The 72,089-nt window shown below is 33.5% G+C and overlaps 2 protein-coding genes and 1 long non-coding RNA gene across 8 annotated transcripts in view; all 3 read left to right on the top strand.

The window, feature by feature from the left end:
- Positions 1 to 2,650, top strand: part of LOC115955762 (glycine dehydrogenase (decarboxylating) 2, mitochondrial-like) — a 4,762-nt gene extending 2,112 nt beyond the window's left edge. Inside the window, exons 5-7 of one of the 3 annotated variants that reach the window (XR_004084191.1) lie at positions 3 to 83; positions 1,342 to 1,408; positions 2,275 to 2,650. Coding sequence is in view for 2 of the 3 variants with exons in the window: in XM_031074083.1 (XP_030929943.1) it covers positions 3 to 83; positions 905 to 960 (137 nt within the window). In the remaining variant the exon portion in view is untranslated. The other 2 variants (XM_031074084.1, XM_031074083.1) reach the window with 2 other exon arrangements.
- A 9,461-nt stretch (positions 2,651 to 12,111) lies between these two features.
- LOC115955763 lies at positions 12,112 to 15,053 on the top strand. 2 transcript variants are annotated; one of them, XR_004084193.1, is made up of 3 exons: positions 12,112 to 12,409; positions 13,539 to 13,601; positions 14,838 to 15,053. It is a non-coding gene; the product is annotated as an uncharacterized LOC115955763 (long non-coding RNA). The 2 variants fall into 2 exon arrangements; XR_004084192.1 differs by lacking the exon at positions 14,838 to 15,053 and having other exon boundaries at positions 12,116 to 12,409; positions 13,539 to 13,736.
- A 7,756-nt stretch (positions 15,054 to 22,809) lies between these two features.
- On the top strand, positions 22,810 to 54,559 carry LOC115955760 (probable leucine-rich repeat receptor-like serine/threonine-protein kinase At3g14840). Of its 3 annotated transcripts, XM_031074075.1 has the most exons (24): positions 22,810 to 22,987; positions 23,227 to 23,386; positions 37,470 to 37,541; positions 37,632 to 37,703; positions 37,787 to 37,858; positions 38,395 to 38,466; positions 38,686 to 38,757; positions 38,864 to 38,935; positions 39,032 to 39,103; positions 39,205 to 39,276; positions 39,362 to 39,433; positions 40,630 to 40,704; positions 41,473 to 41,535; positions 42,660 to 42,716; positions 42,796 to 42,831; positions 43,026 to 43,066; positions 43,929 to 44,305; positions 44,402 to 44,597; positions 45,231 to 45,365; positions 45,721 to 45,839; positions 46,006 to 46,216; positions 46,325 to 46,562; positions 51,306 to 51,456; positions 53,927 to 54,559. In XM_031074075.1, exons 1-24 carry the CDS (start codon positions 22,891 to 22,893, stop codon positions 54,317 to 54,319), a joined length of 2,997 nt encoding a protein of 998 aa, XP_030929935.1. In that variant the 5' UTR covers positions 22,810 to 22,890; the 3' UTR covers positions 54,320 to 54,559. The 3 variants fall into 3 exon arrangements, with proteins under 3 accessions (XP_030929935.1, XP_030929936.1, XP_030929937.1); XM_031074076.1 differs by lacking the exons at positions 38,686 to 38,757; positions 38,864 to 38,935; positions 39,032 to 39,103; positions 39,205 to 39,276 and having other exon boundaries at positions 22,811 to 22,987; XM_031074077.1 differs by lacking the exons at positions 22,810 to 22,987; positions 23,227 to 23,386; positions 37,470 to 37,541; positions 37,632 to 37,703; positions 37,787 to 37,858 and adding an exon at positions 37,859 to 37,913.
- The last annotated feature ends 17,530 nt before the right edge of the window (positions 54,560 to 72,089 follow it).

The following is a 72,089-nucleotide window of genomic DNA, read 5'->3' as shown; positions in this document are numbered from 1 at the left end:
AGGGTATACTGTTGGCTATGTGAATATTAAAGCAAAAATGTTGTTTATACTTTGCAAGTTGAACTTAGACATTGATGCTCAAGGTATGTGTATGCATGAGTAGATTTACAATATCAGCCAAGTCATAAATAGTTGTTTCTACAATCAAGGCTATTCTGCTATGTAGGGAAAACAACTATTTTAAAAACAGACATGCGTTAAGCAAAAACCCCTTAAACGCCACACCCCTATACAATCAGCACATCCCGAAGATGAAATGATGTATTCATTTGGTAAAAAACATAGTGACAAAAGAAAATATCTTCCTTCTCTCAATTTTCACTCTCACATCTTTAGTACTTGCACTTTTTGTTATTTTTTGTTTCTTCTCTGCATATACCTAAGGTGGCATAGCGTTATTATTTTCCTTCTTCAAATACTGTTTTTGCAATCCAAAGTTTCTGCTGTTGCTTTTCCTATTTGAATTAGCATCTCCATTTTTAGTTATTTCTATACTCTAGAATTTTGTTTTTATTTCATTGGCTAGGGTTCGTTGGTCACATTTTGTTAATTGCTTTTATTTGGATTTTTCCTCCAGATTTACAATAATCCGGCTTTTGGTTTGGTGATTTTAGGGTTTTAGTGATTTTTCCCTGGAACTTCTTATTGGTGCTTGGAAAAACACATAATTATTCATGTAGTTAATTGCAACGTTTTAAAATTTTCTGTAGGGAGGTTCTTTTTATAATTCAAAATTGAATTTAAAGTCGTCTATATATATTTTAAAAGAAATTTCCCCTTCTGAATTGTCTAGGGTTCTTCTTTCACCCTTATTAAAATAGATGGCTTTATTGTTTTTGTTTTTTTCCCTTGGAATTTTTTTAAATTCTTTTTTAATTTATTTTTTCCATTCTATCCCTGCCAGAAACAGTGCTAATTGGTGGGTATACTATTGTGGAATTGCATCGTGTTTTGGTTTAGGACTCTATCACCACAAGTCAAACTCAAAACCCACACACACAATGCAAAGGGCAAAGAGCAAAGGGCAGTGGACAATTGGGCCTGGATTTTTTAATTTGGAAATATTTCCTATTCAATTTTTTCTTTCTAATTGAAGCTCCTTTGGAATCGCAGTTCTCTCTAAATGGTGACAAGTTGAATTTATTGCTTTGGAACTGGGTTTAGTAATTTAATTTGGATGCTTTGGTCACAATAGATGGGTTTATTGTTTTGACTCATTGACAGTTTTTTTCAAAGTAAAAACAGTTTTCTATAACTAATCTTAATGAAATCGTGGGGATCAAATAAGTGTAGGATTGAATGTTGTGCTAATATTTGCTTTTCTTTTTTAATCTTATTTAGGTCTATTGTTCAGTTAAGATTTGTCGGAACCGCAGGCAAAGAGAGATAGGCCATATCCCCGTAACCGGTAAAGTATTTGCTTTTTTTGTTTTGGTTTTATTGTGGTAGAACTCGAACACTTTAGTGGGTTTTCAAACTTGGGCTTCTTCCTCTAGAGGTGGAAGATTCTTTCTTTAAAATTTGGTTATCTGTTTTCCCACATAACTTAGTTCCTAGATCCATACTAGAGCTTTCTACCTCCAGTTCCCTAAACTTTTAAATTCTAAGTTTGGAAAGATTATCCCCCTTGCTAATTTTTTCAGGTTATTTTTTCAAGTCTTCTGGTATTGAAATTTATAATATAATTAAGCCTTTTAATCTCATCTCTTGAGACTATGTACCAAGATATACTTTTTAGGCAATTATAAATCATCATGAATTTATTTATCTTTTGAGACCGTATAAGCCATCATGAATATTATTTCTTTTCAACCATGCTTTGGTAATCCAAAGAAGTAAATAAGTTCATTATGCAAGACCTGTATAACATTTTTCCTTCAGGCAATGGTGTGGCTTTAAATTTTAAGATATTTCATACTTAATTCCATCTGCCTTGATACTATAAATAAATTACCACTAATCTAAAAATTGTAAATTGTTAGAAACTAATAAATTTAATCATTCAATCAAAATTCTTAATTGCTCTTTCGGAAATCCTATTGCAAGGAGGGGGGAGAATATTGTCCAAAGAATGATGGAAAACTAGCAGTTTATTCACGTGATTTCAAATCAATATCTAATCTAATACTATATATGTTAAAATAGAAGCTAAGAGAAAGTAAGGACCTACAATCAAGGATGTTGGGAAAGGTAGAGATAGAGTTATTTTCTATATTTTGCTCCCATGTCTTGCTGCTTGCTTTGTTGTATATGTTCTTGCCGTTGGTTGTGCAGGGTGAATGGGAAAAGGAGCTACCTTTGCTGGGTTTCTTAGTTCAATAAGAAAAAGGAGGAAGCTTTATATGTTTTTGGTCGTGCTTTCCTTGGATTTCTTTGAGAGGTTGGTCCGACTATTGTGGAGAGTTGTTGGTGGTCTTTTTGGGTTAGGAAAGGATTCTGTTTATGGAGTTATGGAGGGCTGGAACAGTGGTACTTTTTGTATTTGTTATGTTACTTTTTTTCTTTTCTATCTCATTTGTCTATATTGAATTGTGCTTAAGAACAACCAATGCTATTGCCCATTGTACCTAGATATATAAATTACTTTGTTATATACTACAGAATATGAGTAGCAAGATAGAGTTACAAAAAATTGCCCCCTTTTGTAAAATATGTTACTATTTAATTTTATAAAGAACATTTTTCTACCATTGAGTTGGCTTATCAGACTTGGAATATATGTAGTTTGTTTTAAATCTAACCTACATATGTAAAGGGTTTGTGATGTTTCCTTCCTTAGAGGTATAGAGTATGGGTATGTACACTTTACATGAAACTGTAATTTGTCTTTACACAAATTTTACTATTAATAGAAAATTTCCTACTACGATTGTTTAAATATGAGCTATGAAAACAAGTTTGAGTAAAAAGTGAAGAAGAGGATTAATTTTTTTTAATAATTTGATAATTCAAGAAGAGGGTGTTTGAACCTAACAAATATAACAATAATGTTATATAGATTTTGTAGATATTCTTTGTGCTTTCCCGTGCATCGCACGGGTTAGCGACTAGTTTTTCATATTAATAAAACTTGTTTCTATTTCACTTTGCATGTTCTGTCTCTTTGTTTTTTATAAATTTGTAAGCGCCGCTCGGCACAATCATATAGCATCTAAATCAATGACGACTAAGACCAAAATACTTAATAATAAAAAGATGTTGCCATAACTTTAATGGAAGTGCTTGGCATGATAAGGCAGACCAATAAAAAGTAATACTTACCCCCTGGCTTGGGTCCGAGGATCATGCAAGGCCTTGGTTCTGTCCAAAACTTGTAATAATAATAACTTTTTGTATTTGGTTTCCCCATAGGCTTGAGTCCGAGGACATACAAGGCCTTGGTTCTGTCCAAAACTTCAATAATAATAATTTTTTTTGTACTTGGTTTCCCCATAGGCTTGAGTCCGAGGACCATACAAGGCCTTGGTTCTGTCCAAAACTTTAATAATAATAATTTTTTTTGTACTTGGTTTCCCCATAGGCGTGAGTCCGAGGACCATACAAGGCCTTGGTTCTGTCCAAAACTTTAATAATAATAATTTTTTGTACTTGGTTTCCCCATAGGCTTGAGTCCGAGGACCTACAAGGCCTTGATTCTGTCCAAAACTTCAATAATAATAATTTTTTTGTACTTGGTTTCCCCATAGGCTTGAGTCCGAGGACCATACAAGGCCTTGGTTCTGTCCAAAACTTTAATAATAATAATTTTTTTTGTACTTGGTTTCCCCATAGGCTTGAGTCTGAGGACCATACAAGGCCTTGGTTCTGTCCAAAACTTTAATAATAATAACTTTTTGTACTTGGTTTCCCCATAGGCTTGAGTCCGAGGACCTACAAGGCCTTGGTTCTGTCCAAAACTTTATTCCCTCCCCTTTTCTTTTTGCACCTGTCTTTCCTCAGGTGTCTCATAAGTTGCCGAGCAGGAAGTTGTCCTCGGTAATGGTTATTCCTTGGTGTGGGCCATAGTCCGTGGGCTTCCATGCAGAACGGGCCTGGGCCGCGAATTTATTAGGCCCAGAGGTTTAGAGGCATTTCCGTAGCCTTTGGTCACGCGGTACTTTTTGGCGTCCTAGTATTCGAGGTGCGCCTTTACGAGGCTCCTTTAATCTCAGGGTTGCAGACGACATTGGAAATCGAGCCGGAGACATTTTGTCTGTAGCGTTCCTTGGGACGCTACGTGAATTAAATGCCATCACCTCTTCTTTTAAATAAATAGGAGAGGAGGTTGCTTTACTTTCACACGAATTCTTCAGTCTCCTCTCTTAGTACATCATGTTTGAGGCGAGGATTGGGGCAAAGGAGCTCTCTCCGCCACAAAAGCGTTGTGTCTTCCTGAGACTCCAGATAGTGAGGTACAGGCCAAGGAGGCGTAGACTCAAGAGAATATCTCAATTCAAGAGAGGGGAAAGGATGTTTCTCCTTCTTTTAGTCAAAATCCGAAGCAGGTTCTGGTCATGCCAGATTTTTGGCATGCCCGAAGAAGGAATTTCCGCCATCAGCGCCGTCTGCCTTGTAGCAGGCAAACTTCTGCGGGGGCTTCCCAACTGCCGGCTCCCTGCATCTTTGCTGTAGATGGTGTTAGCCTGAGGTCAGGTTCTTTGGCTGCCTGAGTTATGGGCATGTAGAAGCGTCGAGGAATAGTTTCCTTAGACGACATCTTGGAACAGTAGCCAACCTCTCCTCTGAGATATCTCCTCGGCATCATCTTTACTCTTTTGTGCTTTTCTTTTGCTTACGCAGTTAACTCTAATGTAAGCTGGTTTCAGCTTTTATTGTACACTGTACTGTTCTTTTGTCTTAATAAAAGATGTGTTTATTTCTTTATGCATATGTTATTTTTTTTTGCAACAACCACTTTGGGTCTGAATATTAAGTCTAAACATGCCTTTAACAATATTCCGGACGGAAGAACACTTTAATACAAACCCTTATTAGTTTAAACTCGCAAATATTATCAAGTGTAACAATGGTAATCCTCAACAGATTGAATTTATGGAACTAACCGAGATAGCTGCTGAGCGCTGCGTGATGCACACTAGACGAATATCCGAGAGAGCAGCCGAGCAGCGATGGACTTGGATCGTGCCCTTGGATCGTGCCCTTGGGACAACATACTGTGCCGTATCGTATTAGCCCCTTTGGCACTGGGGATCTGCGGGTAGACCGAGGAACCCGTGCAATTAAAGACTGACCCAACTGTTAACGAGAAGTCCTATTCGGATGGATTTTAATGCTCTAGTAACAGTTTTTATTTTGTGTACTTGGTTTCCCCATAGGCTTGAGTCCGAGGACCATGCAAGGCCTTGGTTCTGTCCAAAACTTGTAAGATTTCTTTTATGTACTTGGTTTCCCCATAGGCTTGAGTCCGAGGACCATGCAAGGCCTTGGTTCTGTCCAAAACTTGTAAGATTTCTTTTATGTACTTGGTTTCCCCATAGGCTTGAGTCCGAGGACCATGCAAGGCCTTGGTTCTGTCCAAAACTTATAAGATTTCTTTTTGTACTTGGTTTCCCCATAGGCTTGAGTCCGAGGACCATGCAAGGCCTTGGTTCTGTCCAAAACTTGTAAGATTTCTTTTTTGTACTTGGTTTCCCCATAGGCTTGAGTCCGAGGACCATGCAAGGCCTTGGTTCTGTCCAAAACTTGTAAGATTTTCTTTTATGTACTTGGTTTCCCCATAGGCTTGAGTCCGAGGACCATGCAAGGCCTTGGTTCTGTCCAAAACTTGTAAGATTTCTTTTATGTACTTGGTTTCCCCATAGGCTTGAGTCCGAGGACCATGCAAGGCCTTGGTTCTGTCCAAAACTTATGATCTTTTATGTACTTGGTTTCCCCATAGGCTTGAGTCCGTGGACCATGCAAGGCTTGGTTCTGTCCAAAACTTTTCTTTTATGTACTTGGTTTCCCCATAGGCTTGAGTCCGTGGACCATGCAAGGCCTTGGTTCTGTCCAAAACTTGTAAGATTTCTTTTATGTACTTGGTTTCCCCATAGGCTTGAGTCCGAGGACCATGCAAGGCCTTGGTTCTGTGCAAAACTTGTAAGATTTCTTTTATGTACTTGGTTTCCCCATAGGCTTGAGTCCGAGGACCATGCAAGGCCTTGGTTCTGTCCAAAACTTGTAAGATTTCTTTTATGTACTTTATTTTTCAACCACCAGCCCCTTCACCAAGGCGGGAATAGTTGGCCTGAGACCGGAAGCCCCTAGAGACGCCCGTGCCCTTAGCACTGCGAGGCGTAGCCCCTAGCAGAGGCTTACGTCGGAGCAACAACTATATGCCGCCGGAGACAGGGGAAATCCTGGAAATTTCTGCTTGCTAGAGAGCTGACTCCACCGCCACCTGCGCCAACGCGCAAGCTTTCCCACAGACGGCGCCAATTGTAAGGACACAATTCTCAGGCGGCCCAATAAGGATGTTGGGCTCGCGTACGAAAGATTCCTCACAATATGATTTGTAGAGAGTGGGCTTGAAAAGCTAGCCGTTGGTCGAGTGGCGTTGTCCGGTCATGGCTTTAGAGGAATCTACGTAGAAAAAGGGAATTGGGTATGAACATTTAAGCCCTAAGGCGTCGTACCCCGTGGGATGGAGCTCCTCGGAGTTGATCCGAAGACCTGTTGAGGTCTTCTCTCGGTTGCCCAACGACGGACTTTCTTCCATGAAGTCCGGTGTTCCTGAGATGTTTTCCCATGTAGTCTCTCTTTTTTCGGAGGTGGAAAAAAGGGCCTCCTTCAGATCTACTTACTTCCTTATTTTATACTAGCTTGCATTCATTGCCCTTCGTCCACGTGTAGGGTCAATCTTTACGAACATTGACATTTGTCCCATCAGTCCAATCCCGGAATTGTTGGGGATGGTTTGATAAAACTGCAGAGTACGGCTCTGTCAGGCGTCGGGCCTTATCTAGAAGGGTAGTATGGATAACTTCCCCAAGATATTCTGGATTTCCTTACTAATTCGTCCCTATTCCAGTTTTGCCCCTTTATTCTGGTGGGATTATGGATCTGTCGAGGACTAAACTGTCCTCGGCTGCTTCCCAAAAATTGTTTTGTGCTCTGCGTTGTAGAGCTTGGGCCACAGCTCTCCTCGGATTGGGCCTTCGAACGCTCTAAGGATAAATGGGCCTGGTCCACGAATTGTTGGGCCCCACAATAATAATAATATAGTTTAATAAATGTCTGAAACGTATAGCTGTTAACAAATGTTTTAGCTATATGATTTTATTTTACAAATTCAATTTTGGTGTTGTAGTAAAATAAACAAAGATTAAATTATATATTGTACTCAATACATTTCCCGTGCATCGCACGGGTTAGTGACTAGTTATTATTATTATACAACTTAAACTTAACCCAGAAGATTTTCGCAATTCGCACATAATTCGCATGGCAACTTCGAACTCCTTGCAATTACATATTCTACGTTAATAGTAGTGAATTGGTTGAACAGTCTCTAATGAAAAGTTCATATAACACTGGTGTACAAGTTAACAGGCATGGTCGTACTATGATGTTATTGCATATTTAAAATGGAAAATGCTAACTAATACCCTTAAGGGAATGGTTAATAATTTATTTAATGAAAATTTTGATAGTTTTCTTCATTTCCCATAAAAATAGTGTAAAATTTTTCCTAAAATGTATTGTTAATCATTGTCCTAAAGGCAGGGCGGGCTCAAGGTATTGTGTGGCCTAAGGCGATTACTTTAAGTAAGGTCTATTATTATACTTTGAATATTAATAGAATATTTATTTAACTTTTGATTTTTTTTTCATTTAAAATCAATTTTTTTAGAAAAATATTACAAATTAAAACGAACCCATCGCATTACTCAATGACTATACAAGTAAAATAAACACTATTTATTAAATGAAGTAACCAAATACTAAAAAACTTATGATTGAAAATTTTAATAAAGTCATATATTTGATATCTCTAAATAAAATATGAGTATAAATTTATTTACTAGTGTAAGATTAATTAGTTCTTTTAACATTTATGTGTGAGAGATTAAATGATTGACCTATCCAATAAAAACATTTCTCTTTAGCGGGTTTTTCTTTGATAAAAAAACAAATATTTAGGACTTAATTAATACTTTCATTGATATAAGAATATCTCTATTGGTAACAATTTAGGCACATTTTTTCATTAGAGACCTTAGGCGGTTGCCTATTTAGCTCACCCATTGAGCTGGCATTGCCTAAGGGCATCTATTAGCATAACCCATTTAAAAATTATATATATATATATATATATATATATATATATAATTTAGGGTACAAAATTTAGTGTGTCAACTTTGGTTTTTGAACAGGTGTGGAGGTTGAATGGTCTGATCCAATGAAATCCATGACTTGTCTGACACGTTGGTACCCTTTTCCTCGTATAAATATTTGAAAGTTCGTATAGCATTGGGTGTACAAGTTAAAGAGCAGAAAATAAATTATGGAGCCAGGAAATCTTTGGAAGAAAAAATGTATGTGGCAAGGCCTCTTTCTATGCCTTCAGCACTCCATTGCCACCCCCTGAAGGTCCAAATTCTGGTATTTTGGTAATCGAAGATGAAGAAGCCAAGCAGCAGTATACTTGTTTTGGTTTGTGTAAGAGTGATGAGCTCAATGACTTGCCTTTCCCACAAAATAAGAACCTAAACCTTTGCTATTCATTAGGCAATGGCAAGAACCGATATATCACTACAACAAAATGTATTTTCAGTGACGAAAATTTTCATCACTAAATATCCAATTTTTTGTCACCAAGGACCCTTAGCAACAAAATCTACTTTTTAGTGAAAAATTCATTTCGTCGCTAATACCACGTCACTAAAGGTTCTAGCAATGAAAAATTTCGTCACTAAAGGTTCGATTAGTTTTTTTTTTTTTTTTAAAACTTTTAGTGACAAAAACATTTCATCACTAAAAGTTTTCCTCGCTAAAAACACTATTTAGTGACGAAAATATTTCGTCGCCCAAAACACTTGATTTTATTAAATCATATTTAGTGACAAAAAATTTCGTTGCTAAAACTATTTTTTAAGGAAATTCGGGTATATATAGTGACAAAAAATTTCGTCACTAAAACTATTTTTAAGAAAATCCAAACACTTATAGCAACGAAAATTTTCATCACTAAAACTATTTCTTAAAAAATTCTAGGAATGACAATTTCTGCACGACTCGCGGGTACCTGGCCCGGCCCAACCCTGATGGGTCGGGTTTTACCCGATCCGATAAAGAATAGGGTCGGGTTTGGGTTTTATTAAAAAAACCCAAAACGGGTCCGGGTTAAGTCTGGATTTTATTAAAAACCCGACCCGAACCTAGACCCGACGCAATTATATCCTAAATTACTAAAATACCCCCAATATATATATATATAGTTATAAACCCTAAAACTTCAGTTCACACCTCACTCACACTCATAGCCACCTCTCATCTCAGACTTAGTTTTCACCAAACTCTCCTCTCCCACTCTCACTTACTCTCAATCCCCCACTCACTCTCAATCTCACCACCGACCCAACTGCCCAAGCTCTCATTGCCGGTCCAACTATCACTCACTCTCAATCATTCTTGGCCGGCCAGTCTAAGTCTGTCACCAGCCACAATCAAGCGATCAAGCACTTCGTCCGTTATAGATCCACCGTGAACACAACCCTCATTCGCCGCCAAGGTGGTTTGGGTTTTTTTCTTTTCATGTTTTTGTGAGCAATTTTTTTTTTTTTTAAAGCCAAATTTGTTGGGATTTTTTGGTGTTTTGTTGCTGGGATTTTCAAATTTGCTAATTTTGTTTTTGGGATTTGTTGGATTTTTTTGTATAGATTGGTTTGTTAGATCTTGGCTTCCATTTGGATGGAAAGAAAATTTCCAAGAAAATGCTATGATTGCCAAGAAAATTACATGTATATTATGTGATTTGTGATTTGGGGTTTGTGGGTTTGTGACTGATTTCTGGGTTTGTATATCAGTTTGATGACTGATTTCTAGGTTTCTTCTGGGTTTGTGATTTTGGGCCGGGGCCCATGGGCCCTACATTGCCCAACAGGCCAGGTTTGGGTGCAACAAAAAAACCCGTTTATTAAACGGGCTGGGTTCAGGTAACGGGCACAAGCCTATGGGTCTAGTACGGGTATAAAGAAACCTGACCCGTTGACATTCCTAAAAAATTCTGCTACATTTAACAACGAATATTTCATCACTAAAACAAATTTTTTTTTTTTTTTGGGGTTATATTTTGTAACGAAAAATTTCGTGCTAAAACTAATTTTCTGTTTTTATTTTTTTTCCTGTCTTTGATATTAACCTATAACCTGTCATTACAATATTAAAATGTCACATTTGAATAATACATTTATTTCAACAACACATTTAAAAGAAAAGGATCCATACATTCCACAAGTAAAAATAAAACAAGTATCCAATTCAATCCATCCATACAAATTGTTTGTAACACATACAATAACACAAGATGTTTTATAACAATACAGAAAGTTTAGCATAATACAAATCCATTTAACCACTTGTTTGCCTTTAACATGCTAGATTAGGGTTTTTCTTGTATTTCTTGCTTTGATACCACGAACATGCATTCACATGTCCATTCATTGATGCATAGGTGCTAAGATGTAGTAAGGTAAGCTATGCATTCACATGAAAATGCATTTGTTTGTTATAAGAGCTTTATCTTCCTTTGATGAACATGTATATGCAAGTCTATATACAATGCTTTGAATGATAATATGATTTGTTTGTTGCCTATGTTTTTGCCTTGATATATACATGTTCTTGCCTTGGATGTAATGTGATGATATGTGTGGTAGATGTATGCTGGGTTTGATATGATGCAATAATAGATGTATGCTAGGGTCATATGATATGATGAGATGCCATGATAGATGTATGCTAGGGTTATATGATATAATGAGATGTCGTGATAAATGTATGTTAGGATTTGTGATGATATGAGATGCATGATAGATGTATGTTAGGTTTATGGGACGTTTGATGCCATGTTGATTGTTATATGCATGTTAGTGTGTGTGTGTGTGTGTGTAGGATACAATGTTGAACGTTCTTTTAATGAGATTAAGATGTAAAACACAATGACTGGAAGCTAACCCAGGGGTCAGGTGGGGTTGGATGCCTAACACCTCGCCATCCCCATACCTAAACTCTGAACCCATACTCTGATAGAAAGATCGGTCTTTCCACGTAAGGGCGCTATATTCAAGGTTCCTAGACCATAAAACTAGGTGGCAAATCCTTTGTTTCTCCACCCTAATTCATTCGGCCGAGGCGTACTGTAACACCCCGACCCAACTTTATAATTAAATTATGTGTTTAAGTGGTTAATTATTATTTAAGCCACTTACTCTCTAAAATTAATATAAGAGTATTTAATAAGCCTATTATTTTATGATGCCATTGAATGAGAATTGTAAAGATTATAAATAATTGAAATGGCTATTTGTATTATAAATATATACTTAGTATGTACAAAACTATATTAAGTGGTCTAAGTTATTAGATACATAGTTGATATTTTAATTAAGCATGATGCATGAGATAGTATAGTAGAAATTTCACCCACATGCAACCAATGGGAATTCAACACATAATGCCAAAGTTTCATGCATGTTAGCAAACCCAAAGACAAAGACTTTGTTGGCCATGCAATCACCAACTTCCACCTCACATCTTCCTTGACTTTTCTCAAGCTCTAGGACATCCCATAAGCTCTCTTGCTCTCATTTCCCACGGGTCCATGCAAAATCTGAATTCTCACTTCACTTTTGTCTCTTTTCTCTTAAGGAAAGTGCTAGGAACTTTCTTAAGCCCCTTTTGGCAAACCCATGGGTCCACACTTTGAAAGAAAGACAAGACTCCATCCTAATTCTTCTTTTATGCTCTCTCAAAGTAATTAGAACATATATCATCTTTTAATGTGATGGATATAACTTTATAAAGGTAAGGATATATATATATGCAAGAAATTATTTTTGTAGAAAGGTGTGAGTGTGAATGCAAGAAATTATTTTTGTAGAAAAGTGAGTGTAAATGCAAGAAAGTTGAAAAATGGGTGTAATTTTTCTTTCCCTAGCCTTCCACGTATCCCACCCCAATTGCCCACTTCTCTTATCTCTTTTTGCTGCCCCAAAAGTCTTCTCCTTACCTTATTTTCTTGGCTGCATCAGATCAGAAGTCCAGCCCCTCTTTCTCTACTCCTTTTTCCTCTTTCTTTGTTCTTCTTTCTCTTTTCTTCCTTTGCTTCTTACATGGCAGCCCTCCCTCTCTCACCAAAATAAATATCCCTCTCTAAGGAAGAAATTAAAGGGTTAACACTAAAATTTCAGCTTCAAATTGTTGGGGGGTTAAGTAACCAAAACTTCATTTGTTTATTTCTACTTCTTTAACCTCTATCTTGATTTTATAGGCTGAATTATGATTCTGTTTTAGTGATTTGAAGGTTTGATGATATTATGGTTTATTGAATGTTTAATAACATATTTTAGTATGTTTATTATAGGTACAAAAATACCCAAATGAAATTAAGGCCTATTGCTATTTGTTGATGATTTTGTAAGAATATGTATTGAAACTGTCTCTGTGATAGATTTGATGTTTACAATAAGAAAAAAATGTATTAAATCATATTCTGTGAATTAGGATGCTAGGAGTAGTTTTTATGAATTCTAAGACACACATGGTTGTTATGAAAGTGGTCTCACATCATTTGGATTAATATAAAAATAATGGTTTAATTTATAAATTGCGTGAAATTCTGTCAGGACAGATTTGAGTATGCTGTCTTGCGTGATTTTTAGTAAATTATGGGTTTATGCTTTGACTCCGAAATTTATATGGTTTATACTGGACATACAGGGGAGTAGTTATGTAAAATTTCATGACAATTTGATGTGTTTTGACAGCCCATTTGTATTTTACAAATGGAGCATATGCTGCTGAAATGAGCAGTGAACAACATACGCTACACCTAACTTTGTGGATTTAATTCTCAAGTTAGGGTGAATGTCTTGAGTTATAATTTAATATGCTTATCTTTTGGTATGTCTCAATCATAGATTAATTTTTGTGTAACTTTTTTTGAGGTTTAGTACTCAAAGGAAGGGGTTCTAAACCATGCGACGGTTGTATTTAAGAAGCTGTTTTGTCCGACATGTTGTATTTTACCATATGAATGTATATAATTACATGACCATGCATAAAAGATTTTATATTTATGCATGCATTATTGCCCTAATCTCAAAGCACCTTTTGAAATAAAGTTGGCTCTTCTAGAGATATGGGATTAATATAAGAATGTTGGTGTCTCTAGGATTTTGTACCTGTTGTTTGATGAATGTATTTTTGTTTGTGGAAACCTCGTTGAGGTGGGATTAGGATTTCTTTAATTTTAAGAGATAAGCTTTGAGATGAATGTGTAAGTTTATGATAAGGGATAATTGATAGTAAGTAATAAGCTTTGATATTTGGTTTAGGTGCTATCAGTTTCCTAGGTTTAAGCTCCGTCGACTGTAGGCTCTCAGTTCCTCTGGCTTTAGGTAAGGGATAAGTTATATGGGCATTTGGTAAGTCATGATGTTATTTTAAAGTATATTATGCATTAAAATGTTTTTGATTAGAGATATGGCATATAATCATTATTCTGACAAAGATGTGTTCGTGAGTTTTCGAAACTCTATGTATATGATTTGAGCATATTGATGCCATTACTAATTTCCACAAACATGAAGTTTAAAGAAAAGAATGGAAATGCTATTATTATGAAAAGACATGCAAAATAAGAAAATTCAGTATGATGTAAAGTATGAAATGTTTTCGGGTTATGTCCTCTGGTGATCTGAACTCTGCCAGTAAGGGTTAATTACTAGCTTTCCATGGAAAATGTTATATGATTGGCCATTAAGTGGGACTGGCTCTACTGTACCCGCTCCTTGTTGGTTACGGCCAACTTGTGGGGGAAGCCAACCTACCCCCATGGTTGGAAAATATGTATTATAATGTAATCCCGGAAATACCTGGCATTGTGGGAAATGTTGGATGCCTAGCACCATGGTGCTAGAAGCCTCCCAAATAAGTACAGACTTATCAGATATAGACTAACCAATAAATTATTTATGAACAGCTATATTATGTTATTAATCATGAGAGATGATTTTGTTAAATGCATTGTGAAAAGTTAAAAGCTCTCATGAAAATAAGAAGTTTCTGATGAAAAGAAAGCTATTCATTAAACATAAAAGTTTCTGAAGTTCTGTTGTGCTATAAAGATAAAGTTTCTGATGAAACTACAAGTTTATGTTTAAAAGTTATTAGATATCTATTTTTATGAAACGTTAAGTTTTATGACCATGAAAGTTATAGTATTTTATGAGAAGAAGGTTATAAAGAAAAGCTATCTTATTAGTCAGGATGTTTCTAGTTTAATACAAAGTTGCCGATTATTTGATTTAAGTTAAAATAATTATTTTGTAATGAGAATATATATATATATATATATATATATATATATATATGGCGACTTTGTAGGAAATGAAAGAAGTTTAGGTAGAAAGGTTTTGATAATATTAACCTGATAAGAAAAAGGAGAACAATTATTTTCCTATGAAAAGCGTATAAGTTATTATTATGAATAGTATAAAATACTATGCATGAAAAGTTGTTCTCCTATTCGAATATTCATAGAATGAAACGATCTGATTTACATGCATCCTTATTAAATTCTCATATATCTTTCCTTTACTGAGCTGTGTAGCTCACCCCTTCCACTCTTTCAGTTAGCAGGTTTTATTTTGGTGCAGAGGGAGCCTTAGTCGAGTTTGGAAGGAGCTGGTTTTAGTTTTATATGTATAGATCCTAAATTAGCAATTTGATGATTAGCTTTGTAGTATTGTGTATTTTAGGATCTAATGAAAGTTGTGTATCTTAAAGTATTAAGAGATGTATTATGTGAAAGTGTGGAAATTAAATGATTGGTGGATTATGTTATATTTCAAGTACAGTGTAGATGCTCTGACTATCAAGTGAAAAATTATATCAAAAAAAAAAAAAAAGAGAGAGAAGCTTTTGTAAAAGTTTTGTAAAAGTTAAGTTGGTTCTTGTTAATATCAAGTTTAAACTTGATATTAGCATGCCGGTCATGGTCACAAATCCGGGTATCGGGTTTGGGGCGTGACACATACTCCCTAAATACCACGCATTGCACCCATAAGGGGTTAGCAAACAAAAGGGAGTGTCCTAGGAGGATAAATGTAGGTTTGAATTGGGTGTCCATAGTTCCATTGGTTTGGAGTATAGACGACACACATGCCATCAAACAAAATTCCTATAAGGGACTCAGGGTTTTGTGTATCAAAGACAAGTGTGAACCCGCACAAGATGGTAGGAATTAGGGTTGAAGACACAAGAAAACAAGGACTCATGCATGAACATGTAGGTAAGTGTGCAAAGATACAAAGAAGCAAAGAAAACCAAACGGGTGGCACAAAGCGAGCAAGGCAAGTATAACATCATCGTATGTGGCGTCAAAAAGTATGTATCAAGCACACCAACATCACGGAGATGTGTCTCACAAGCGGTCACATCCAAACAAGCAACAAGAGGGACGAATGCAACCACACAAGCAAGTGGCCCTAACAACTGACAAGCACAAGCCCACGGAGGGCAAAAAGCATGGCATAGCTTAGATCTAGACAGGCAAACATGGATATAAAGCATAGAAGCAAGCAAGCAAGCATACACATACATAAAGGAACCGATCCAAACCCTTTGATATAGGCCTAGGTGTATGAATGTAGGCCTAGACCACCAGATCTAGATCTACACCCTACTTAAAGGGCCAAAATGCAAGAAAGAGATATATCAAGAGACAAAAAGGCTATAAAAGTACATGGCATAGCAACCAACATATAGATCTAGACACATAAACATGGCAATGAGCACATAAACATGTAGATCTAACCATAAGCATGGCAAAAAGCACCTAGGCACATGGATTTAAGTACAAACATAGTATTTAGACATATCCTAGCCTAAAAATGCTAGGCCAACATCATCAAAGTCATAAAACATGATAGAAAGCAAGGAGACATGCTAGAAAAGCTATAAAATATTCTAGGAAGCTAGATAAAGCAAGAGATATACCAAGGAACACAATAAAGCATGTTATGAAGCAAGATAAAACAATGGGTGTAGATTGTAACTAAAAAGTTACATCTACACCCTTAAAACCTCAAATCCAAGGTCCTAATACCAAGGAGAGGAAAAATAGTGCAAGAACACTATATTTTGATTGTTGAGAAAAGAGAGAAATCGAAGGTTTTTGATGTGTTTAGGAGAAAATTTAGAGGGGAAAAAAGAGAGGATCTACCCAGAAAAGTGCTTCAAAATGCCTGTAATCGTTTTTTGTTTTTCAACTGAGGGGGGTCTGGGGGTATCTATAGCAAAAAAGTGACCCTTCGGCTTTCGGCACACCTTTAGTGGCCGCCGGGTCCAATGCTGACATCAGCAATCTTGGCTTCTTCCCTAGTTCAAATTTGGATGCATATTTGAAGGCCTTTCCAAACTCCAATTAAGTCCCTAGAAAGATCTAGATGTCTAGTTTCTAGAACAGTAAAGGAAATGAAATTCTGATAGTCAGATCAAAAGTTATGACCTCAAAAAGTGATCTGATGTGCTTTGCACAGTTTTAAGGATATCTCAATTGTTTTAACTCCAATTTCGACCCATGAATAGTTGTTGGAAAAGTAATTTAGTAATCTTTATAGTGACACTATTCTTAACCCATTCTAATGGTTGGATCAAAATTAGGGTTTTTGGGGCCCCAAGAGTCAACCTTGAATCAAACTTGGTCAAAATTGATAAAAATCACTAAGTAGCTCGGGTTTAATGTAGAAACATGAAAAATGTGGTTTTGGGATGATTTTGATCAGTTTTGACTTTGGCCTAAACCCATGGTTGACCAAGGGCATTTGGTCAATTTGACCTAAAATGGCACTTTGAGTGCTATGACGCCCAAATGAGTTGTGCCACGTCAATCTAGGTGTTTCTGCGGCCCCATGAAAGAAAGTTAATATTTTTGAAATTTTTGGGGTCTAGCACGCAAATTGAGGGCAGATAAAATACGGTATCTTAAATGGGCCCTAGAAGCCCAAGAAAAGAGGTAAAAAGGCCCAATGGGCCAACATGGCAAGAATGACAACCAACAGACCCATAAGCACAACAAGAGGTTGAAGTAAAGTAAATGGGCTGTGGAATGCCAAGAAAATAGGTAAAAATCCCAATGGGCTAACATGGCAAGAATGACAATCAGTAGGTCCATAAGTATAGCAAGAAGAGAAGTAACAAAAGCAAAAGCCTAATGGACTAGATGGGCAGGGAATTCTGCCAAGCCAATGTCCAAGCCCATTGGGAAATAAGAGGAAACAGTACAAGCTGGAGAGCCCACACTCTCCATGCTTTGGAGGATAAGCACGAACACAAGAGACACAGCAGAATGAGACATGGCAAGAACAGCAGAAATGGCGTGGGAGTAATAGAAGACAAATGCAGAGGGTAGTGGAATGCATAAACAAGGTACGGAGGAACACCCCCTTGTACCCAACCAATACAGGAGAGGTGATTCCTTGGTCAAGGGACTTAGAGAGGGTATGGTTTGGTGGTGGGGTGAAAAGTGGTCTATTTTGGGGTTCCTGCCAAGACTTCTTTTGGGAAAAATGCCTTACTGGGATGGCATTTCACCAAAAGGAGGTAATCAAAGGGTTAGGACCACCTGATGCATGTCATAAAGGTAGGTAGAAAAAGGAGCTTAAGCCCTTATCCATTCGGGTAAGGCAGGAAAGGTGAGGGGAGAAACAAAACAAAGTAGAGTTTTGTCCTAGAATAGGGAGTGGTGGAGCAAGCACACTTTGAGCAAAGCTAGTAGTCAGACAACCAACAAGTTAGTGGGTAATCTTGAAGGAATGCCCACAAGAAACCAGAAACGGTTCGTGAAGCCTTAGGAACAAAAGGGAGAAATCCCATTGAATCAATTCACTATAAAAGGAAAAGGTAGCCATAGATGAAGGGGGGAGGAACCTACGGTAAGAGAATAGTAAGAAACTAAGAGTAAAAGAACTAAAAGAAAGAAAGAAAGAAAGAAAGTAATAAAAAAGGAAGAGATAAAACACAACAAAAATAGGGGCATGCATCAATAGATCATCTTTTCCCTCCTTTTGATAAGCCCATTCAATGGAACTCTATAAGGCATAACCCATAATCATTTAGGCCATTTTTCCAGAATGAACAACTTTGATGGCAGAAGCCTATAACAAGGTTGTTCGGGTTGGGGTTTAGATCCATTCTTGGACTTTTCCTTATTGGTAGACTTGACCCAGGACTGGGACAGTGAACTCATGTCATCTCATTTGCCTTAAGTCATTGCCATTTTCCTGCCATGGTTTCTTTTAACTTGTTTAGCATTTTTGTCGATATTTGTTCTGCTGTAGTGTCTTACGCTGTTGGCTATTTTGTCGTGGCAACTTTTATTATATTTGTTGTATCAGTCATTCTGCTGCAGCACCTTTTATTATATTTGATGTATCAATTGTTTTGTTGTAGCAACTTTTATTACTTTTACTGTGTTAGTTGCTCCGCTGTAGTATCTTCTATTATTGCTGTAACATTTGTTCAGCTGTGGTATTTTCCTTATTATATATGTTGTATCAATTATTTTTCCATGGTGTTATCTGCTGTGTTCGTTGATACACCTAGTCTATTGTAGCACTTTTCGTCTCGTTTGAGCATTGGGAATGCCTGGCTTACACACAAGTTGGCCTGCAGTATAATCCCATTAGGATAATAGGCCAGTCCTAATTTCCTGGCCCATCAATCCACAAAAGGCCCCACAGTGGTAAAACCAAAAAGGCAAAATTTTCCCCTTTCTCCTTTCCTATCAATCTCTAGTGAGAATCAATGGAAAACTTAGGCCACCAAAACAAATACATTACCGGCTACCATCTCTAATCAAACACTACCCCAAATACCATCAACATTCTTATTAGTTACTCTATTTCTTAAGGTGATAAACTAACTTAAGCATCGGAGGCTCCCCCAGGACCCCATGTGCCCTCTTACATTGTTTCTTTGAAACAGGTATTGACGATCGTCCATACCAGTGATGAGGAGCATACTGACGAGCTGCAGTTTTCTACTTCGTCAGAATGAAATTCATAAAATTGGATAAAAGTAATGTTATTAGTGAGATCATATAAAAATGATATTACATGAGTTATAACTTATTGTTTTAATAAGTTGCGAAGTTCTTCGTATGAAAAGGAAAAAAAAAAGTTGCAAAGCTAAAATAATATACAACAGTGTTAAGAACATAATTTTTTTTTCAAAAATAAAAACTTGTTGAACTGACAATGTGATGGGTTCCAACATTATTTTTTTATAGTTACGCATTGCTACACTACTTTTTTTGTTTTTTTGTTTTGTTTTGTTTTTGTTTTTGTTTTTTTGTTTTGTTTTTTTTGTTTTTGTTTTTTTTCCTGTGTATAAATTATATATATACCATGTTAACCAATGTAAAATAAATTGTGAATGATTTTGTTGCACTAAGATTTATTCAACAAAATAGCCTAATACTCATGAGTAACATACTTTTCACCACTCCAATCAGGGCTTGGACTTTGGACTTTTTTTAAACAGCTTTGAGTGAGGAGAGGTCTTGCTTTGTCATATTAATGAAACTTCCGAAAAAGTTACATTTCCTCCTACAATAACCCTAATTAGGGGAAGTGTTGCACAACACAACCATTTCCAATGCACACATGGTTATTGAGGTGTAAGTTTGTAACCTACATTCTCTCCCAAAAAAAAAAAAAAAAACAAAAAATTGTAACCTACATGTCCCACACATTTGATATATATCGACACCAAAAATCCGATCGGTGTCTTAATCTGATGATAAAGAGCTATCATCAGAAGTAGATGCTATAGGTTATAACTTTCTCAAAAAAAAAAAAAAAAAAAAAAAAGATATATATCGACACCTTCCAATTATCATAATAAACTTCTTCTTCTTCTTCTTTTTTTCTAATTAAGTAATAAACAAATATTAATGAGTTCTGCTTACAGTTATACTCATATATAATTCTAAGGATAATCTTCTCAAGTACTGGAGTTAGTTCAATCATAATAAATGGAAACATTTTTATTAGTTACAACGCTTACCCTTTTATTTGTCCTTTTTATAATTCAATAATTACAAATAATAGGATGAAGATTTCACAGAAGACAAAGTTTGGCTATAAATTTCACTATATATTTTAACATTACTACATACTTTGAAAATTTAATAGTTGAATTACAAGTTTTATATGTTTTAAATGCATATACCAAATTTTGTGTCAATCAGATGTTATTTATTATTTCTTATATAAACTTATTGTTTATACTTAACTTTAGACTACAAAAATTTAAAATTTTAATATTTGATTGATGAAATAGTTACTGAGTTTTGATCTTTTGAAAATTTTTCAACAATAAATTTGACAAATTTACCTTCAATAAAAAATAAAAAAAATAAAAAAAGATTTTGAACTGAGTTGTGGTGAATAGTTTCAATCGAGTCTTATTGAATTGTTGATCTGGTCTTCCTTTTTGCAATTGTTATTCCCAAAAAATTGAAAAGTATGATGATGAGGCCGTCAGTATTGATAATTGAGTCTACTAAAAAAAAAAAGTATTGATAATTGAGTCAAAAGTTCAAAGTTGTACAGTATAAAGCTTGTCCTGTCTTTGCCTATGACTGAGGAATAATATTAACAACTCGATTTCGGAGTATTTAGATACCGCCCACATGTTATTCAAATTAAACGAGGACCACTTGGTGAGTCACTTTGTACGTGTTAGTGCTACTCTGCGCAATAGCAAAGGTGCAGTAGGTAGAGATTTGAGTTGAATCTCTAATTCGCTTCTTATTGGTAATAGTGAAGGAAACATTGAGAAAAAACAACTTGATCATCAAGCGTTACTTACAAGACGATATTGAAAAAAAAAGAATTGAATAAACTAGTTTCAGTGGGCATTTCATTTAATAACTTATTAAAATGGTCGTTCACATGTTATTCAAATTAAACGAGGACCACTTGGTGAGTCACTTTGCACGTGTTAGTGCTACTCTGCGCAATAGCAAAGGTGCAGTAGGTAGAGATTTGAGTTGAATCTCTAATTCGCTTCTTATTGGTAATAGTGAAGGAAACATTGAGAAAAAACAAACTTGATCATCAAACGTTACTTACAAGACGATATTGAAAAAAAAAGAATTGAATAAACTAGTTTCAGTGGGCATTTCATTTAAAAGCTTATTAAAATGGTCCTTCACTTGTTATTCAAATTAAACGAGGACCACTTGGTGAGTCACTTTGCACGTGTTAGTGCTACTCTGCGCAATAGCAAAGGTGTAGTAGGTAGAGATTTGAGTTGAATCTCTAATTCGCTTCTTATTGGTAATAGTGAAGGAAACATTGAAAAAAAAAATATATGCAGAGAGTTACAAATTAGTGCAAATCTGCTTTCATTTTCTTTTAGAAAGAAAATGGTAAAGAGGTGGAGACGCATTTGACTTGACGACTGGTGTTTGGAGTTGGCCATTGATAATGGATCCTATCACTGAAGGTCGAAAGTGGAAAGGAAAGAAAGGGGATGGGTTTTACCGTGAATGATTTGAACTTTTTATGAGAAATATTACAATTTGTTTTTTAATGATTTTGCCAATGGATTCATGGCATGGCATAATCTTAGGCTTTTATTTTAAGTGGATGGTAAGGATTTAAAAAACTCTACATGGTAGAATACCATAGGAAGTAGGAAGTAAGAAGATCTTTATCAAAAGTTAATACTGATGAGAGCCCTTCAATTGCAACCAGTTATGGGATTAGAACTTCTGAACTTGGAAGCATCCCGACTATCATAATCTTCAAGAATGGTGAAGATTATAATTTACCTAGACTACCAGCATAGAGAAATTCTTTTAGAGGATGTAAGTAAAGACTTAAGACTAAAGAACGCCTTTACTGGAATAAATAAGCTGTTTCTAGTGCTTGTTCCTTTTCTTTTAGCTTCTGATGTCCCAAGTTTGGATACATTGCTCCCATAATAAAGTCATATTAATTCCTCCTGTGTAATTATCAGATGCAGCTGTAAAGCATGTTCCCAACGCCTATTGTTTAAATATTGTTAGAATATAATTCCAATGGACTTAGATCCACAGTTGCATGTTATTTGTACATCACACATTACCTACCTATATATAAAATAAGACTTATACTTTATTACTTTTAATTTAATACACAATTTTTCAAACTTCCACACTTACAAACAAAATGTCTTTCAGTCACTAATTTATAAAGGAAGACAAGGTTGAACTTAGAAGTTAGCATGAAATAGCTTTGAGTAGCCACGAATACCGTTAGATTAATTTGAAAAATTAAACAACTTCAAATATTTTAGGTTAAATGCGAAATTTTTACTTTACAATTTCAAATTTTTCAATAGAATTTATTATTTTCATCATAATTTGCAATATTGCAATTATTGAATCAATCAGATGGGAATAGCTTGACTTAATAGTTGACCTACAAGTGTCTTAAAGGTCTCCCATTTCACACCCTCTTTTGAAGAAGAAAAAAAAAATTATATATATATATATATATATTCTCAACTTTATTGTCTTACTACTTTATCTCCCATGATCTCTCTCTAGCATATATAAAAATTTTACACCATTTTGGACACCGCATATTTTTGCCTTTCAAAAGTTAGGTTTGTTTATCCAAAGAATTCAAGATGTTCTTCATTCGACTTCTCCTTGCTTCAGCTGTCACCTTTTGCTTCAAAAGTTTTGTTTTTGGAGCCACTGACACTGTATTGGTAGATGATGAAAGTATGTTCTCACTCTCTCACACACACACAGTTGTGTATATGATAGCTTGAGGATTCTTTTTTTTCTTTTCTTTTTTTTTTTTTTTTTCTATAAAATCTTTGTTTCCATGTGGATGGAATGGAACTCAAATTTGGTAGAAAATATTCACAAATATGATTGATTTGATATTCTTTTTAACCTTACTTATATGGTTTTTTGTGTGTGTGTGTGTGTGTGTGTGTGGTGATAACGCTTCACAGTACGAGCTTTACGTGATATAGCGAAGACTTTGGGGAAGACGGACTGGAATTTCAATGTAGATCCATGCAGTGCACCATCTGTATGGGTCAAAAATTTAGATGATGCTGTTAACTGCAGTTGCAGTATCCCCAATACCACCGGCTGCCATGTTGTCAGCATGTATGCTCTCTCTCTCTCTCTCTCTCTCTCTCATACGTACGTGCACCAAACATTTATCTGCCAAACCATTGAAGTACTGTGTTACTGCCAAAATATGAAACCATTATATAATTTATATCCTCTTTGATGGAGGAAAGGAGAAAGAGTAAAGTAAAGTTTGGTAAAAATAAGTTAATTTTGTATTAAATCTACTATACTTCTCCTCCCTCCCTCTTAATCCAAACGGATCATTAGGGTTGCATGTGTGGTCAAATGAATTTATTTTGTCAAAAAATAGAACTATGCATATAAAAATGTGATTTTTAACCTCATCCAAAATAAATAAATGTGATTTTTAACAATTAAGCATTTTATTTCGGTACCAATCTATTTTGACATATCGTTTTGAGCAATATATATATAATATTTCATATTTTATTACTATAGAAAAAAATTCATAAAAGTTATTATTTTTAATACATTTATAAAAATTATTATTTTAAAATTGGCCTAATCAATTCATTTAAATTATTATTATTTTAATTAAAGTACTAATTAAGCTTATGCAACAATGAAACAACTAAAATAAGACTCGGTGGTGGTTTTAATATTTCAGCTAGCATGCTACCCAAGCCAACTCCATCTCTAAAACATTTTTCCCCACCTACCTGTTTCACATTTTTTTCTTGAAACAGAACAAAATTCATAACATTGGATAAAAATAGTGTTATTAGTGATACCATGTAAAAATGATGTTACGTGAGTTATAACTTATTTTCTTAATAAGTTGCAAAGTTCTTCATATCTTTAAAAAAAAAAAAAGGGGGTTGCAAAGCTAAAATAATATACAACAATTTTAAGAACATAATTTATAAAAAATAAAATAAAAACTTGTTGAAATGACAATGTGATGGGTACCAACCTTATTTTTATATAGTTACTATTGCTACTCTACTTTTCTTTTTCTTTTTTTTCCTGTATATAAATTATATATATATATATATATATACCATCTCAGGAGCAGAACTAGAATTTTATGAATGGGGGCAAAATAATAATAAATATAAAATTGAACTAATTTATTAGTATCATACAAGAAATATGAACAATTATGAACAATTGGGGGGCTAATCATATTTCTTTTGAAAATTTTAGGTAAATTTAGGGCTAAAAATCTAATATTTAACAAGTTTGGGGGGCCAACTATATATTTTTTGAAAATTTTAAGAACCTTTAGGGGTAATTTTATAAAATTAGAAAAGTTTAGGGGGGACCATGACCCTCCACCCTTCCAAGTTAGTCCACCCTTGTACCATCTTAACCGATGTAAAATAAATTGTGAATGATTTTGATGCACTAAAATTTATTCAACAAAATAGTTTGATATTCATGAGTAACACACTTTTTCACCACTCAAATTAGGAGTTTGGAATTTGTCAAATTTACATCCAATAGAAAAAAAAAAAATATATATATATATATATATATATATTGAATTGAGTTATAGTGATTAGTTTCAATCAAGTCTTCTTTTTTTATAAAAAATAAAAAATAAAAAAAGGTCTGTGGACAAACTTTATATCCTTTCACAAATTATACAAAGCTTGCTTAGAGCATCCACAACAGGTGCAGTAAATGTGCCAGATGCCAAATATTTGGCACATTAAACACAAAAATGGTACTTTATGAGATGTGTCAAATCTCAAAAATTATACAACATAGATAGTACCGTTGCAAGTTTGCAACGGTACGGACAAATGTTGCAAAAAATTTACTATTTTATATTCTCTTTTCTCTCTCCTCTCTCTTCATTTTTTCCTCTTCTCTCTCACTCTCCGGTTCCCTCTCTCTTCTCCCTGTACTGATTCCCTCTCTCTTCGAAGGTGAAGCTTCCGAGACCAACGCGACTGAGATTCGGCCTCCGAAGCAGAAGATCACCAACGCGACTGAACTCTCCGAGTACCAACTTCGCAAGCGGAAGGAGTTCGAAGACCTAATCCGCCGCGTGCGATGGAATAGCAGTGTTTGGATCAAGTACGCGCAGTGTGAGGAGTCTCAGAAGGACTTCAATCGAGCTCGCTTCGTTTGGGAACGAGCTCTCGATTGGATGTTCACCGGCAGCGACGACAGCATAGCTCCGATGACGACAGCGCGCTCCGCCACACTCGATCAGCCACGCTCGATCTCACCCACACTCTAGCCACGCTCGATCTCGCCGATCTCACCCCGAGGTCGCCGTCGATCTCACCCTCTTCCCTCTCCTCTCTATCCGCCTTTCACTCTGCCTCTCTCTAGTTGTGGGTTTTTTTTTTTTTAACTGCAATTTGGGTTGATCTGATGGTGGTGGTGGGCTGTGGGCTATGGGCGATGACAGTGGCAGTGGTGGCAGGCTGTGGGGGTGATGGCCAGTGGTGGCTGTCGATGTTTTTTTTTTTTTTTTTTTTTTTTTTTTTTTATTTGTGCTGCAATTTGGGTTGATTTGATGGTGGTGGTGGGCTGTGGGCTATAGGCGGTGACAGTGGCAGTGGTGGTAGGCTGTGGGGGTGATGGCCGGTGGTGGCTGTCGGTGTCATTGATGATAATGGGATGGGATAATATATTATTTTAATGTATAGAATTAAATGATAAAACATCTGATAAATGAGATGTTGTAAAATGATGTGGTAAAATAATAAAGTAGGTCTTTAGTGTGGCAAAATGGCATTTTTTTTACAACATTTGCTGTGGATGCTCTTAGCAAAAGGAAAAGCCGAAAACGGAAACATTAAATATTTTACTTCTCGAGGGAAAAAGGTCAAAAAACTGATATTGAATTGGTAGATCTCTAGTCTTCCTTTCTGCAATTATTATTCCGCAATAATTGAAAAGTATGTCGATGGCGCCGTCGGTATTGATAATTTTTCATTGAGCCATAAGTTTTTTTTTTTGGTAAACAGACGATTTCATTAAAATCAAAACATTACATCTTGCTTAGTCCATAGTCTATTGGAGAAGACACCATTACAATCATCCTCCAAAGCCTTAGTTAAGTCCACAGGCAAACTAGAAAACAACCTATATTCTAGTTCTTGTTTAGCCCTTAGTCTAGCCATCAGGTCAGCGCATCGGTTAGCCTGGGGGAAGCAATGCTTCACCTGAACTTGCTGAAATCTGGTCATCAAATGTCTGCAATCGTCCAATATAGGAGATATTATATGATTTACATAGGTAGAATTTTTTAAGATGTCCACAATCACTTTGGCATCTGACTCAATAGTAAGGCAAGAGATATTCAAGCTACTGCACAATACAAGACCATCCCTAAGCCCCCAAAGTTTAGCAGCAAAACTGTTGGTTGCTCCAACATACCTTGTGAACCTAGCAACCCAATTCCCATGCTCATCCCTGACTACTCCTCCACAACCAGCCCACTCCATACACCCTATAACCGATCCATTCGTGTTCAACTTTTTCCACCCTGTCAGTGGCTTTTCCCACCTAATTCTCTTGCTGATTTTATGGACTGGGTTATGAGGTGAAGCTACACAAAACATGAACTCAGAAGCTTGATTATAAATCTCCTTATGTAGGTTCGGATTTGGGCTTTTTCTATTAAAAACAAAGGAGTTCTTGCTCTTCCAAATGCTCCACATAGCAAAGTTAAACATGATACTCCATGGTGGCTTCCCTTGAATAGGACTATAGCTCCCTTTCCCCTTGTTTTGTAGCCAATTATGCAGATTGCTCCTCCAAAAAACACTACTATCCCCCTTTACACCCAGCTGACTCCATATATGCTTCACCCTTGGACAATCTCTAAGGGCATGCAACATGGTTTCCGGTTCTCTATGGCAAATGGGACACCCTTTATCATCCACAAGACCTCTTCTAGCAAGACAATCTTTCACTCCTATGCTATTGTGAACACATCTCCATAAGAAAGTCTTAATTTTAGGGAGAGTTTCTAATTTCCAAATCCAACCAGCATCTATAATTCCCACATCATCCACCTCTCTATCAAAAGAATAGGCACTTTTGAGATCAAAACAACCTCTAGCATTACCTTGCCATCCAATCCTATCCCTTCCTCCATCCGCTAAGGAAATAGGGATGGCTTGGATAATTGATTTAATTTCCGAAGTAAGCTCAAAGGGAATTCGGTTCCAATCCCAACCTCCACTCATCAAGACATCTTTAATCTTCCATTGGCTTGCATCACGGGTTAAAGGACCATGAATGAGATCGCGAATAGGACCTTTACATGTCCAATTGTCCAGCGAAAAGTTAAGAGTACTGCCTCTATGAACCACCCACATGCTACCTTTATTAAAAGTTTCTCTACCCTTTTTAATGGCTCTCCAAATCTGAGAGCAAGGCAGTCTATCCATATTGGCAGCATTTAATCTCCTGTTGCTACAATATTTTCCTTTCAACACTTTCACCCACAAAGCATCATCTTCCGTATGAAACCTCCAATTCAACTTGGCAAGGAGTGCAGTGTTTTTACCCTTCACCTCTTGCAATCCCAACCCACCTTCTTCTTTCGGATTTGTTACTTTTTGCCAGCCAACCCAATGGATTTTCCTTGTAGTCTCCGATGAACCCTATAAGAAATTTCTATTAACCCGATCTATGCCATCCAAAATTCTTACTGGTAAGTAAGTGCCTTGCATGACGTAAGAAGGAATTGATGATGAGGAAGCTTGAATCAAAATAGCCCAGCCAGCCAAGGATAACATAGTAGCTTGTTCAAAGCTTGTCCTATCCTCAAATATGAGGAATAAGGACAACACTATTTGTTTTGTTTTCATTTACTGTTTCATTTCTCTTTTTCTAATGCGTCGTGCCATTGCTCCCTAAAAGAATTCATTATTTGACAAGACTTTATTTCTCTGAAATTAAAGGTATACGATCGTGTTGGTTTGGTGTCTCCATCAACTATTGCAACTTGCAATATCTTTGAGCATTAGTATTAGGGTGTAAGTTCCTTTTAGCATCTATAAACAAAAAAGTACATTTAGTATTGAGCATTAGCATTAGGGTGTAAGTTCTTTTTAGCATCTGTAAACAATAAGGTACATTTAGTAGACTGTAATAGATACTGTAATATAATAGTTATTCCTATAGTTTAATTATTCAATAATTTGGTTATGTTTTTATTAAAAGAAATAGTTATTCTTATGAATTATTATTCTTTAAAATAAGGAATAGCTATTCATCTCTAAAAAGATTGTAATAGATATTCCTTAGTAGGTATATTAATTTCTAAAATTAATATATTTTCAAATAAACAAACTTTTCATATACACATAACAATTATGAGAATAAAAAATCATAAAAAAAAATATCTAATCTCTCTTTCAAATTTAAAAAAAAAAAATATATATATATATATATATATATCTATATTTTAGGATATATAATTATATAAGTAAGATATTTTCTAAAACATATTTTAAGTTTAATTTAAAATGTTTTCATTCCATTGTATTCATTGTAATACATATTCTTATTCTAATGTAATTACCGTTACAGTCTACCAAACGTGCCCTAAAAGTACTAGCATCCACAGATGCAAATTATATATATATATATATATATATATATTACATCTTCAAACACCACTTTATTTGGTTTACCAACTTATTTCATAACTCATCATACATCCCAGTTTTTTATTTTTACATACAACCCAATAAAATAATATAAACTATATAATAAAATAAGAAAAAGTACACCTCTCTCTCTTTCCTCCTAGTTTCTTTTTCTCTTCATCCACAATCACAAACACCACACCCCAACCACAAATATAACTAACCACCACACCCACAATCAAAATTAGCTGCCTGTCCACCAAAAATCAATCCCAAAAATCAATTAGTATCCATCCAAAAATCAATCCCAAAGAGAGAAGGGGAGAGAGAGAACTAAACTAAACTAAACTAAACTAAACTAAACCACAACACAACAACCACCACCGACATAGCCCACCACCACCTAAAATCCAACAACGCCACCACCACCAACATCAACAACAACCACTGCCAAATCCATACCTACAAACCCAAATTAAAAAAAAAAAAAGAAAAAAAGAAAAAGAAAAACCAAATCAAAATCACAACGCACAACCACCAACCACAAAAAACACAACAACCACCACCACCACTACAATCTACCACCACATAGATCGGACTCCACCACCTCATGACCCACCAAAACCCAAACCCATACATCCACAACCCACCCCCACCACAGGCCATGCCCACCACGATCCCACAGCCACTGGCAACCCACAACCCGAAACCCTCCACTGCCAAGGCCAATCTACAACTACCCACCCAAGGCCGATTCAAAGTCCACCCACCCAAACCGATTTGAAGCCACCCAAAACAACCAACCAAAATCTTGAGAGAAATAGAGAGAGAGGCATAAAACATGATGAAGAGAGACAAAGATGAGATATTTGTGAATAAAATAATATATTTTTTTTACATCCTAAGTTACAGTTGCTTCTCATATATGACAACTAATTGCTCACAAATGGTTAAAAATATTTAAAACCTATCTCCAGATGTAGCTTCTTTTTGCCTTGTTGCTTGCTAAAATAGTAACTGGGGAGATTTTACACCCTCAATTAATGCTAGTGCTTTAAGGTTGTATATATACAATCCTACTGTTAATGGATTGTAAAAATAAAAACATATTTTTTAATAGAGTGAGAGAGGGAGAGAGGAATAGAGGAATTGAGGGAAGAGAGAGATGGGAGAGAATTGATTTGTTTATATTATTTGTTGGTATAATTTATATTATTTTAATGAGTTGTACATAAAAATAGAAACTGGGATGTTGGGTGAGTTGTAAAATAGGATGATAAAATAGATAAAGTAAGTTTTGAGGATGTATAATAGACATTTTTTTAACATTCCTAGATGCTAATTCTCTTAGCTAGTTATTAGAAGGCAAAACAAATAGAATACTGCTACTCAATTATATATGCCTTTTTCTAAATAAAAAAAAAAAAAAAAAAAAAACTATATGTGCCTACATAGTTGTCAAAAATATGTGTATATAGTTGTTAAAATTGAATTAATATTATGACTCGATTTTTAATTTTTTGTATACTATATTATATCGTATCATGTATAGTAAAATACACAAACACTTACTAGTTTTTTTTTTTTTTTTTTTAATTATAGATATACATAATATTACATATAAAATCTATGTTTATTATAAATTCGAAATATATTCAACTAATAACCAATTTAATAATCACTTATGTAATAATATTTAAGAAAACTAACTAAATTAATCAAATTAACATATACATTCAAATGGATTAAACTCAAAAGTAACAATACATGTTATATATGAGTCAAAATAATAATTACTTTTCATCATCTTGCCTAATCAACTCCATCTAAGTCAATGTTATCGTTATGCTCATCATCTTGCAAAACTATTTATTCATTAACATTTCCTTCATCATCATCAACATTTACTATCTCTTTCCTTGCACTTTTATTCTAATTTTTTTTCTTTATATTTCTTCTTGGCATTCTTGCTTCTTGGACATATAACAATAATAATAATTTTTTTTTAATTTAATACATTATTCATAGCATAGAAAAGAAATTTGTAAATATGAAAATGAAATGTCAAGTATATAGCTCAAATTTTGTAGGAGAAATAGAAGAGGGGGGAATTAACAAAAAAGCTCATTTTAAACTCACATGTCAATGTATTGTACGATAGATACAATTATTGATATGATACAATTCATATGATATGTACCTATGTATCATATGATTCATGAGCACTTCCATTACAATACAAAATCTTGTGTACACCATAAAGTAAGTATAATACGATACTAATAACTATGGGTGGAGACATGATTTGCAACTTTGTATGTGAAAAAACTCACAATTTCACCTCTTGGGTCAACCATTGATTAGTGTTGGTAACATAGCTAGTTGAGTTATGAGGTTTATCCAATAATAACTTTACTTAATAATAGAATCATTTAATAATTTTTACTTTCCACTTCATATTCATCAATCACCATTGGTAGTACAAACAAGCTGAACTACAAAACTCTTGACCTGTCATAACTTCACTTAATAGAATCATTTAACAGTATCAACTTTTCATTTCAAATCAAATTAATATAGAATTTTTCTTATTAATTAATCATAGAAATAAAATAAAATTATTTACCTTAAATTTTGGCATGTGAGACAATAAAAGAGTGATGGTTTTGTTGGTGACTAGTTGGAGAGAGAGAGAGAGAATGATGTATGATGGAACTATGTGAAGATTTTTTTTTTTTTTTTTTAAATAATGGAAATACTTTTTTAAGTTAGAGATTTTTTTTGGGGGGGGGGGGGGGGGGAGATGGAGCTCGAATCATAGATATGGGTGGTGGCAAAGGATGTTGTTACTGCCGGACTATCGTTTGAACCCTCTTCTTTTTATAATCATACACACACCACTTTACTTGGGAAAATGGGTATGAGATACAAATTTGTTTTAGATAGAGACGAGGGAAAATGACACAAAACTGTTTATGGTTTTCTTGGTCATATTTGTAAATTAGCAAATATGACCTACAATCTCAACCAATCACAGCCACCAGCAAGGCTGCCCACTTCCATCCTACACCTTCATATTTTTATCATCTCCAATTGCAAAAACACCATCAATTCTTGAAAAGTGGGTTGTCTTGGTTGGCAAATCACACAACAGTTTAGTGGATTTGACCATATTCCAACATATCTTCTTTTGTATGATCTCCCATTAGGAGAAAAAATCCTAGCTCAAAAAATTTTCAAGTACTCAAAATGATTTTTAGTAGAAAACATTTTTGGGAAAAACTTATTATTTTCTAGTGTTTAGCTATGTTCATAAGAATGTTCTGGAAAGCAAATTCGGCAATTGGCTTGTACAAAAAACCAAAAAACTTTCTATATATATTTTTATATGATATTAAATTACAACTTTGATTCACCATTTTTAAAATATTAATACCTAACATACAAAATCATCCTAAAAAGTACGAAAATCAAAATGAAATTATTTAAAATTACACTAACAAGTATGTACAATCAAAATAAGAGTGCAATAACCAAAAAAAAATAATTACTAAAAACTATCAACTAAACTTCTTTATATATACAAAATAAGCTAAAAAACAAAGTGCACCCTCTAAGTTTTATTGAAATTTATTTCAGTCCTCTAACTTTACTTTCGTTCAATAGAGTCCTCTAAGTTTCAAAATTATTTAATTTAGGCATTTGATCCAATTTAGTTTAACAAAATTGCCATTAAGTATGAAATTAACTAATGAAAAAAATATTCTTACATAAAAAATCTATAAAATATTTTTATTAATTTTATATATATTTCCATGTGAAAATAATATTTTTTTAAGGGCAATTTTTTTTAAAAATTGATAGAAGGCTTGAATTAAATAAATTTGAAATTTAGAGGATTCAATTGAGTGAAAGTAAAGTTAGAAAACTAAAATGAATTGCAACCAAACTTAGACGGTGCAATTTGCATTTTAGCCTACAAGCTACTATCAACTTTTAATTTTAGGTGATACCCAAACTACTCATTCATCGAATTACACTTTTGGTTGCATAATTACAAAACACTTGAAACCTTCAAAGGAACACTTGAAAATTTTTTTGCATGATTTAAAAAATTTGGAAGCAATTCCCAAAGTTTTAAGTCATATTGTGATTGTTTTGAAGTTTTCCTGAGGTATCTTGGTATTTCCATGGTATCATTTTTTGTCATTTTAGGGGCATTTATGTCACACTCAAGATTTTAAAGATATTTAGTTATTTTGAAGAGTTCAAGTTTATTTTGATCAGTTTGTAAGTCTGGGGGTGTTTCGGTCATTTTGGAGATTTTAGGTTGGGGAGTGCATTGGTCGAGTTGAGAAATTCTTAACCAATTCATTACATGTGTGGAAACCAACCCAACCAACATGGATCAAGTTTGGTTAGGTTGGGTTAGTGGGTTGTGCATACATATTTTATATATTTTATGCCTTATAAAAAATTAGTCTTTCTTAATTATTTAAACACTTTATTCAATAAATTGTTACAATTCATATATTATACTTAGATTATATCAAATTTACCAAAATTAATTCTTATAATACCAAAATCTATAAATTTAAAAATTAAAATAATGATATTAAAATAAACTTATATAAATAGTGGATTAAATGGGTTAAAAAACTATCCACCTGAACCTTACCCAACCTAAGACTCAAAATAGTATTCAAACCTAACCTAACCAACTAACCAATGAAAACCAGGTCAAGGCATCGGGTTTAGTTAGCTTTTTTTAGGTTGGTGGGTTTGATGCACACCCCGAATTTTAAGTGTATATTTGTCATTATAGATGTTTCCAAAGTATTCTAGTCATTATAGAGGATTTTGAACATTTTGAAAGTTGAGTGGCATTTTGGATGTAATGATGGTATTTTGATTATTTTGGAAATATTGGTGGATATTTTTCCATTTTGAGGGTTTTAGAGGTGTTTGGTTATTTTAAAGGCCTCATTGTAGTCGATTGGGGGGGTTTTGAGGGTATTTGTATTATTTTGGAGATTTTTAAGAATATTTGTCAACTATGACCCTTGTTACACTTTTCACCCCTGATGTTAAGTTTTCTATTAACTTGGATAGAAAAATAAGGCACCACGTGAAAATACCTAATTGTCATTCTTCTCAATGCTTTAAAAATAATAAATAAATTACACTTTACCACCCTAAACTATACTTCTAATTACACTTTGCACTCAAAATTTTGAATTTTCATCCAAGTTAACAAAGAACTTAACAACAGGGTGCAAAGTGTAACAAGGGTCATAGTTTAGGGAGCAAAATGTGCATTCAAAAAGTTTAGGGTGCAAAGTATAATATAGGGTTTAGTTTAGGGTGGTAAAGTGTAAACTATCTCTTGACTTCTTTTCAAATTTTTGTAAGATTCTCTTTTCAAAAGTTTAACCATACTTTAACCATAGTTTTGTTATGCGATCGTTACTCAACCCATCACTTTCACTGGTGAAAGTGATGGGTTGAGTAATGACTGCATAACAAAACTAACAACTGGTGATTAAAATAACACTTTTCAAACTACAAAGAGACAACATAAAATTAGTCTTGACCAATAACCACAGGCTGGTAAATTGTTATTAACCCTTAAAAATATTATAAAATTTCAACCCCTTAGTCCCTTTTTGGTTCTACCCCAAGTGGTAGGTGGCATCTTGGGGCCACCCCAATAGATACCTCCTGATGGTTACCTAGTGTGGGTGGGGTGGGGGATTACACATATATGACAGAATAATCAAGCCTTGAAGAGTTATGAACACTTATGTTAACAATAAAAGAAAACAGTAGGTGCTCTGTTTGTTTTGACATTAATAGTTTTTGGAAAATGAATAATTTAAAAAAAAAAAAGTTTTTTTCTATTTGGTAGCATTCTTGGAAAGAGCTGGGAAAATATCATTTTACTTTCCTTATTAATAGAGTTGTTTTCTTTTTACAACTCAATCTCATGCCAAGTTAAACGATAGAAGGGGAGAAATTACACTTTACTACTCTAAACTATACCTTTGATTACATTTTGGCGAAACTATAATATTGGTCCCTCAAGCTTACTCTGGTTGCGCAATTGGTCCCTTAAGTTTGAAGTGTGCGCAATTGGTCCCTCAAGTTTTTAAAATGAGCAATATAAATCCTTTTACTAAATGCCATTAACAGTGTTACTTATGTGGCTAACGGAACCATGACTTGGCATTTTATTTTAATGATGTGGCATATTTTTAATTAAAAAATTACAAACTAAAATTACACATGAGAAACATTATTTATCAAATTTAAAAACTATTTTCTACCAATTGTAAACACCCAGCCACGGCTTAAAAAAAAAAGACACCCAGCCACAAGACAGAGAAGGGGAGAGAGGGAACAACAAGCCTTAGCCACTGCAATTATAAGCTCTTCACGCACTCCTCCACATCCACAACCCGACGACGACGACGACAATGTCGTATTCATACCACAATCCCCTAACGACGACGTTTTGGACATCGCCACAATGCTTATGCTCAAAGACATGAATAGGTTCGTGCAAGAACTCGAGGACTGCGAGCAAAGCGAGGCGGAGATGAAGAAATTGAAGGAGGATCTTGACCATCAGATCCACGATCAAAAACTCGCCGTCGATATCCACAACATCCTGGACCAATAATGGGAAAAATACGGCGACAATTACCATCGCCCTTACCATACAACCAAGTCTTCACCATCGTCTTCACCTTTGTCTTCGAAGGCTTTGGTTGACTTGGAGTGTTTCAGGTTGTATTTCAAGGGCTTGGTGAGCGAAGAGAGGGTTAGGGGTATAATGGTAAATTTGGCTGGTGCTGGGGTTGCCATTTACGATTCTCGAGATAATCTGATCTTAGAGGCGAGGAAGAATGTGAAAGCTATGGTGAACGGTGTGTTGGTGAGTGGAGAAGTTGCTAAGCTTCAAGCTCTCAATAAAGCTCTGACCATGGTGAATCATTACAATTGGTGAGTGGAGGAGTGCGTGAAGAGCTTGCATGTAATTTTAGTTTGTAGGTTTTTTAATTAAAAATATGTCATATCATTAAAATAAAATGCCAAGTCATGGTTCCGTTAGCCACATAAGTAACACTGTTAATGACAGTTAGTAAAAAGACTTATATTACTCATTTTGAAAACTTGAGGGACCAATTGTGCACACAGGATAAACTTGAGGGACCAATATTGTAATTTCGCTTACATTTTACACTCTAAACTTTTCGAATGCATGTTTCGCACCCTAAACTATGGCTCTTGTTACATTTTTCACCCCTGACGTTAAGTTTTTTGTTAACTTAAATAGAAAAATATGGCACCATGTGAAAAGACCTAATTGTCATTCTTCTCAATGCTTTAAAAATAATAAATAAATTACACTTTACTACTCTAAACTATACTCCTAATTACACTTTGCTCTCTAAATTTTGAATTTCCATCCAAGTTAACGGAGAACTTAACGACAGGGTGCAAAGTGTTATAAGGGTCATAGTTTAAGGAGCAAAATGTGCATTCAAAAAGTTTAGAGTGCAAAGTATAATATATGATATAATTTAGGGTGGTAAATTGTAAACTATCTCTTGACTTCTTTTCAAAAATTTAACCATAGTTTGTATAAACATAGCCAATAAATTTAGAATAAAAAAGAAAAATTCTCCACCACCCACTGAGAAAAGAAAAAAAATGAAGTAAAACTCATATTTATTATTTTAAAATACACTTTAATTAAAATTTTAAAACAATGGTTTTTAATTTAAGGAAGATAGTTTGGAAACCTGCCTTTAAGTAAATGGCATGTTAAAAGACAATATTTTCAACATTAACTTCATAAAGTTTGGTTAAACGGATGTTAAAGGGGGAAAATATTTTTCCCCTCAGCTAGGGCTATAAACGAGCAGAGCTTTGCCCAATTGTGCATGTTTGAAATTGGCTCACTACTAAAAGTCAAAAGTTCAAGATTGGCTCAAGCTTGAGAGAAGCCAAAAATAATGTTTGAGCTTTAACCCTTGGAAAAGCCAAGGAGTTTGAGCTTGGCGTTGATCAAATGTCAAGCTTAATGTCAAGCTCAAACTCAAGTCAAGTTTTTGAGCTTGAGATCAACAAAATTACATTATGAAATGCTTAAATATCCAAAAACCAAGTAAACAAAATTAAGAAAATAGCATACTCATTTGACCATGTTTTTGGTCCCACCTATGATTATTCGTTATTCAAATTACAACTTTACATTATTAAACCTGTCAATTCATCCTTATTTGTCTATAACTACAATTGTTCAAAATAGGATTTTTACATCTATGTTAGATGGTGAAGAACTAAAAAAAGACTCGTTTGTAACTATTGAGAATGATAAATGACTAATATGTTTCATATCCTTGCATTAAATGATGGATGAAAAAAAAGACTATACGTGATCCGCTTAAATTTATTTATTTATTTTTAAAATATAACTAAAGTATTAAAAGGCAAAACATATTTTTCTACTGCTGGAAATACAGAGTTCTGAGAGCACAAAATCTCCCGGGCACTCTGCCACCAGAACTGGTGAACTTGCCGTATCTTGAAAAAATGTAAGTACTAGTCAATAGCAAATAATTAACCTGTCTGTGTTTTTGTGGTTTTCATCTCTTATTTATAATTTGTGGCATCTCCTTATACAGTGACCTGACCCGTAACTACCTTAGCGGCACAATCCCTCAACAATGGGGCTCCTTCACAAGGCTTGTCAACATGTACTATCTCTCTCTCTGTCCCTGTGTGTGTGTTTTTGTTTGTGACTTTCATATTGTTATTCATGGCTTCTTCTGTATTGCAGTTCTCTTCTTGGAAACCGGTTGACCGGTTCCATTCCCAAAGAGCTTGGAAATATCTCAACTCTCAAAAATTTGTGAGTTCTTACTCTTACTGCGCACCCCCACCATTTCACTCTGTTTCTATACAATGTATGATGCCCCCTTATTGATATTGAATTAGTTGAGTGAGTGTAGTGACTAGTGTGGATGTGTGATAATTCTCATGTCGGGGCAAATTTTGCCAAATAATATTCTTTTGATAATAATGATTTAAATTGGTACTGTTTTGAAATCATTTGGGTATTTAGCAAAACCCAATTTTGAAGTGTTGAAAAACACAATCGCTTAAAATTCAGTCAAGTCAGCTGAAATCGTGTTTTGAAAACACAATTTTTGTTGAAATTGTATCTCTAAAACTTTATTTTATATTAGAGGCTAGATTCTCAAATAACTCCAAAACGGTACCAATTTAAATAAATAATATTTAAAAAGTATTGTTTTACAAAATTTCTCCCCATTTTAGGCATGCTAAACTAGTCATTTTAAGGTATAGTGCAAATGTGGCTAGCATTTTTCCTCATATCGTTATACAATGTTTTGTTATAAAGGAATTCCAATTTGTTATCAACAGGACCCTTGAGTTCAATATGCTTTCTGGAAGTCTTCCTAAAGAGCTTGGGAACCTAATCAATATAGAAAGGCTGTAAGACCCTTCATTTGAATTACTATATTTTAAAAACTTATTGCATTATACTTTCTTTTTTTCTTTTGGTTGGCCTCCGTGGTAAGAATGTAAGATGTAAAAGTGTCATTATGATCAAGCAAAATTGATTTACATTAATTTATTTTTACTTGTATAAGCGTATTGATGCATATCTTTTTTAGCTTATTGGCTTTTCTAAATTGGTATTGTTATTGTCAGACACTTTACTTCAAACTATTTTACTGGGGAGGTACCTGAAACGTTTGCAGGGTTAACGACAATGAAAGAGTTGTAAGTTTCAAGATCTTAAAAAAAAAAAAAAAAAACTATCTTGAAGATTTTATGCATCTATTATACCTTCTAAATTCACATATTGCTCCTCCCCCCTATAATGCAGTCGGATTGGTGACAATAATTTTACTGGAAAGATACCCGATTTTATTCAGAATTGGACAAATCTCGAAAAACTGTGAGAATTTGACTGTCTTCTTTTTAATTTTTTTTTAAGAAAAGAATTGAACTTGATGTATTATTTACTTATTAAATCAAAATTTCTTAACAACAGGGTGATTCAAGCAAGTGGTTTGAATGGGCCGATTCCTCTCCACATTGCTTTTTTGGAAAACTTAAGTGACTTGTCAGTGTTGCTTTATAAATCTGTAGCTATTTATTGTTTTATAGGCAACTGCATTTTCTTTTATTTTAACTTTTTACTCCTATTCAAATTTCGATATCTAGGAGAATTAGTGACTTAAGAGGGGCTGAAGCAAATTTTCCGCCACTTCTTAATATGACAAAGATGAAAGTTCTGTGAGTTAGATGCTTCAATCAAGAGTATGATTTTATTATTGTTATTATTTTGCAACTCAATATAAAATATTTTGTTCTGTTTCAGGATACTAAGGAGTTGCAATATTACTGGGCAACTACCTGAATACCTTGGGAAGATGAATAAGCTGAAAACCTTGTCAGTATATAATTCTTTTTTACTTAATTGTTTGCTGTACATTTTTTTCCTATTATTTTAAGGGTCATGTAGGATAGGCTAAATCAAATTATTGACTCTGCATTTTGACTGTCTGATGGTAGCAATTATCCAAAAGGCAGGTTACATGCATGTTTGCATGTGTGCACGCACGCTTGCAGACAGTTTCAAGTTTTAACTACCGACCATGGATATACATGAATGTATGGTAGCATAAGTACAAGACATCTATATACATGCTGATGGACTATAAATCCAAATGTCTTTCTCCTTTTTATTCCTTCTCAGAAAAGAGTACTATTTTTTTAGGAGAATAAGGAAAAGGTGAATCTGGTGATTAACCAGTCTGAGGTCACGAAAATGAAGAGAAAGGCTTCTATGGTAAAATCATATCAGGAACCCACAAGAAGTGACATCCTTGAGAATGGAAATAAAATTTTTCTTTAACTTAGTGAAGAAAAAGAAAAAGAGTTGTATCTTAAAACTTTTGAGATTCCTGTACCCCTGGAGCATTACCATGTAAGCAAATGATATCTGAATGCACATGTGGAACACAAGCTCACTGTTTTCTGTTTGTGTTTATCTAAGTCATGTGCATGTGCTATGTCTCATTCCATCTCAAATGAATTAGATGCTTGATACAAGTATGTTTACTCAATAGTTATTGTTGGTACATATTTTGTGAAGTGATATGCATGAGCAGGAAAATGACAAATTTGAATAGCCATTTTGGCTCAAAGTTACCACTGCACATAAATCAAGTTCATTTTTATTTTCAGCTTCATTGAAAGAAAAAGGAAGAAGAATTTTTTGTTCTCATTTATTTAAAATCCAAATCATGCTCAAGTCTACAGTAGGATTTTTCCCCCCAACTTGCTTGAAATTTTTTTTTTTTAAAAGAGATAATTTTTTATTTTCATTTATTTAATAACCAAATCAAGTACAAGTTTCCAATAAACACTTGTTTATGAGATAGTTATGTAAATAAATAGTCTTTTAGTGTGTGTATTTTTTATTTATTTTTATTTATATTTTTTCTTACGTTTCTTTCTATTGCAAACTTCAATATATTATTTGCATAATACAATTTTTCGAGTAAATGATTTGGATTTTTTTTCTTTTCTTTTTGGGAGAGTTTTCTGTTTCACTAAAATTTGATTATATAAGTTCTCTTGCAGAGACCTCAGTTTTAACAAACTCACTGGAGGAATTCCAAGCAGCTATGACGGTCTTCTAACAGGGATCGATTTCATGTAAGCGTTTTGACTTTAGATGTAGATTTCCTTACACTGAAGTAAAGGAAGCTGTCTAAGAAATTGTGTGAAAATGTTTGATTTTGTTCCATTCTGAACATACCAAGTAGCCACTATATCAATTTGATTAATTTTACAAATCCAAAATTTTGGCCTTAAAACATCTCGAGTAAGATAAACAAATTTTTTGCATTAAATTAAAATGCAATATGAATTTTGGGCCTAAAGTTGGCTAGTGTGTGCCTAATCCAACAATAGGCTTCAAGGATAGAGTTGTCAAAAAGCCTTTAGAGTAAAATCTGGCCATCCATAAAATGATTACTGAAGTTAAATGTAGACCATTCTTGGGGTTCAAGTGATAGTCTAGTAGAGATGGCATCCTTTATGGTGCCTCATGTCCGTGGTTCAAACCTCCCTCCCCCTTCCCCACTATCATCTACCTAAATATATGTATATAAAATAAAATAAAATAAAAAAATTAAATGTAGACCCTTCTTTATTGTCTTCTGAGTCAGAGTTCCTCTGTCATATGGTGGATGTAATTGACAGTCCTACTTCTATTGGCTAGAGGTGGGGGACCTTTTTATTTTTCCTCCAATTCACCACTGTTAATATATATTCTAAAATCATGAGAATGTGTACATGTGTGTGTTTGTATTTCAAGTTAGCCATTTCACTGAGCTCAAAATTTGTGTCATTGGCAAGTCATATCAATGTGCTGTGTAACTACATAAGTTGTTCTGAATCTTGTAGATTGAATTTGTTTAGGTATCTAACTGGAAACTTGCTAAGTGGACCAGTGCGTGATTGGATGCTAAACAAAGACAGAATGTAAGCTTCTCTTCCAAATTAATGTGAAGGAGTTTGTATCATTTACATTAATAAATTTAAATTCATGCATTATTTGTTCCCCTTTAGTTTGCTAACTCCTGTGGAGAATGTCTTGTATAATGTAGGCAATCTAGGTTTAACTGTATTCTCAACATCTGTTGATAACCATTGGTATTAAGTAGTTATTCGCATGTTTGGATATAATTTCTTCCATCTGATTTGTTGTGGATGGTTATATATAAAGGAACTTTTTTTGCAATGAATAATGTTTCTTTAAAGGTTAATTTACAAAAACATCTTAGATAGTTAATCAATTGTAGCATAAATGAGTGCATCAAAATATATTAAATAGTGGAGTCATAGGAAACATGTTGCCTATACACTTCCCTAGCATTTTACAGAACTCATAAAAGTATTGTGGGGATTCCAAAAGTTTCTAAATGTTTCCAACTCTCCATAGTCTTCAGCTATTGTATATTCATTAAAAAAAAAAAAAAAAAGGAATTATTTATTCGATAAATTTTAATCACTTAATCGCTTCAGGAGCATCAAAAGCCTAATCTTCTACTTCTACGTGATCTTTTCCTTTGCACTGATGCATATAAATTGTCCTATCCCTTGCAATCCCTCACCCATGCATACATCAATTATCCTATCCCTTGCAATCCGCCCATGCATCATCCAAGAATTGAATGTGATGAGCCGTATCACTAAGCTCCAGCTATCGTATTATATCTCCTTTTTAACTTCAAACTTTAAATTTTAGTATCTTTGTATAGTTCATAGTTTAACATGAAGGAAAGAGTCTCCTTATTTTAGGTTAGCTCTTATGATCTTGATATTTGCATATGGGGTTGGTTATTTACATTATCAAAAACACAAAGGTGGGCTTAGGTACTGTAATGGTAAGCATCTTTCTCATATAAGAGTGGTTTAGCTTATATGTGGGAGTTTGGATGAAAGCTTTATCTCCTAAAATATGTAGGATTGAGTTTCACTGAATTAAAAATGAAATATTATTACCCCTTCCATATATGTTATCAACTATCCTGTGTAAAATAAAAGTTTATTATTCCTGCTTCATTCTGTTAGGTAATGAATTACATCATAATTTTTATGTGCAGTGATCTTTCGTATAACAACTTTCCCAATGGAAGCTTTATTTGTGATCACCAAAGCTTGTAAGAATGCTTTTGTCTGTGTGTGAGTGTGATCTTTTATTTACTAGCTAAGCTTTGGACTTGGTGATATTTTATGTAGGAACTTGTTTACAACCTCTTCAAAGGGGAGTGACACGTAAGTTTTTTTTAGTTTCACCTTTCAAAGCATGCATTACAAAGGTTTTTTGAAATTAACTTTCTGGTATATTGTCTTGATTCATTTTTTTTATTTTATAATCTTCAATGTAATATTGTCTTGAGTCATGTAACATATATTTAATCACAATGTAATATTGCTGACTTGCTTTGGTACCTGAATTGCCTTATCAGTGGAAATATTTTGTGTCTGAGGAGTTCTTCTTGTTCAAAAAGTAAGTTCTTTTATGGGCTATTATAAAATTGATTTCGTATTAAATTCTTCAAGATTTACCTATGTTATACTTATGATTGCTTTGGTTCAGATCTGTACCAGTTCCTCAAGTATATCCTAAAGGGTTTTCTCTCACGCTTGTAACCATACTGAATAATGAATCTGTTTTAAGAGATCCTACTTTACATCTATGTTTTAAAATTCTTCTAAGCTACACAATTTTGCGGTTGCTAAATCATTTTACAGTTTCAAGTCTTTCTTACAGACTTGCAGTCTTTAATGTGACTAGGCACTAACCATGTTTTAATTTTTTTGTGTTCGGAATTGAGGGCCCCTCCCTTGCTTGTGGCCCCCAAGATTGGAAATTTATTGTAAATGCTTCCAAGTTTATGAATCTTTCTCATCTAATTTATGTATTACTAAACATTTTAATTTTTAATAAATCTTCCAAATTTTGTCTTTTTGAAGTTTGCAAAATAATGCTAATGCACTGGGATTGAACTTTTGTTGTTAGGATCCATTTCTAGCCTTTATGTAGTTATCTAGCTATCTTATCTAACAGTGGCATAAGTCTCATTGGATATAGTAACACATGAGTGCACCCCCCTAATAGTACTAAACACAAGAATGAGCAGTGTCCTTGAATGACCGTCTCATTTGGCTTGATTTTGCACCAAATGAAACTCTGTCTCATCACACACTCCTCCCCAAACCGCATTTTCCCCCAACTCCCCCCCCGCCCCCCCCAAAACAAAAAAAAGGGAAAAAAAATATTTTTTCCCTGTTACTAATTTGCATTAATATTAATTTAAATATGTTTAAAATGTTCAGCTGTTAGTAATTCATTTTTCCTGTTTCCCCAGTTGTCTACTACCTCCAGATAAATTGTGGCGGACCAGAAGTAACTATAGATGGAAATACTATGTATGATGATGATACAGAGCCAGGTGGACCTGCAAAATTCTTTAACAGAGGAAATTGGGCATTTAGCAGCACTGGTCACTTCATTGATGATAACAAACCAAAGGACATTTATATTTTGGGAAATTCCTCCAAACTCACTATGGCTAATCCTGAACTATACATGACTGCACGCCTTTCTCCTCTGTCTCTTACTTATTATGCTTTTTGTTTGGGAGCTGGAACTTACAAAATAAACCTCCATTTTGCGGAGATAAAGTTCACCAATGATAATACATATAGCAGCTTGGGAAGGCGTGTATTTGATATTTATATTCAGGTATTTAATGACATTATGCTCTGACCTTCATCAACCAAAGTTCTTATGTTTATAGCTTGTTACTAGCTGGTCACTAACATGTTTAGAATATTGAAGGGAGAGCTAGTGGAGAAGGATTTCAATATTGCAGATGAAGCTGGTGGAGTTGGCATGGAAATCATAAAACCTTATCTTGCAGTTGTGAATAATAACACCTTAGAGATCCGTTTTTATTGGGCTGGGAAGGGTACAACTGGCATCCCTGGAGGAGGAGTCTATGGTCCTCTTATTTCGGCAATTTCTGTTCATCCTGGTGGGTTTAGAGTCTTTAGACCTTGCATTTGCTTCTTGTAATCAATTTCGGACGCTTAGAAATAGACCATGTATTAACTTGCAAATCCATGTTTATCTTCATTCTATAAATTCAACATTGTCAAGAAATTCTTTTAGGGTAATGCCCTAGGATCTACAATCTACTCATTTATTTAACTATGTGACTAAAGTCTTTTGGGTTTTGGCTTTTCAATCAAGAATTTTTTTTTTTTGGGGTCTAATTTTATTAGTTTGATATATAGGACCCTAGAATGTGTCTAAAGTCTTATACTATTATTGTGATGATTAATGCATTCCTTCCATCAGTATGTGGTACAAATGCCACAGAATTCAGATGGAGTGGATTTTATTTTTATTTTGCTTCTTAAAATCTCTACTGGATTCAGGACAAATTAAGCTGATAATTGTCCTTGTGTTTTGAAAAACAGTCGTGTTCATTTAAATTTAGAACTTGTGAAAAGAGCGAGTCTTGATTATTTCTTCGTTGAAGTGGTTGTAATGGTTTTGATGGTTTTTTGTGTTCCTTTACGCATTACATTGTTGGCTGGAAAATGATTTTACCCCCTATCTGAGGCATCTAATATTATATCTTTTGAACTATTTCTTTCAATAGACTCTACAAATGGCAGCGGTGTATCAGTAAGAGTAGTAGTTGGAATAGTGGCTGTAGGAGCATTTGTTCTATTTCTGGCTCTGGGTATCCTCTGGTGGAAAGGCTGTCTAGGACAGAAGAGCAGAATGGGACAAGGTATTTAGTATTGTAAATGCATATTGATCTGTTCCTAAGGAAAGCTTATATGTTCAGTGAATTGGATTTTGCATTGGAGCTTTTTGCATGTGTATATATATGCCCCTGATACGCATGCTTGTAGAATGACTTTAACTATTCAAAACATAATAAAAGATATTAAATATTTACCATTATATGCTGCTAGAAAACATCATTTTGCCTGAATGCCTGGTGTAGGAATTGACTGCATATGGGTGTTTTAGAAGTTATGATTTATTACATCTGCTCAAATGTTTTGACAAAAACTTAAAAAAGTGTAAAATTTTTCAATTTTCCTAGATATAATTCATATGTGAATTTGATTCTTCTACAGATCTAAAGGGTTTAGACTTGCAAACTGGTTTGTTTACCTTGAGGCAAATCAGAGCTGCAACTAACAACTTTGATGCTTCCAATAAAGTTGGACAAGGTGGTTTTGGTTCTGTTTATAAGGTATTTAACACTAAATTTAACATTGATATATTCTATTTGAACTTTCATTATTGAGTTTTGACTCCACGCAAAAAAATAAAAATAAATAATAAAAAAAATAAAATCCCTATCCTTGTTGCAGTTTCTTCTTTCTTATGTTAAGATGTTGAAAATTATATTCGCACAGGGCCTCTTGTCAGATGGTACAACAATTGCAGTAAAGCAGCTTTCTTCCAAATCAAAACAAGGAAATCGCGAGTTCGTAAATGAGATAGGCATGATTTCTGCTCTTCAACACCCTCATCTTGTTAAGCTCTATGGATGTTGTATTGAAGGAAATCAACTATTACTAGTATATGAGTACATGGAAAACAATAGCCTTGCCCGAGCTTTGTTTGGTAAAAATTTACTTCATACACTTGATGTTTTTGGTATTTGTAACATGCTGTAAGTAAGATAATGTATATATGAATAATTGATTTTCTATTAAATTTGACAAATTAAAGGCTTAGAAGAATGCCAGTTGAAGTTGGATTGGACAACAAGACATAAGATCTGTGTTGGGATAGCAAGAGGTTTGGCTTATCTTCATGAAGAGTCAAGATTGAAGATTGTTCATAGAGACATCAAGGCTACTAATGTTCTGCTTGATAAATATCTTAATCCTAAGATATCTGACTTCGGTTTGGCCAAGCTTGATGAAGAAGATAATACACACATAAGCACCCGCATCGCTGGAACTTAGTGAGTTACTGCCTTCATTAATTTCTCTTTTATGAATATTATAAAAAAGTGCTGATAATAAAATTTTATTTATATAAGGGAAATATAGGTGTTTTTTCTTGTAAGAAAATATCATAAGGATAATGGTTATGTGACATTAGGAGGACAACAACAACAACAACAAAAACAACCAATTTTTAATCTCAAAATATTAGGGTTGGGTATAGATCCTCAATAGAGTAGTTAGAGTTGGCTAGATGCATTCTTTTTTACTTTCATATTCATTGTTACCTCCTTAATTGACATGTCTATTTTTACTAATTCTACTAATTTTATTTTAGGTCTTCCTCTATCTTTTTCCATTCTCTTAACTTGAATCAATTCTCTCTTTGTCATTGGTGCATTAATCACTTTCCTTTCTACATGATCAAAATTTTTTAAGCTATTCTTCCTCATCTTTTCATTAATAGGAAAAATCCTATCTTTCCTTATATTTGCACTTATTTATATTAACACCCTCATTTTAGTTATGCTAATTTTACGAGCATGTTGCTTCTCAAAACTCAAAATTTGTACCTAAAAAAAAAAATTCACCATTCAATACCATTGAGCATATCTACTCTTACAAAAAATTTTCCTTTAACTATTCTACTACACAATGCTCCTTATGCCCTTCTCTACTTCATCCACAATGCATTCGCATTCTCTTCATTCTTTTCATCTTTATGAAATTATTGGAAACTGATTCTAAAGACATACCTATTCTTTAATAAGAATGAGATACACAATGATAATATTCTGTGTCTCTTGTATAATAAATTCATACCTTCTTCAATATCAACTAAACCCACATAAACTGTACATGTAGCTAAAGCATGGATATGTTGATTTTACGTTTATTGACGCGGTCTCATTTATGCTACCATGACCATATAATAATCACTTTTGTAAATCTGATTATATAATAGGTGCACCATTTATGTGGTTAAAGCGTAGACTACTGTTGTCATGTATCATGTTCATTGTAATAATCAAAATGAGATACAAAATGATCAAATTATATGGGTGAAAATACCATTTTGGTTCCTACATTTTTTACTTACTATTAATTTGGTCCATATATATTTTGGTAGCAGTCAATTTAGTCCCTGTTATTTTCAACTTGTAGTCAATTTAATTCATATTATTTTCAATTTATAGTCATTATGGGTCCAAATTTGGGTTTTTTTTAGTTGTTGAGTTGATATGTGTGTCTACTAGAGTTGGAGATTGGTAAATTTGATTTGTGTTTTTGTATTTGGTTGCCAAGAAAGTTCAAGAAAATGCAAGAAAAGTGATGATTTGACTATAGGGAATAAATTGACATGTTGAAAATATCAGGGACTAAATTGACTTCGACCAAACTATAGGGATCAAATTGACAATAACCCCCAAATGTAGAGACCAAAATGGAATTTTCACCTCTATATGTGTCTTGTATCATAAATTCATACCTTTTTTTTATCATCAATTATACCCACACAAACTCTAAATGTAGCAGGTGAATGGATATATAATTGTTCAAGTTAAACATAGATACAATATTTTAGATATGGTTCCTTAAGTAACCCTCCTAATATTCAGCCATCTGTCCACTTAACGAAAACACTATGTGGCATTAACACCATCCATTTCTTTCTTCTTTTTTGTTTCCCCTGTATGTGTTAACACCATATACACAAAAACACAAGAAATCCTAGAACCCCAATTTCTCTGACTTCTCAATTTTCACCCTCAATCGCTGACTTCTAAGTTTGTGAAGAAATTAAGCTCTGCTTGCTTCTTTCTCTCTCCCTTTCATAAAAACTGGTCCAAGACACGAACAATCACCCAATATAAAAGGTACACTTGAGATTTTCAATTTGACCACATGGAAAGGAGGTAATGAAAGTGCCCACATCTACTGCTTTAAGAGTCCAACATAGCTAAACTAATAAAAAAAAAGAACACATAAAGAAGTCATGTGCCCAAACCCAGAACAAGCATTGCAGGCATTGAACTTACATCATAGAGCCGATAACCAATTAAAAAAACTTATATTTTATGGGGAATCATTTTAATGGGAAGGAGTTAAGTTTTTCTCATGGAATGGGTTTTTTGGTTCTCTTGGGGAAACAAAAGTCGGATGGTGTTTACATTGTTTAGTGTTTTGGTTAAGTAATCAGGTTGTTGAAATTTAAGAGGGTGCCTAAGGAACCATACTTAAGATATTGTATCTAAGTTTTTCCCTGATTGTTCTATGTCCTACACACAACAAACACAACAATTGAAGTTTATAAACATGTTCTCATAAATGTCTGCATTATGACATATTAATCATTTTGGTATAGTTGATTATAGTCATCAACCATCAACATACTGTGTGTTTGCCAAAAACCTAAAGTAATAAGCATAGGAAATCTGTGATCAAACACCGAGGTCACGTTTGGAATAGAAGACACATAGAGAGAGTCAGAGAGTTCTAAGTGTCATAGCTTATGACACTATAGTGGTGTGCCTCGAATTTCATAACACATTGACTTGTTGTAAGGAGGTGTTTAGGGATCCATATTAGTTCAGTTTAAGTTTGCTTATGGATTTATGTATTCATTAGACTTCTCCACCTACTAGCTTAATCCTTTTGGTATATTGGAGATGGAAAGCATGTGGTCTGCCAAGAGGGTGAGTGGGATGTTCATGACCTGGGTCTCCCCAGCCAATATCTGGTCAGCTGGAAGCAAGGTTTCACCGTTGAGAGCTACCCTATAAAATTAAGGAAGGTGGTGGTGGTAGTTCACTTGAAACTAACCTCATTTGAGTTTTTTGTAGGGTTTGAAGTTGGGGTTATTAGCACACAAAGAGAAGAAATTGTGCATCGGTAGTAATTATGGAATTGGAAAAATCCATCGGTTTTGTGAGGATTTAGAGCTGAGATTTGTCATCCTCAAATCCTAACTTAAAATCCAATTGGAAATTTTAAATTCTCACACCAGAATTTGTAAATATTGAACCCAAATGATGGCTATGATTGGCGCACCCAAACAAACGGTATCTCTCTCAACTTGCCCTCTCTCCCTAGAAAATGCAAGTATTCATTTTCTTGCATAAAAAATGGTCCATTGATGCAGACAGTCAATAAGAGTTGGTCTAGTTTTGATGCAAGGCCTTCTTGCCACATTTCATTGGTTACTTTAATTATTACTGAGTCTTTGAAGTTTTTTGGTTAGAAAGTTGTTGGTTCAGTTTTAATTAAAAGTATGGTAGGATAACGGCAACCTGGTAACTTCTAGATTTTTTGGAACGTGTTGTCATTGGCTGTTGGAAAGGCCCATGAGTCTTATTTTGTGTTTTGAGTCCTTTTCCTATTAGGTTTAGAAATTCTTAAGTATTCTTTGTTATTAATAATCCTAGTCTTTATAGAATTAGGTTATTTAGGAGTCCTATTCCTTCTAGAAAAGGTTTTAACAAAAGCTTATATTTAGGTTTTATTGTAGTCAATAATATTCATAATGAAATTGATTCTAATACATTTCCTTCAACTTATTTTAAGCTTTGAGAGTGTGATTGCCTTTCCCCTACTTAGGTGTGATTGGCTTAGGGTTTACCTTTCTTTAAATCTTGTTTTATTCACAATTTTAACACTAGACATCCATCAACATCAATCCTAATTCAAGAACCCTTCAAAATCTCATCAAGAAATCCAATTTAGTGTTGAATTCCAAAAAATCCTACATCATGAATGCAAGTTGTCTTTCATTCCGCCTCATGCTATTTAATTTTGTTCTAGTTGTTTTCTTACAAATTCCCTTTAGATTGCCTCATATATATGAAAAAATTCCATTTAGATTGTTTTCTTAGCTTACTAGAGTAGTAACAATTAAACTTCTGAAAGTCATATAGGTCACAATTTTGGGTTACTTATCAGCTGAACGTATCTTTATACCAAAATGATACAGACAATGCCATGTACATGAATATGGATAAGGTTGAATTTATGTTGTATGTTGTGGTCAACAAGTAAACACTCAAGCCAGTCTAAGAAATCCCACATTGTCATGTATCAGTATAACCAAAAACAATCTAAAAGAAAATCCTTCATATCTTTTCGCATAATCTTGAGACTTATATAGGAATTTGTTCCATTGCTTGTTTGCTACTACATCAACAAAACCAACAGCATGCTGCTATTGATGTCAAGTGTCAACATCTCATTATAATCTTTATCTAGGAAATTTTAATTTAATATTTGTAAAAGTTGCAACCCTAGAGGTGGCTGGACTATGGCTTATGGCACCATGAGTTTGGTCCATGAAGGTTTTCATCTTACTTTTACATAGGTTTTCATTTAGGAACTTCATTGATGAATTCGCAAATGCTTCATTAAATGGCATCAAACTCACAAGAATTTTAATTTTTTGAATGAAGGTATTAAGGAAACACATCTAGAATAGAAGATATTCGGGGAAACTATTTATTAATTAGGGAAGAAAACGAGAGAAAAATCAAGGGAATTTTTACACTTAGCTTGGTTTGAAGGAAATGGGTGAGGAAACAAAAGGGAGAAAAAAAAAATGTTTATAGAAAAATTTTAATATTGAGCTTAATGCAAGGAAAATGTTTTGAGTATCCTTCAATTCAACTTTGTTGAATATTGCTATAATAAGCATTCATCTTCCTATTAAAAAAAGGGTAAAACATTGAAATATGCTTGGTGGAAAAGTTATGCATAATTTTGTGTTATTGCAGTGGATATATGGCTCCTGAGTATGCAATGCGGGGTTATTTGACTGACAAAGCAGATGTTTATAGTTTTGGGGTTGTTACCTTGGAAATTGTTAGTGGGAGGAGCAACACTAGTCACCGACCAAAGGAGGAACCTTTTAATCTTCTTGATTGGGTAAGTTTGATCTTTTACTCTTTTCATTTTATTGCTTTTTATTGTTCTTGCTTAATTTTTATTTGGGCTCTTTATGTTTTTGGGAAAACACAGGTTAGGGAGTATTTTATATATATGTACACACGCAAGTTAAGGTCATTTTGGTTTATTCCAAATATGTTTAAAATTTTGGATTTGAAACCCTAGTACTAGATATTGGTTTAATTCAAGCTTGTCTGCCTATATTCATTTTTGAGATGGCCGTTAAATGTTACTTAAGCTCAAAAAGACAAAATTTTAATGCACCAAAACTATGTCATTTTGTCTAGGTCAAGAAAAAAGTCCATACCCAATTTAATTTTTTTTTTCTTGCTAAGAGCCTTGTAGCTCTACAAGCAGCTCTTAAGTGTTTTTAACCAAGACACTTATAGCATGGTTTTAAAAAAAGACCAGACCAGTTGGTTCAACCAATTCAATAGTGAACCAATACCAGTCAAGATTTTCACAAAAACTGGTAATGCATAAAAAGTTTGCTCAAAACCAGAGAATCGGTGATTTAACTATCCTGAATTGGCAACCGGGATGATTGAACTGGTTTTGAGTGAAGAGAGATTTTTCAGATCTAATTAGATATTTGGTCGATGATTTGAATGGTTGAAGTGGTTAAGGAGAACGCAAAGAATAGGAGAAGTTGGATCTTGGATCTAAACGAATAATAACTCTAAACAATTTCGCTGGAAAGGAATCTCAAAACTTGGACTTGAAGTTTGTGATGTGAATGGTACACCTGCTAGTATTATTCTTTGCAATTTATTTGTTAGATTCTAGACTTCAAACTTTAGATGGCTATATAAAATATTATTATTGTGTGGCTCTTTTATTATTATTATTTTCATCATTTGTATTGCTCTCTTTCAACTTACAAGTTACAAGTTACAACACACAATACAAGTTATAATAATAATAATAATAACAACAACAACAATAATAATAATAATGATGATGATGATGGTTAATTCCATTAACTTATTCTAATATTTGGGTTAGTATTAACTAGGACCAAAACATTTCAAAACTGATTAATTTGGTCTCTAAACTTAACTTAGTCCCTAAACACCGTTAGGCTTGTTAGTAATTTTTTCTCTTCTCTCTTACGGACCAAATTGGTCAGTTTCGAAATGTTTTGACCTGTTTGGCATTAGCCTAAACTTGAGAGTAGGTTATTAGAATTTACCCCTAAAATATAATAATAAAAAGGTAAAAGAAAATACAAACTATTTGGTTCTTCTCCCATCTGATATATTATTATCCCATAATTGTGCCAATAATTTTATTGTTTTGTATTTTCTTTTGGTTCAAATACTTCTGAAAGGACTTTTTTATTTTTAGATTTTCTTTGTTTAAACATTTAGAACATATTATTGCTTCCATTTTTTTAGTATAATAAGATGGAAAAAGTCACTCACAAATTATTTTAATTATCTAAAATATTTTCTAGTTAATATTATTAGTTATTATAAATGTATAATTTATTTTTTTAATTTAATAATTATTTATTAAATTATTTATGACATTACCAGTTCGACCATCGGTTCAACCTTTGTGACATCATTGTGACATCAAGTTCAAATCCCCTCTAGCTCTTAATTTGGGTTAACTGAGTCGAAGTGACATCACTGATCTTGATGACCACAATTACCACTTAGCCAATCAAACCACCAAATCTCAAAATCCCCAAGTCTCTACATGATCGACCCAAATCTCTTTGCACTCCCTAAACTAAGAGCCTTGAAGTCGAATTCAAAAAACACAGTAGCCTTTAGCTATTTGAATTTCACTCTATTTAGATGCCTAGAAATGCTAGGATTTGAATTCTTTTCTTTTATTTTTGATTTTTTTAGTTTTTATGTATTTCTTTTCTTTTTTTTAATATAAAACTTTTTGTTAGACTATTTAATTTATGTGAAATAATTAAAATGACATGTCATGATTTTTTTGACTAATTAGCACATGTGACAAGCATGAGTGGTATTTAACGGCTACATTATCAGCAAGCATGGATGAAAGGGCTTATGTCAAAATACTAAATAACATTAAAGGTTCAAATCTAAATTTTTATATATTTGGGGGCAAAATCTAAATGATCCCATACTCTAAGGGCTTAATTTACAATCTAAAATTTTGATGGTCACATTTTCATTTAAAGCTAATTCCATGTTGATAAAAAGTTTTATAATCAACGTTAAGAAATTTAACTCTTTATTTTATTCCCTTACTCCTAAATTCTTCTTTCTTATTTATATACTGGCCAAGCATATGTTAATGTCTTTATTCCCAATATGGGCGTAGATTGGTGACTCGCAAATTTAGATGTGTCTCTACCAAGAGCTTTATAACTCAATTGATATATCTTTGTGTTTCCAATAGAAATATTTAGGATTTAATCTTCATCCCCCGTTATAATTCTTCGTTTTTATGTTCCTGTTCCTAGGCACACCTTTTGAAAGAGGAAGGGAATTTAATTAAGCTAGTTGATCCAAGGTTGGGCTCAGACTATAACAAAGAAGAGGTGATGGTCGTGATCCATGTGGCTCTCCTATGCACGAATGTTTCTTCTGCAGCTAGACCCACCATGTCTTCAGTTGTGAGCATGCTCGAAGGCAACATTATTGTTCCGGATTTGGTTTCAGATATGAGTTTATTACATGATGAAATGAAAGCGAAGGAACTGCGAAAGTATTATCAAATCAATGAGGAAATCAATATGAGTGAAAGCACGAGGCGAACAATGTCATTGGACGGCCCGTGGACTGCTACTTCTTCATCTGCTGCTGATCTCTACCCAATCAATCCAGAATCTGGTCTATTGGAAAATAGATTTTAGAGAATCTCAAAGGTTTCATCATTTCTTAATGTTACAAATGATTGATGCCTAACAATTTTAAGAACCATGAAGTTGAAATCATAGAACTTTATATTTTTGGTTTTTTTTTTTTTTCAAAACTCTGAGAGGAGAGCGAGACGCAATATTGATAGATGGTGGAATTCTCGTGCAAGATGAGGATGATAATAAAAACTTGCGTCCTTACACGAGAAAAGTGCATGTTCAGAGGCTTTTGCCTTTTTTTATTATTTATTTTTTACATGATTTTGCATTTAAGAATTAGAAAAAAGTTATTGTTTTGATAAAAAGAGAAAAATGTTTTGACGATTTTAACCTTATCCCCGCATGGTCTAGAGGCTATAACAGGGAGGTGTTTTGACAAGAGCTTTACTAAACAAGGTTCCACATTAGCTACAGCCCTATATTTATTTCCTTAATGTTCTGCCTTCCCCAATTTTTGTTAGACCATGTGTGATGCTCTAAGTTGATTGGATATTAATTGAATGTGTGTTTTGTGAGCGTGTTTTGAGTCCTACATCAGGCATTTATTAGGTCAATATGAGTTTTATTAACAACAAAAATGAGTCTCAACTATTGATACCAAAATTATAAAGGAATACTCAAACTAAATAATGTCTTGCACTCCAAATATCAAAATAAGAGTTTCTCTTGCCTAATTCGAGAGTTGAATTTGGAATATGCAATTGATTATCCATCCAACCTCACATTGATTTTAAAATTGTCAATTGAACATTTCACAACTTGAGGTTTCAAGCTCCATTCCTCTGGTTTCAAGGTCCACTCCTCTTGTAACAAAGGTATAGAGGCTTTGCTAGGAAAGGTTTAAATTTTGCTCCAAGTCAATTTAAGAAAATGTGCAACAATGTAGCAAGAGCAAGGTTTATAATTTATAAAAAATTCCCGCAAGTCAGTAAACTCTAGAGAAATTTAATGTCCTTAAAAAATTTTAATACCAACTCAATTGTTGTAAAACTAGATTCTAATTATTTTTTTTCTCCATTCTAAACTTTAGTTCGGTTTCATGGTTTTAAAAACCCAAATAATCAAAGAATCCAAATTGGGTCTGGTTCTCGGTTTTAACTGGACTGAATTAGGGTTTAGTTCCCAATTGAATCGTTTGGTCCATTCAATTTTTAAAACCATGTTTATTTTACAAGTAAATTCAAATAAATACATTGCAAGTTGTAATTAGTATATTACAAAAAAGTGGGATATAAGATTTGTATAATTGTATTCCTCCATCAACATTTGAGTAATGATGCAGTCTCAATAAAGTGTTATAGGATAAGCATTTCAAAGTTTTAATAGTGAGGAGTAGGGATGGCAATTTTTCCCCGCCCCTCCCCGCTTCGCCCCGCGCGGGTTTTCCCCTCTCCGCAAAGGTGATGGGATGGGGATGGGGCAAGATTTTAGCCCCGCACAACGGGGAGGGGCGGGGATGGGTTTAGGCTTTTTAGACCCACCCCGCCCCGCCCCTCCCCGTCCCTGCCCCGCCCCACATTACTAAAGGTTATAATTGTAAATTTTTCATACCCTAAAACCCTACTATTTAAACAAATATTAGCATATTTTATTCTACCCAATATGATTCTCTGCTTTTATTTTGTTATGTGTTATACTATAAGATTTTTATTTATTTATTTATTTTTAATGATTGTCTTGTTACACTTGGATATATTATTCAATTTTTTCTAAAAATTGATTTGATTTGATGGAATAAATTTAGTTGTAATTTCATGTATATTTTTATTAATGAAATAGGTTTCATTAAAAAAATTGTACTAGTTGTAGGGCAAATTAACAAAAAAGTAGAGTTTTACGAGGTGGGGCAGGGCTTCGTGGGGCCCCAAGGGACAGGGATGGGATGAGAAAGTATTCCCCGTCATGCGGGGCGAGGTGGGGATGGGACAAGACAAAACCATGCGGGGCGGGGACGAAGACCCTATCCTTCGGCCCCGCCCCACCCCATTGTCATCCCTAACGAGGAGTGCAGGGTTCAACTAGGGATGTTCGATGTCTCGCCTCTGTCTTGTCTTCAAGATAAGAAAAACCCACGTAGAACTATGCCAATAGAAGTTGAATGAATTTTTTCATCACTATGAGGTGGTTTCAACAATATTAATGAGAAAGCGATGAAAGAGAATTGATAGGGATAGTGGTGAAAATAGTAAAAGAGTGAAGACTGTTTTTTTAAGAATTGTAATAAAAAATGTGCAAAAAAAAAAAAAAACTATAAATAGGATATATATTCGTGGCAGAGCCAAAATTTTAGTCTTATGGGAAAAGATTAAAACAAAACGTTGAATAAAAAATTAATTTAAGAAAAATGTTAATTAACATAAGTAAGAAGTAGTTATATAATTAAACATAAAATTTGATTAATATAGAAAATATAGTGTAAGTGTAAGTTATAATTTTTTTTTTTTTTTTGGTGCTTAGCTAATATCAATTTATTATTATTTTTGTGTGTCTAGAGTTAGAGTTAGAGTTAGAGGTTTTTTTTTTTTTTTTTTTTTTTTTTTTTTTTTTGAGAAGTGAGAGAGTTTGAATGTTTAAACTACTTCATGATCAATAAGATATATATTATACAAGTAAAATTATAAATAAAAATAATCAATATATAATTGTTAATAGATGAAGTTAAAAGACTAATTGTAATATATTCAAACAAGTCATTTTAATTATTTAAAAATAAAAACTAAACATAAATAAATTTGAACATATATATTAGAAGTATGATAATCAAAGTTGTGGAACCTGAACTTGGCCAAGCGTTTGACCAGATTAACCTTGAATCGGCCTAAAGACCAATTTTTAATGCACAATTCAACCCACTTCTATATTTTGGGTGTCTGGAGTAGAAACCATTGGGCCACAAATCTTTTGATGGTAAGTTATGGAAAATTATTATATATAAGGACAATTTTTATGAATTAAATTTACTAAAAAAATAAATAATATATCATAGTTAGACCTCAGTTGAACTCTAGTGTAACCTAAAAAACTTTGAACCTTTCTTTTCTAGTTCTTTAAATGATCTGAGTTTTAAAACCATAATGATAATACACTTGATATTTTTAAATGTTCTATAAAAGCCTTGATTTTTTAAAGAGATTATATTTATATTTTTTGTAAAATAATTTAAGAGTATCAATGTGTGTTATATGCATCTCAATTTTCATTATCATTGTTTGTTATATGTGCCTATTACAGTTTTCATTAGGTAGGTTTTTTTTAAAAAAACAAACCTTAAAAAATAGATGGCATTGTAGAAGAAGTAAAAGCAACAATAAAAACAAATAAATCTGTGCATCAATGTTGCCATACATAAAATTTAATATTTTAAACTACATTCAAGATAATTTTTTTATTGGAAAGATTAAGAGAATTAAAAAAAAAAAATCAATGGAGATATTTTGAATTTAAGATAAATTTTTATTTTATGAAAAAGTTCGGGAATATTTTCTTTTAAAAACGTGGGGATTTGGGATGGATTGGGGGGCCCCTTACCCTTGCTCATGATTTTTTTTTTTTTCTCGGAACGAGGGCCACATAACGCATGATATATATATGAGATGGGTTCAAGTTACTCCTGGTGTAATTCTTTAGCATTACACATTTTTTAAACCGTTAGATTTAAATAAATCCGACAGTTAAAAAAAGACCCTCATTATTACAAATATTCTTATTAAGATCTTATTAATTACCCTCATTTATTACATTTTAAACCTATCTCTAAACACAAAAACATTTGATGTCTGACTCTCTCTCTCTCTCTCTTTCTCTCTAGGTTTCTCTCTCTCTATCTCCTCCACCATTGTTCCACCTCTACAGGTTGCCAGCAGGCAGAAAAAAAAAAAAAAAAAAACACTAACAATAGAGGTTTGTGAGTGCTCTGTTTTTATTTTTCCTTTCTTTTCTAGTTTATGAGTTCTCTGTTTATGTTTCTTTTCTGGTTTGACTCTCTCTCTTTCTCTCTACGTTTCTTTTCTGTATCATGCTTGGTACATTGTTTGTGTTAATGATGGTTTAATATGCTAGTGACTACTCAAATGCTAAGTGGCGTATAGAAAATTAAATGGTGATGGTAGCTATTAATATAAAGGCTACGGGCATGTTCATTTGAACTAGTTGATATTGACATTGAGTTTCAAGTCTTGTCAAGGTGGGAAAAAATCTTACATTTTACTTTTATAACAGGATTTGGCCGGTGAGAATATTGTGGTTGATTGAATTTAGTGATCATGCTTGTAACATTTTTACCAAGAAATTTAATTGTGATTCGCACATGCTTGATATTTCTTTGGTTCCTTTTTCTGTTCCCTCTTTCAACAAATTTGAGCTCTTGGCCATTAGTTTTGAGAATGACCCATCACCAATCAGTCAATTTACCATTAGATTTACAAGGACATCAATATTGATTGTTAAAGCAGCTCTTGGAAAAGCAAGCATTAACGCGAGGAGAACCATGTTCAATCAATCCCACCTTTCCCCATTTATATAACTATTCAATTATCAAACAAAAAAAATGGAAAGTTCTTGTCATTTGTTGGTAGTTCCCTAGTTACATCTTGTAAACACTCGATTTTACATCCATGATTTAATCAAGGAAGACGATTAGAGTGACCATCCATGTACCCCAAAAATCATCACATGCATTAATTCATTCATTGCATATCATAAAAATGATCTTGAGATTCTAACAGTCACGACGGTATGTCTGGTTTCTAAATTGAACGGTCAAATCGAAAGATGTCATATGATCAAGTTTGCACGATCAGCATGTATTGTGTCTAAGTAGAGTAGACCATGCATGATTAATTTAAATTAATTCTGATTGGTTAAACAATTAAAATTAATTAAATAATTTTGTGATTAATTGATAATTAGTGTTTAAAATAGGATTGCTTCAATAGGAAAAAAAGGGATAATTGGATAATAATAAAATTGTGGATAATCTGAACTTTATCAAGATTTATTTTAGAGTATTTATCTACAATATATTTGTTGTTGAATTATCCAGAAAAGAGATAAAAATCTAGAATACGAATTGAAAACACGTCTAAAAAGGCTTGGTTCAAGAAAACCTAAAAAAGGAGTCCAAAATGCACCTGAACATGAAAGTGTGATTAGCACCCAAGAGTACCATTCGACACTTTTGGAGTGCCGAATGGCACCCTTTTGGGCTTTGGCCCAACTCTCTTCAGGTGATGATAAGGCACATCCTTTTCGACTTTTTCACAGAAAGGTGCGTCCTGATTTGCATTCTACTCATCGTTGCATATTTTTTAAGCATTCTAGCCTCTATAAATAGAGACTGGATCTCAAAATTCAGCACACTCTTTTACATTCTCAAGAGAGACACTTTCTCATACCCCTAAATTTCTCATATTTCCGATCCCTATTATGATATTCTCTCAAGCTATGGTTTTTAGGTTTCAAAGATAATTGCATAAATTTCTTTGAACCCTAAAATATTCTCTCAAGAAGAAGAGTGCTTCATGCAAGAGGTTGTTTCTTATTAACCCTTTTTCTTTTTTTTATATATTGCTCTTATTGTGATGATGCATTTTTATTTATTTTAGTGTAGTTGTGTCAAATATTCATATTATGAATTGTTAACTTATTTTGTTAAAATATGTTCTTGATTCTTTTTATTATTGTTATGATCTCTTTCTTAGTTTCAAAATCTTCATGTTATCAATTCTTTTCTTAAATCAAAAACAGATCTGCATCTTCCTTAGATGCAGATCTGAACTTTTCTTAAATCAAGAACTGATCTGCATCTTCATTAGATGCAGATCTGCATTTTTTTTCAAATTAAAAACTGATCTACATTTTCATTAGATGTAGATCTGATTTTTTTTTTTTTTAACATAATAGATTTTGAAATAGAAAAGGATCATGAATGGTTGTGTTTGTTTTATTTAGTACACATAGCATAAATTTATTTCATGAATGAAATCCTTTTCTCAAGAAATCTTTTTCATGTTTTTTTTTTACAAATATAAAAACATATCTGATTTTTTTTTTTTTTTTTTATCACAAAACAGATCTGATCTTTTACAAATCAAAAACAATTTTTTCTCAGTTCTCAAAAAATAAATCTGATATATTTTCAAATCAAAAGATTTTGTTTTCTTTAATAAGCACAGATCTGAAATTTTTCTCTTTAAAAAACCAATTTTTTTTTCAAGTTCTCAAAAATAGATCTAATTTTTCTAAACCAAAATCAATTTTTTTTAACTCACAACAACATATCTGAATTTTTTTAAACAAAGAAGACGATGCATTCATAAATAAACTTGTGTCATTTAGTTTTGTTCATATATGCAACATGTCATTCATAGCATGCATAAAAGGGGTACATAGGTCATGAGAGTCTAGAAGACCAGACTCTGTTTGGGTGGAATGGGTGCCTAACACCTTCCCATTCTGTAACCTAGTCTCCGAATTTAGAGTCTTTGGATAGGTAGACCTAGGCTTTATCTTTGTTCTTTATTTATTTTGGGTAGATTGTAACTAGGACAAAAAGACATGTATTTTTGATAGTTTGTAACTAGGACCCAAAGTCATGAAATTTTCAATTTATCAAACATGTATATATTTACTCAATCAATGAAATGAAACAATTCAGTCATGTGTAGTTATATTTAGTTTTTCTTTTTTCTTTTTTCTTTTTTTTGTATAAAAATAAGTGGTGACTTCACATCGCTTACCTAAAAAGAGAGGTTCCCTAAAAAGCACTCCAAAAATCTCTCTTTCTTAAGGCCCCCCAAGTTTGGTGGTCTCTCACAATGGCGACTCCACTAGGGATGTCAAGGGCTAAGTTTCGTATTAGACTTAAGTGACCAAATGTGTACCCTAGTTTTGCATGATATTGTTGTTTGTCTGTTTATTTATGTTTGTTGAGATGTTGTATGATACTTTGTTGTATGATATTTCGTTGTGTGTATTGTTTGTTAAAAGCTTTCCCTAACTGTCATAGTGTGTGACATCAAAATCTTACGATAACTATGATTTATGTTTGGCAGTTTGGGTATTTGCTTTGTTTTGATTTAGGCATTTTGGTTAGATTTCTATCTCCCTCTCTCTATGCTTTACCATTAGAATTTCTCTGCATTTATTTCATTTTTTTTCTTTGTTTAAAGTTTATTTATGGTTATGGGCTCTCTTTCTATGTTTTATTTTATTTTATTTTATTTTATTTATATATATTTATATATAAAGAGTGGATAGGTGGGTTTTAATGATTAGGAGTGTAGATACTGAAAATTTTAGATGCTAAGGAAAACCAATTGTGGTAAATTATAGAAAACAAAAAATAGTATTTGGAGAAGATAAAGTATTCAAAGAGGATAATCAACATTGGTATGTTGAAACTTGGGTATATGGTGTTGCAGAGAAGAAATAGAACAAAGAATCCTCCCACCACTAACCTGCCGGAACTGCAAACAGTAAGTTTTCCTCTTTATTTTTGAATTTGTGCATTAAATATTATCTTCTTTTATCTATAATAGTTGGATTAGTTTGGATGTATATCTTTGGGTTATATGTGGCTTTGATTAAGGTATTTGCATTATGATGGTGGTGTATAGCTTAAAATGTATAGGTTAAAACACAGGAATGGAATTAAAGTCGGTGACATGACTAGCACAAGAAGCAAGTAAACTCTGCACCACTTAGCGGTGGCACATCCCAAGTGGAAACTACATCACATCTCTTTGACTCACCAAACCCACCCTTCATCAAAGCCCCCTTGACTGCAAAGCTTAATAGAAAACATTTTTAGCTAAAGTCCAATATTTCTTATTTTCTTGGTTTGGATGGAATCGGATTTTTTTGGTTACCTAAGTTTAAGATAACCTGGCTTTTTTTTTTTTTTTTTTTTTTTAAAGGAATTACACTCTTTTAGACAAAGATACATATACTTATTGAAGTTGGTACGATCTCCAGTTATGGTTGTGACTCCTATTTTGGTAGTTAACTTGGGACTTTTTTCAATTGACAAGTGGAACATTAACAAATTTGTTCTTTGTTCTTTGTGAGATGTATACATGTTGATTGTGATTTTTATGTTGCAAAAGCCATTAAGAGTAGGAAAGAATCCTTAAAATTGCTTCTAATATTGCTGCATTTGGATGATTTAAAAGTTATATAGGCATGGCTTTATACATAAACATGTGATGTTTTTTTGCTACTTTTGCGTGTTTGAGCTTTTGACATCTAATTTTTTGAGTGAATGATCATGGGATTTTTCTCCTTAGTCTATGTATGCGTTTAATTGTAATATATGTGTTCCAATTTTGGTATTGTTCAATTCTAATATATGGGTGTTGCATTGTGTTACTCTTATAGGAGTCTAACACTAATCATCTTGAATGCCATTTGATTTTTTGGTACATGTTAGTCTATTGGTTAAATATTTACGTATTTTTAGCTTCTATTGAGAGATGATGTCTTTAGGAAATGTCTTTGAAATTCCTATCCACAATCTATATTTTTATGAGTTAAGTTATTTTTTAATGATGATGCTTATTCCTAAATCAGTTTATGATTCTTGATATGCAAATTATTTTCAAATAGAATGTGCTATACATATATATATATATATATATATATATATTATTCCAAATGCTTGCTGAACATTGAATTTACAATTTAAATTAGATTAGTCTTGGTCCATGAGCATTCAACATGATAGGCTTTTTTTTTTGTTTTTTTTTTTTGCTTATACCCAAAATTTTGTACATGCATGTGTTTGCTGCACCCATACCCAATTAGTGACAAATATATTGAATGATTTATGTTAATAATAATCCTTTGAAGTTTATAGAGTGCAACATAGTGCACCATTCTCTAATTTATGTTGATGTTACTTTGTTAGGTCTTAATTGCTATTAAGAGCCGGAGAGTATTTGAGAAACTGCCAGAGACAAATAAGAAAATGGCTATTAATGAAGTTGAGAAGAGGGCAAAAAGTGTCAATATCCTTATGCACCAAGAAATGTATGGAAAAGGATTGCGCTAAAAAGCATCAAGTAGATGTACATGGCTTAGGAAAGGGATCGGGTAGCTGCAGATTTCTCTGTGAGATTTCATAAATGTAACTTTGATTAAGTGCTACTATCTTTTATTTTTTTATAGGGTGGTACAGTGATTGGTATTGATAAAACTCTACAATATAACTTTTTCAAGAGTTTTGGTTTTTTTTTCCCCTGCCCTAAGACATATCTTTTATCCAGTTTTTGTATTCTTGAAATTAATTGTCCTTTGTGTAGTTTAAAATGGATAGTTATAGTAAGAATCCTGTAATCGTTATAAACATAGTTTGTATAATTGAGGTTCTTTGTATTTTCCTTATTTAGTATGTCTTCATTTGACCATATTTAATGCATAAACAAACCTTCAATTTTAAGGGAGTTTCTAATCATTTAAAATAATAATAATAAAGAAAAATAAATATAAGAGGGAAGGTTTCTTTTTTCTTTAAAAAAATCAGTATACTTCTTTTAATTGTCTATGGAGTTATCATAATATTTTTATGATACCATGATAATGTTTGATTGGCTAATGGAGTTAGCACAAAATTTTTGTATCATGATCATGTTATTAGAGTCTGATAGACAATTGGTGAAACAACTAATATTCTACTAATAGAATTTTATTATGATTTTACATATTTTTCTGTGAATAATAAATAAAATTTGCCCGCACATTGCGCGGGTCATGCACTAGTATATATAAAACTAGAAGCCTTTGAAGAGGTGATGCCAAATTAGGAAAAAATGCCATCTAAAATTATACCACGTATAAGTTAAAAAGCGATAAATTACAATGTTTCACTCCGTTAAAAACACCTTTTGAGAGCTCCTGGTATAAAAACAAAACAAACCGCTTAATAAATTAGTAAATTACGTTCAAAAGGCTTTTGTCCCGTACAGAGAAAGAGAGAACATAAATTCTGATTTTTATTCTATTTCTCTCGTTCCCCTTCTCTGTTCCACTTCTCCATCTTCCAAAACAAACTCCACGGCCAAACCCCTTCTTCATTGTCCAAAACCCAGACCATAAAGGTAGACGGTTTGGTGAAATGGTTTGGTGAAAGAGAAAAAACACAAAAGAACAGAGAGATACAAAGAGATTTCGTAAACTGTAGAAGAACAGAGATCAAAAGATAGATCGATAATTTCTCATTTGTTGTTTGCGGACGACACTATCTTATTTTGTGATGCCTTTAGGGAGCAGTTGCTGTCCATAAGGTTGGCATTGTCTTGTTTTCAGGCTTTTACAGGCTTGAAGGTTAATGTTGGGAAAAGTGAGATTGTCCCTATTGGGGAGGTGTATAATCTAGCTACATTGGCTAGTATTCTTCATTGTAGAATGGGGAGTTTGCCTATGAAGTATTTGGGGATGCCGTTGGGAACTTCCTTTAAGACAACTTCGATTTGGAATCCTATTTTGGAGAAGATGGAGAAGAAATTATCAGGGTGGAAGCGTTTCTATTTATCTAAGGGTGGTAGACTCACACTTCTAAGGAGTACTCTCTCAAGTTTTCCAATGTATTTTTTATCTCTCTTCACTATCCCTAAAGTTGTGGCTGCTAGAATGAAAAGTATTCAGAGGAATTTTCTTTAAGGGTCTTCTGAGGGGAGTTTCAAATATCCTTTGGTGGCTTGGGAAAAGGTGTGCGTACTTGTTGAATTGGGAGGTTTGGGGATAAGAAGTGTGGCATCGTTTAATCAAGCTTTATTAGGAAAATGGTTGTGGCGTGACAGGCATGAAGTTACCCATCTTTGGCGGAGAGTTATCTCCACAAAATATGGTGAGGGTCAAGGGGGGTGGTGTACGAAAGTGTGCAGGAGGACTCATGGATGTGGCCTTTGGAGAAGCATTCATGAAGGGTGGGAGAGTTTCTTTAAGCATCTGTCTTTTGTAGCGGGTGAAGGCACTCGTATCCGTTTTTGGCATGATAGGTGGATTGGGGACAACACCCTAAAAGATCTCTATCCTGAGCTCTATGTGTGTTCAGCTGCCAAAGAGGCTTACATCTCTGAGGTTTTGTGGATTTCGAAAGGAGGTACTTCTAAAGTGTGGGACTTAAGGTTTTATAGAGCATTTGAAGATTGGGAACTAGCTGCATCTTATTCTCTACTTCAGCTTATCCAACCTCGTATTCCTCGAGGTGATAGAAAGAATACCCTTTGTTGGCGGCTCAAAGGTGATGGGAAGTTTGACACCCGATCTTTTTACCTAGCAATTCAGGGATCTCCAAATTTTTTATTCCCTTGGAAGGGTGTTTGGAAACCAAAGATTCCTAAGCGGGTGGCTTTCTTCTTGTGGACAGCTGCTCACGATTGAATTCTCACGTTGGATAATCTCATGCTTAAGGTTCGCCCTTTGGTTAATAGGTGTTCTATATGTTGTTGTGATGGGGAGTCGGTAGCCCATCTTCTACTTCATTGTCCTGTTACACACACCTTATGGACCTTTATGCTTCAGGCTTTTGGTATTCATTGGGTTATGCCAGGATCGGTGGTGGGATTGTTATCTTGTTGGTATCAATGGCTTGGGAAGCATATCTCAAATATTTGGAATTTGATTTCAGGGTGCTTAATGTGGATAGTCTGGTTAGAACGAAATCATCGCTCCTTTGAGAACAAGGTGAAGACGTTGGATGAGTTAAAGGTTTTATGTTAGCGTAGTCTTTTTGAGTGGTTTCGTTGTTGGGGCTTTACTGATTCTTCGTCTCTTTCAGAGTTTATGTTTTCCCCTAGATTATCTTTTTGATCTCCCTCTCTATTGTTTTGTTGTTTGTTTTATTTGTTTCTTGTTGTTCATCATCATGAACAACTTGTACTTGTCCTTTTTTTTTTTTTTTTTTTTCACATTAATAATAGTTCTCGTATTACCTATCAAAAAAGAAATAATACTTTTTATTGAGTTTTTTTGTTGGATAGGTTTAGATTTGATTTTGGTTTTGATTCCTTTTTGTTTTGGGCTTTTGGGTTCTCCATGAAAATGTTTGTTTTCTCAATTTTTCGATTTTTTTTTTTCTTGGGATTTTGATTTGGAAACACCTTTTGATCTGTTTCACAGGGTTAAAACACCTTTTGATAGCCTTCAGTATAAAAGAAAACAAATCGCTTAAATTAGTAAATTGTAATCAGAAGGAAAGGGGAAAGAGAACAGAGTTCGTAGAACCGTAACCCGATAGCTTAAAAGAGAATTTTCTGGAACCATCGGTTTCCCCACCACTGAAATCAAAACCCAATAGATACTTATTTAGTTGTTATTAATTTTGGGATTTGGGGGTTTCTAATTAGGGTTTTGCTACAATTATAGATTTCAATTCCTAATATGTTTTCCTCTCTCTCTCTAATTTTTATTTATTTTTTATTTTTTTTAGGGAAACACCATAGAAGATCAAATTCTACCTAGGCTTTGTCTCTCAACTTTTTAAATTTATTTTTAGGATTTTCCCCCCTGACCGATTGGTGTTCAGTTGCCTATAATAATTTGGAGACACAATGTTACTTATCAAAAAATAAATAAATTGGAGACACAATGTTATGTTATTTTTGCTACGTTGGTGTGAATTGATGCTTGAACCTTTTCAGTTTTCCCTTTAAAAAAAAGGAAAGAATAGTGGAAGCTATAGCAACAACCCGGCCCACCTGCGGTTTCCTTCAATTTCATTATCATTTAAATACTTTTGTTTGATCAAGCACATGGAGGAGACCATCATTTTCGACATGATTAGAACAATGTGTATGTGGCTTGATTTTTTATAACATTGATGTGAGATTAGATTATTCTTATGAGAATATTTACATAGAATTGAAAGTTGAAACTTCCTCTGTTAGAGTTCTGTGTTTTTTTTTTTTGGTTGGATTCATGTTGTTAAACTATTCTTTCATTCCCATTTAGAATGTTTGACTCACTCACTTTTGCATTTTTCTGTATTTTTTTGGGTGGATTCATGTTGTTAAATTGTCCTTTCATTCTCATTTAGAACATTTGGCACCATTTCTACCATCACATCCTGTGTAAGAGAAACCTGTCACATCACACATGATGTCAAAATATGCTAGAATAAATCTTAAATCTATTTTGAAAATTTTAACTTTCTGAGAATGATACTACTATATGCAAACCCTTAAACAACTGTCAAATATGTTGAGTATATTGAACATGGAAAAATAATTATTCACCCCGGTATTTTGGTGTATCTGACTTTAAGATTTTCATTGATAATCCTAAAAAATGTGTTCCCAACTTTTGGATTGCAATTCTATAAGATACATTCATCAATTTTTTGCTATAATGTTTTTTCTCGCCTTTGCAGGTACCAGTAGTTGGTATTCCAGGACCAAAATCCAAAAAGGGCTCAACCTCCTGGTACCATCTCTGCTGCTCCTTGGGGTTCTACACTTATTTTGCCAATTTCATATACATACATAGCCATGATGGGTTCTAAGGGACTCACTGAAGCCTCGAAGATAGCAACCTTGAATGCAAACTACATGGCAATAAGTTTGGAGGTTCTTAACTCATCCTTTTCATCTTTTGGTTTTATGTTTGCATATATGTGTTGATCTTGAAAAATAATTTCATTTGGCTTTCTGCAGCATGAAATAGAAGTTCATTGTTTTCTTAGTATAATATAATGATGTGAACATTACAGAGCCACTACCCCATTCTTTTTCGAGGAGTCAATGGAACAGTCACCCATGAATTTCAAGGTATCTCAAATCATACTCTTCCTATGGATTCTCAATTCTGTAAGTTTACTTTGGCTTATAGTGAGTCATTTTAATTGCAAAACATAGCTGGTATACAACATGTGTTTGACAAAATGTCTTACTCACTTTTGCATTTTTTCTTTTTTGATAATTCAATAGTTATACTCTTACATTAGTTTAAGTCAACTTCATGGTTTGTGTCTCTTGGTTTTAAGCCTTTTCCTACAATTAAGGTAGTTTTGACATGTAGGAAAAGTACCTCTCTAAATTTCTGCCATGTTTACCATTAAAAAATGAAAATGAATCACTTTACATAGACTGTTATGTTCTAGGTGTTCACTACTCTTATATTAAAAGCTTTAATGCTGCCTATATTGATTCTCAGGATAAAACTTCAAATGGAAGTTTAAGACCTAAGGTAAAAGTGTTTGTGAACATTTGCAAAGAAAGAAACCTGTAACTGCCAGATAAGAACAATGGTTGTAGAGTTACAAAAAGGAAACGGTCAATAATATAACTTTTCCAAAAAATTTGAAACTCTTCCACCTTTTTTTTTGATTTGGCAGCTACAGGCTCCTCTAGCTTATGATTACTTATGTGCAAAAAGGTTTTGAAGTGTTGTGGAAGGAACATTTTCTTCGGTTATTATTTTTTTTGCTGTAGAAACATCTATGATATTACTAACTATCCTTCTAAGGACCATTATTCAATTATAATATACCTTTGGATATGGTCTTCTAGGGTAAACATGAAGGAAAATGTTTGATGATTCAAAAAAATTTCTTATCATAAATTGTGTAATTTATAAATTTGTATTTACCTAAGTTAGACCATATTTCTTTCTGATGTCATATGCTTTTTTTTTTTCAAAAATTTTAAATATGTGTGCAGGGTATACCATTGGCTATGTGAATCTTAAAGCAAAAATGTTGTTTATACTTTGCAAGTTGAACTTAGACATTGATGCTCAAGGTATGTGTATGCATGAGTAGATTTACAATATCAGCCAAGTCATAAATAGTTGTTTCTACAATCAAGGCTATTCTGCTACGTAGGGAAAACACCCATTTTAAAAACAGACATGCATTAAGCAAAAACCCCTTAAACACCACACCCCTATACAATCAGCACATCCCGAAGATGAAATGATGTATTCATTCGGTAAAAAACATAGTGACAAAAGAAAATATCTTCCTTCTCTCAATTTTCACTCTCACGTCTTTAGTACTTGCACTTTTTTTTATGTTTCGTTTCTTCTCTGCATATACCTAAGGTAGCATAGTGTTATTATTTTCCTTCTTCAAATACTGTTTTTGCAATCCAAAGTTTCTGCTGTTGCTTTTCCTATTTGAATTAGCATCTCCATTTTTAGTTATTTCTATACTCTAGAATTTTGTTTTTATTTCATTGGCTAGGGTTCTTTGGTCACATTTTGTTAATTGCTTTTATTTGGATTTTTCCTCCAGATTTACAATAATCCGGCTTTTGGTTTGGTGATTTTAGGGGTTTAGTGATTTTTCCCTCGAACTTCTTATCGGTGCTTAGAAAAACACATAATTATTCATGTAGGTTGAACACATAATTATTCATGTAGGTAATTGCAACGTTTTAAAATTTTCTGTAGGGAGGTTCTTTTTATAATTCAAAATTGAATTTAAAGCCGTCTGTATATATTTTAAAAGAAATTTCCCCTTCTAAATTGTATAGGGTTCTTCTTTCACCCTTATTAAAAAATAGATGGCTTTATTGTTTTTGTTTTTTTCCCTTGGATTTTTTTCCCCCCTGCCAGAAACAGTGCTAATTGGTGGGTGTACTATTGTGGAATTGCATCGTGTTTTGGTTTAGGATTCTATCACCACAAGTCAAACTCAAAACCCACACACACGATGCAAAGGGCAAAGAGCAAAGGGCAGTGGACAATTGGGCCTGGATTTTTTAATTTGGAAATATTTCCTATTCTATTTTTTCTTTCTAATTGAAGCTCCTTTGGAATCGCAATTCTCTCTAAATGGTGACAAGTTGAATTTATTGCTTTGGAACTGGGTTTAGTAATTTAATTTGGATGCTTTGGTCACAATAGATAGGTTTATTGTTTAGACATTTTTACAATTTTTTTCAAAGTAAAAACAGTTTTCTGTAACTAATCTTAACGAAATCCTGGGGATCAAATAAGTGTAGGATTGAATGTTGTGCTGATATTTGCTTTTCTTTTTTAATCTTATTTAGGTCTATTGTTCAGTTAAGGTTTGTCGGAACCGCAGGCAAAGAGAGATGGGCTGTATCCCCATAACTAGTAAAGTATTTTCTTTTTTTGTTTTGGTTTTACAAATCTAGGGATTGAATATGATTTGGGTTTGAATTTCTTGATTGGATTGGTTTAGATTTCGTTATTTGAGTTAGGCTTCTGTTAATGATGCCTCCTACAGTATAATACCAGTTTAAATATAATATGGTTTCAGATACCCAGTAAGGTAGTGTTTATGTTGGAGAGTCTGCGCATCATCACTAAACAGAAAAAAAAGAGGGTTTGTACTTTGTACATCATACCTGTTTGATAAATGTCTTATAGACATGTTATTGGTATGATTTATTTTTTGGGGGTTTATTGTTGTTCTCTTCAAATTCATGTTCTTTGAATTGTATTAGTCATTGAAGCTAAAAGATAACATTTTTCTAATGTCCAGTTTAATCATTATTATAGTCATCTAAACTAATGACCATTCTTTGCCTATCGCATTCAGTATATGAAGGACTTAATCTCTCTAATGGACAATATTAGGTTATCAGATTTTTTAAAACAAATAGTGTTACTGCATATTAAAGGATTATTTATTTTATATGGTTGTATGATTATTCTGTCATTTTAAAAAACCTTCTTACCCTTTCACTTTTTGCTGAATACGCCAAATTTCAACTTGGATGGTTTAAAATCTGAAAGTTCAAAGTGTATAGTAATTTATAATTTTCTTAAGAGAAAAATTATGGGATTTTTGGTTAACTACTGCATTTTTGAAAAATAAATAAATAGATTAATAACTAACAAATTGTTATACACCTTCCAACAGATTGTTAGACACTGTTATCAACTTCCTTACAAACTTTTTTGTATTGGTTTTGCTTTGTAAAAAAAATGTCAGTTTGTTAGAGTTTTCTTTGGTTTAAATGTTTTAAAAATTAAATAAAATTTTTTTTGAGGCTTTTAAATTTGCATTTTAGTCTACTTCAAAACTTACATTTTTTCTTAAGGGAATTTCAGTTGCAGTTAGTGATGATTCTCCGGATAAAAGTTTCGATATTCAAAATAGAGCTCTTTCATATGGTTTGTGATCTCAGGACTGTAAGAATTCAGTTGTGATAGTAGCAGACTACCTAAAACCAACATGTTCTATTTTATTGAATACTTATATATGAAATAGAGCATAGAATTATTTTGTTATTGAACTTGAGTTTGGCTTTAACAACCGCTCTATTTTCTTGCTGTTTATTTCAAGTAAACCTGCCATGTTTTTCCATGGATTTTAGATAATTAGAGTTAATTACCTAGCATGCAACACATATTTTATAGGATCTCAGTTTTTAGAGCTTCATTTACATTGCCGTTTGTCAGTAATTTTGTATTTTCAATGACATTTTTTTACCCATGCTAATGTAGATTTATCATCTCTGCTCTGGCTTATAAGACTGTTGGTAACTATTCAAGAAAAGCTCCTGGATTGAGTTGAAAGGTCAGGACAACTTAATTTCACCTTTTTTACTTTTATTTAAATTTGTCTCTTTATCATTTGTTAATGTTTGATTAGAAAAAATGTTGAACAAAAAAAGAAAGATTATTAAATATGTACTTTTTGACTCTTAAATCAGATGCTAAAATTTTTTTTCCCTTTACCATGTCTAGGATTCTTCTTTCACCCCTATTGAAATATAGATAGGTTTAGTATTTTAATTTGGATAATTTGGTCTCAAATTAACATCTCTACTTTTTTGTTTTGATAGCATTGGGAGTA

The sequence above is a fragment of the Quercus lobata genome, chromosome 8 (genome assembly GCF_001633185.2).
Source record: "Quercus lobata isolate SW786 chromosome 8, ValleyOak3.0 Primary Assembly, whole genome shotgun sequence".
Lineage (NCBI taxonomy): Eukaryota > Viridiplantae > Streptophyta > Magnoliopsida > Fagales > Fagaceae > Quercus > Quercus lobata.
Note: the sequence above shows the minus strand (reverse complement) of the source record. Positions and strands in the feature narration are given on the sequence as shown.

Coding starts and splice junctions, on each gene's coding strand:
- LOC115955760 (XM_031074075.1), top strand. CDS start 22,891: ATGTTCTTCATTCGACTTCTCCTTGCTTCAGCTGTCACCTTTTGCTTC. Junction 37,704..37,786: donor TTCACAAGGCTTGTCAACAT/GTACTATCTCTC, acceptor TCTGTATTGCAG/TTCTCTTCTTGGAAACCGGT. Junction 51,457..53,926: donor CTTTTAATCTTCTTGATTGG/GTAAGTTTGATC, acceptor TCCTGTTCCTAG/GCACACCTTTTGAAAGAGGA.